The sequence below is a fragment of the Hetaerina americana genome, unplaced genomic scaffold (genome assembly GCF_022747635.1).
Source record: "Hetaerina americana unplaced genomic scaffold, ioHetAmer1.1.p SCAF_31, whole genome shotgun sequence".
In the NCBI taxonomy this organism is placed as follows: Eukaryota; Metazoa; Arthropoda; class Insecta; order Odonata; family Calopterygidae; genus Hetaerina; species Hetaerina americana.
This window is the reverse complement of record NW_027286886.1, coordinates 1,511,564-1,583,652: the sequence shown is the minus strand read 5'-3', so window position 1 is coordinate 1,583,652 and position 72,089 is coordinate 1,511,564.

The window sequence follows — 72,089 nt, the reverse complement described above, 5'->3', positions numbered from 1 at the left end:
GAGCAGGTAACGGATAGAATACTACTAGTGGAGATAAAAGCAGAACCGACGAACCTGGTTATTATTCAGGTATACATGCCAACGAACAACCATAAAGAAGAAGAGGTCGATAGGATATACGATCAGTTAGAGGACATAATCGCGTGTGTCCCTGCAGGGAAACATTTGATAGTGATGGGGGATTGGAATGCGACGGTAGCGAAGGAAGAGATGGTGACCAGGTCGGGGACTACGGTTTAGGCATGAGGAATGACCGCGGGGAGAAAGCAGTTGAGTTCTGCATGAGACAGGGGTTAGTCATCACCAACACTTGGTTTAGACACCACAAAAGACGCAGGTATACATGGAAAATGCCAGGTGACTCAGAAAGGTATCAGCTAGATTATATCCTGGTTAGACACAGGTTTAGGAACAGTGTGATAAATTCTCACAGCTTCCCAGGAGCGGATGCGGACTCAGACCACAATTTAGTTGTTATGAAATGTAGCGTCCGTTTCAAAAAGATAAGGCAAGGGCGGTGAGTAAGAAAATGGAATGTAGAAGCATTAAATGGTTTAAAAAGGAAGGAATACTAACAGGCGGTAGAGGAAATCATGGAGGATGGTAAAGAGCTAAGTACTATCGAAGAAAAATGGGAATGTATCAAGAAAGGGTTGTTCAAAGCCGCAAAAGACACTATTGGAAACGTTAACGCTAAAAGGACTACGAAACCATGGATCACGGATGAGATAATTACAAAGATGGATGAGCGGCGAAAATGGAAGAATGTAAATACAGAATTAGGCAAAATGAAGTACAAAGAAATAAACAATAAATTGAGGCGGGCAACAAATAAAGCAAAAGAAGCATGGTGGAAGACGCAGTGCGAGGATATGGAAAGTCTGCAGATGAAGGGTGAAATCGGTGCGCTGTACAGCAAAGTTAAATCTTTATCGGGAAGTAAGAAAGGGAGATCAACGATAGCAGTTAGAGATAAGGCGGGTAAGGTAATAGTTGACGCAGGAAAGATCCAAGAGAGATGGAAGGAATATATAGAAGAACTGTATAGTAAAGAGCTTAGGCCAACAAAGTTAGACACAGAAAAGGAACATGACGTAGAGGAAGATAGTTTAGGTCCAGGCATACTAGACAATGAGATAGAAATAGTATTAAGGGAGATGAAACTAAATAAGGCCTCGGGGGTGGATAACATTCCCGTGGAACTTTTAAAATGCTTAGGAAAATGTGAGAGGAAGAGGCTATATGGGCTGATCCGTAGTATTTATGAGGAGAGAATCTGGCCGGAAGACTTTGTGAGATCAGTTTTAGTTCCTATTCCGAAAAAGGTAAAGGCCACGTCATGTGAGGACTACAGGACGATTAGTTTGATATCCCACGCTGCTAAAGTTGTTCTCAGGATCATAAACAAAAGGATAGAGAGTAGGGTAAATGATTACTTAGGGGATGATCAGTTTGGGTTTAGGAAGGGGAGAGGTACGCGTGATGCCATTGCAGGAATGAGATTATTAATCGAGAGGAATACAGAACAAAACCAGGAGGTATTTGCCTGTTTCGTAGATTTAGAAAAAGCGTTCGATAGAGCGAATTGGGAAAACTAATGAGTATATTGCAGAAAATAGGAATAGATTGGAGGGAAAGGAGGCTAATCCGCAACCTGTACATGTCTCAGGCTGCTCAGGTGCGAGTGGGGAACGGGGAGTCCGGTTGGGCAGTGTTAGGAAGAGGTGTAAGGCAGGGTTGCCCATTATCACCGTTGCTGTTCAATCTGTATGCAGAGGAAATGATTGAAGAGGCATGGGAAGAACTGGAGGTAGGAAAGAAAGTGGGCGGGGAATTCGTTGAATCAGTTAGGTTTGCTGATGGCCAAGCTTTAGTTTGTCAGTCAGCCAAGGGGCTGCAACCATTGCTTAGTGAATTGGAAATTCAGTGCGATAGGTATGGGATGAGAATCAATATTAATAAAACAAAGGTTATGAGATTTTCTAGGAAGAAAAAGGCTAAGCTTAACATTAAAATAGGAGGGCAAAAACTAGAGCAGGTAGAACAGTTTACGTATCTCGGTAGTGTTTTGGACCAACACGGTCAAAGTAGTAGGGACGTAAGGAAAAGAATTGCGCTCGGCAAAGAGGCTTTCACAAGGAGGAGGGGGTTGATGACGGGGACGTTGAGTAAGGATGTTAAGAAAAGACTCGTAAAACTTTGATATGGGGCGTAGCTATATACGGTGCGGAAACGTGGTCATTGAAGCAGGAGGATAGACGTAGATTGGAGGCTTTTGAAATGTGGGTGTGGAGAAGAATGGAGAAGGTAAAATGGACAGAGAAGAAAACAAACGAGGAAGTACTTGGTCTGGTGGGCGAAGAGAGGGGTTTGCTGGGAGCAATTCTATGGAGGCAGGAAAAGTGGCTGAAGGGGGTATTGACCGGCAGCGGGATGTTGAAGACTGTAATTGAGGGGAGAATGTTAGGCAAACGAGGAAAGGGAAGGAACAGAATATGGATGTTGGACGGGATGAAGGGAGGAAGAAAGTACTCAGAGCTGAAGAGGGACTTGATGTAAAGTAGGATGTTGTGTTTTGCTAGGGGGCACAAATTATTAAATTAGTAATTATGTCCATCCAAAACCTACCTTAACCGGTAGATCACCTAATAATATTCACTTAGGTTAAATTTTGGATAAACGGAGGGTGAAAAATGATAAGGTGCTGTCCCATAAAAGAATAAAAACCTCACAAATTTCACCACAATAAAACTTGAATTCAACTCCGAACTCTGCTCTTCTCCCATCATTCCTTCCATCGTGTCTACCTTTCAACCACTCCTTCTCTACCTGCATGATGAAATTCCCTATATCGGAATCTTCAATCCCCTTCCCATTGCCAATTAATATGATCTGCATCCAACATATTCCAGGCACTATTGAATTTTTATTCACGCTCCTCTTTCTTCCCGATCGTTCCTATTTTCACACCTTTTCGGTTTTTTTCTTTACTGTCATCTTTCCATCCCCTCACCAACATCAAATTTGTTAAATATTAACTTATCTTCGTGCTTCAACGAATGTGGTTCCTCGCTGCACATATCACCCTCATTATTAGTATATTTGTGGAGCTTTTCTTTGCATACCTTCTCGAAGTCCTTGTAATAAATTACCTCTTTTTGATAGCTTATTGACCAAACGCATTTATTTTTCTTGTCCTTGCTAGCATGACCACATCAGTCTAAAACACTGTCAAATAAATAAATTGCCCTCGCTCTCTCTCTCTTACGTTTTTTCTGTCATAATTCAACGTTTATCTTACCTTTCCTATCTCTTAAAAACCTTATACATTTCGTATTTTTATATTTATTCTCGTCCAATATCTATCACACTGATTGCTTTAATGCGCTCAATTCTTGTCATCGTTTCCTTCCGGGTGGCTCGTGCCGGACCACTCTTGCAATTATTCAGCAGAATTTTGTCACTTCAATAGCCAAAAATGCACATTCATATGCAATCTTTCTTGACTTCCCGAAAGCATTTGATTCTCTCAACCACAGCTTCCTCCTCCATAAACTCAGCCAACGGTACTTTTTTATCTGCTCTCCAGCTTCCATACTCACAGGTCCCAACGGGCAACTCTGTCTGGTGTCACATCCCTTTGGTCATCTGTAACATCTGAACTTCCCCAGGGTAGTGTCCTAGGGTCATATCTTTTCAATCTTTTCATTGAAGATATTGCCTCCCGTATTGTCCCCCCACAAGCCCACATACTTCTTTATGCCGACGACTGTTAAGTATTTAAGAAAATACTTAATGTTTCAGACTGCCACAATATACAAGATACCTAAAATAAAACTCCTGAATGGTGTAATATGTGGAAACTTAAATGGCCTCTAAGTAAATTCAGCATTATGTCAATTTCGTTTAAAAAATACCCTGTTGACTTCAAATAAACAATTAATATCCAATCCCTCTTAATCGCGTGTCAACTGTAAAGGATCTTGAAATTTTTATGAAGTCTAAACTAATTACAATGGGAATATTCAAACAGTGAGAGAGAAAGCTATGTCTCCATTAGGCCTCTACCATTTCACAGAAATAAGTGGCCCACGAGCATTGCATTTATAGTTTTCCATAATTTTCCATTCGCTCCTAATTGGTTGCTTCCACATCTAGTCAATGTCAACACCTACCAACCTGGCTTCACCCAACAGCGTTAATAATATCTTCACTAAAATAGAAAACTACCTGTTCGCCGATCTCAGTAATGCGTCCAAAGATATAATTTTGTCTTCACTTTCCACCTGATTCCACTTCGCATTACTCCTTGATATTTCCAACCAAATGGTAAAATCTGATTTCTAGTTAATTTGCAACACTATTAACTTTCAATGGCCCTCCACTTCAGAGTAACTCCACGACCTACCCGTACACCCTCATTACTCCACATGCCAACTCCCAGATTATCCCTAACTAAACGCTCTCTTTCCTTCCACCTCTCTTCCTGGGTGAGCTCACTCCCTAACACCACTGTTCCTATTTTGCTTTCCTCCAGCACAATTATTGACCCAGCTCTTTCCCACATTTCCATAATTAGATAGTATAATGACCTTTTTTTTATTTCTGTTGTTAATTGTTAACATTTTTGACTTTTAATGCGTGCGTCTTCATTCGTATGTTGCTGCATACTGCACTTTAAATTAGTAATTTACCGCTGTCATATGGTTATGTTTAAAAATAAATTTATAGATTAACCCATTTGCGGGAGACCAAACTATAATTTGATTAAACGAAAAATAACTGATTTAAAAATTTCCCCACTGACTTTCTCTCTTTTTATGTCGTCCTAAATTCCTTGATGTCATTTAACCCATTTCTTTCACGCATACATTGTGCGAATATTGGACCTATACCTCGAGGCTGCGTCTGTTTTCTGCTACGCATTCATTAATTCTACCAAATTCACTCTTTCAAACTTGTTCTCAAAAACTATGGAACAAGCAACTACTTGGCTAATTGTATTCTGTAATATATTCATTTGTGAGATCATTCAGATATGGCGTCATATTTGTCTTGTCCCGTAATATTGGTTTCAGTCTAATCTAACCTCATGTAAAATCGAAAGTGTTTGTTGAACATCGGCGTTTCGCTTTTGTTCAGCGTGCGACCATGGACTGTGTCGAGAGGCTCACAATACTGACACAGGATTAGTTGGATGGTCTCACCAAGCAAAAGACCAAGAATTTTACGCGGTGGAAAAGACTCCAAAAAGTCGTGTTTGAAAATACACCAACTGCAAAGACCAGTTCTCGAACCAAACGTTGGAATTGTCAGTCAAATGGCACCCCACACTTACAAGCATCTGGACATCAGTCTAGGAAATTGACTCATTCCTTCGATATTTTGAATCTAATGATGAGGGTGGTCTGGCTTTGAACGAAACAGAAGCTGCTGAAACTAGTCGGTAGCTCCCAGGCTACTCCTCAGCTTTTTCAATGCATCGAGAAGTGCTCCCTCCATTCTATCGGCAGCCAAAAGGAAGATGACCCTCTCCCACATCGTAAATAGCGCAGAGATGAATCCTTTTCTGGCATTAGGTACTCGAGCAAGATCGAGGAGGACGTGACGTGAAAAAAGAGTAGACAACAGTCCCTCTGTCACTTCATTTCAGGACCGAATACAAGGAGTCGATCGCCACTTTCACAGACCAGGACTCGTACATTTATGTGTCGCCTATGGACAGCGTAGTAGGTCCTTCCCACGCATGCTCCTGACATGTCTTCCACCGCGTCAGCATTTCCGAATTGAGTTTTGGTACGAATTGAACTTAAGCTGCTAAAAATAGAAAAAAATAAGCATGAGGACAGATATTATATGATGAAGAGATAGAAATGCCATTCAAGGAAGTGAAATCAAAAAACGCCATAGGGTTGGGCAATATTCGCACTGAGCAAATTAAAAGTCTATGAGAACATGAGATATAGAGTTTTAAAGAACTAATTCTTAGCATTCCGGAGTGAAGGACCTGCCCGGAAGATATTGACAGATAAGTTTTAGATATTATCCCAAAAAAGGGAAAGTCAGCCATATATGAGGAAGACAGAACAATGAGTTTGATTCCGCACATTTCGTGGTTTCAAGATACTCAATAAGAGGCTCGATTCAAGGAAATCTAGTCGCTCGATTCGTTGACAGGAGCACGGCCATTACCGACAGTCAACAATTGATTGGAGAAATCTTCAGTAGATGGATCGTTCAGCAATGCAACTCTTATGTTTGTTGCCAGTTGATGTTTCTTCACATAGCGCTACAGATTTGATGATTGGAGGTAAGTGTTTATTTCATCAGTAGCAGTCGGTCTTGGACTGACATGCAGTGTTTGGCGGAAATCGCCAGTCAGTAAAATCATTGCGCCACCAAAGCATCTTGATTCATTGCGCAGATCTTTCAATGTGCGTTTGTTCGCCATCGTGGATTCGTCCCATATGATGATTCTAGATACTACCAAAATTTTGGCCACTGCGGATTGTTTCGAAATTTTACAAGTCACTTGTTCAGAATTTTGTAGGTTTAACGGCAACTTTATCGCTGAATGAGCCGTACAGTATCCTTCCAACAGTGTGGCTGCTATGCTAGGAGAAGCAACTGCTACCGCAATATCCGATCTCGCATGAACAAAAACCAATGGTACTCGTATAGGGAATGTCTTCCCAGTTCCTTCAGGGGCATCCAGGAAAAATAAGCCATCATTTCCATCTTCCATTTCCTTCATTAATGTATTTGTTGAGTTGAATGTTATGTCCTTTTGTTGAGGGTTCAGCAGGGGTACTTTCGTCAGAAGTGATCGGTCTAATTCATGTCGATCATATTCATGTTCGCGTTCCAATTCTCGATTAACGCGTCGTTCATCCCACGATGTGGCGCTGGCATTCCTAACTTCACTAATAAACTGCCGCACATGAGGCAACACATGTCTTCAATCCACAGCAAAGCCTGGTTATGCATCTCCTCATTTACCTCAATATCGAGATTTCATGAACTTACACGAATGCAATGTAAAATGCCTTCTGACATGTTATCCTTGTATTTGTTCCACAGGTCACGTGGATTGGATGGGAAGCATGTCGAAAGGATGACAGTAAATAATATGCGTATCTGACTTGGAGATGCAAAATACTAAGGCTGGGTTACTTTTTTCTGATATTCACGAGAGTGGAAAGAAATTCCATTTTCAAGTTTCATTCAAAAAGAGAATGAATCACGGTGTCTGTCTCAAACATAAGCAGAATAAACCCGGGAAAATAATTTAATGCAGATGAAAACACAAATTACTGAAATTCTTCTAAATAGTACCATTTTGCTTTGGCTCAACGATGCAATCGCCTGTGCTAATAGCGTGACGCTTCAATGCAACAATTGCAGAGTGTAAAAATCATTCGCCTTGAAAGGCGTCGAAGCGAACTTCGCTCAGGCACCTCGTCACGACCTATTGGAAGGTATCCAGCGTTCCAAAATGGTTGCCTTTCAAACTCCTTCTAATCTAACGACAGCACCTTGGGGACTATCTTGGCAGTCATTTTTAGGATGGCTAAACCTTCAGTAAGAATGTTATGTCCTGTAGTCCTTGGAATATTGTACTGTTCTGCTAACATTCCGACACCAATGTCAATCGGCTTTGAGCACATCTCTCACATCTTGAACATTTTCGTCGCACTGTGTCGTTTACGGACGTCCAATAGTGCGTGCTATTGTGAACTCCTGACGCGAACCTTGAACAGGGGTCCAGTCTAGCAGCGTTTCTCAGACTGCAAAGGCACATAGAGGGATGACGCATGTCGTATTGCTTTCCCGCGATCTCCCATTACCTTTCCCATTTCAAATAGCCCCATTCCAGCCGTCCGCGTTGGCGGGAAAAAATCACTCCACTTATTTTTGTGATGCACCCAGTACTATATTAACAAAAGGATTTTTATAAAAGACGTAAAATACCATATGATTAACGTTTATTAACAAAGAAAGAATTGTAGTACATAGATAATGATTAGTTGACGAGAACTTTTCCATATTGATCAAACGGGTCCTCTGGAAAGACTTGAGGAAGATTAAAAGGGTACAATTAAGTTTCATCCTTACAAATGTAAGTTCCTCCTGAGAGAAGTGACCTATATACGCCCCATTACAATTAAATTTGAGATGTAATCCAATGCGAGTAAGGTAGCCAAAGTACCAAATTTTCCAAAACCTGAGGCGATAAATAACCTGAAGGGTTTATTTTTAGGGCGGGCGAGTTACCATCGCAAATTAATTCCAGGATTAGTACAGTAGCAAACAGGTTGCATGCACAGAGTTTTTTTGGTATTACTTGTTGTAATCTAGTTCATTTATCTCAGTCATATGTCGTATGAATGGGGTAGGCGAGCAGGAAGCGTAAAAGTGATGTAAAGAAACACTCACTTTCGAACTAGAGTACCCAGATTATTGTAAACAGTTCATCCTAACAATAGACGCCAGCAACGTGGCACTCAGATGTACTCTCGCACACGGTCATTTAGGGAAGGACCTCCAGAATGCATCTACATCTACATCAATACCCTGCGAGCCACCAAAAAGGTATGTGACAGGGGGTAGAGCACCAGGAAGAAAGGGTAAGGGATGAGGGGGTTAGGGTTTTTCAAATGGATGGGGAAAGGTGGGGGGAACCTGCAAAAAAAATATATAAATATACTAGTATAACCATGCGCAGTCGCTACCTTGTAGGTTAATACGTTTTGTGTCGAGCTGATTCCTGGGGGATTTCGACTACAAGCATTCTGGTCTCTTATTATTTTTGGAAAAAATGATCATTGAAACCTGTCATTCTTGCAGTCTATCTTTCTAATCTTATATCCGTGATCCCTCCGCCCGTAATACGTTAAAATATTATGTTCTTGATGCCATCGGAAAAGGACCCATCTTTAAATGTTATTAATAAGTTTAATCTAAATTGTAAACGCCGCTGTTTAAGAGAATCCCAGCCTAAATTTTCTAGCAAAGTAGTTACGATACTGCGTTGGTCATAACAATTTTTGACAAATCTAGCCCCCCTCCGCTGAACTCGATCTACTTCCGAAATCAAGGATCCCATATACTGGCAGCCTACTATAGGCATTTGAGAGCATGACTTTGGATAAGAAAGAAAACTATTATGAGACCATGGAAAAGAGACTGTTTGCAATTGTGAGGGGGACGAAATATTTTCGACGAAAAATTAATGGACCGAAATTCCTCATAGTTACTGATCACCTAGCATTGTGATAGATCTCCAAATGAAGGATACCATTTTCCAGCCAAAGTGAACGCTCATAAATTTGAAGGAACACAGCTTTGAGCTGGTTTAATTAAATGGGACATTAAATGATAACGCCGACGCTCCCAGCGGACTTCACATGACAGAAAAGGAGAAGACTCAAGACACAGGAAAAAAAGGAAGGTAGAAAAGGCCCTGTCGAAAGAGGGTGAGGGGAAGGAGGGGAAGATGACGAAGACGATCCACAGGGCGAAAGAGTCGTGGAGAAAGTAGGCGTTGAGGAGAATTCTTGTTGACAGTAAAAGAAAGATATTCCATGAGTTCCATGATGTGATCCCCAGGGCATGGGAGGAATCTTGGAAAACATAAAGCCTTTCATCACCTGGCCTGTTATGAAAGGAAATTTACGAGTAGATCATGTTAAAGTCGAAGGGACTACAGAGAGGAACAAGCATATGAGTAGAAAGGTTTGCCTGCCAATGGAAATCTCATTGACACCTGAATTAGTGCTAAAGAGCTCAATAGACTAGTGCGAACTCTTAAGAAGATGCAAAGGGAATCGTTACGTGCTGGCGTTTCAGGGTGAGCTGTCTAAATTTACGATAGCGATAGCGATTGAGAAACAAGATTCCGTCACAACTGTGAGGGTATTTTCGAAAAATTTAGGAGAAAATTTGGAATACTATGGACTTTTCCAGTAGATCAAGAGCCTAATTTCTTTGTGAGATATTCTGGAACATCATTAACACTGCTCTACATACGAAAAATTCAAGTCAAATCCTTCCATTCGCAGAGAAATAGGTTCCCACTAAGGAACCACATGACGTGGACGGAGTATCTTCGCCATGTCATTGAGAAGAATTAACTATAGAGGGTCCATTGTATAGCATTCATTATTTTTTCAACAGGACTTCAGATTCTGCAACAAGGCTCAATATTCAGGACTTGGTATTTGATAGAATGAGACACATAACAGAAAGCAAATAATGCCTATCTGATTGATACTCGTATGGTAATTACTTGTCAGACAAGTTTGCCAATAGAATCCTACTGCGCATGTGCCAGGGAGAATATCCAAGGTTGTAAATTTAAGAACAAAATTTCTTATGGCCTGAAACATATCTTATAATTGTTTTAATTTAGAGAAAAGAATTTTATTTTTCGATGTTACGGGTAGGGGGACCGAAGAAATTTTCCGCTCTATGGATAGAACAGTACGTTTTAGTAAGCTCTGATGAGGTAAATGAAACCATAAAAGCTAATGATGAAAGCACTAAATTTAGTTATACTGATTCAAACAGTTTTTTACACCCAACCGAGTGTACAACATTAAGACCTATTTTCACTCCCGCCTGATTGGTACAGTACGTTTTATAATGGTCCTCCTCACGAGACATTTAGATGAATAATGAAAACCACGCCTAAAATTAACTAATTATCAAATTTACACCTAATGCAAAAATACAAGAGATCGTAGTATCAACAAAGGGAAATGGATTGCGGATTTTATCACCCAAGAGAGTCTCATCATTTTCGATATTATTAATCCTCTCGGGGACAAATTATATCTGACTGAATATCTGATAAACGCCATTACGTGCAGTCATAATGCGCAAACAATAACATAGCAATAAGGATCACCCACAACTAAGGTTTAATTGAATATATACTAGAAAAAATATTTATTTCGTAGGCCTTTCGGATGGTAACTGGCATTCTCGATAACTATATGCTTATGGTAATTATCCAGCATTTTCCATGGGTAGGAGTCCTTGAGTCTGTTGGTTCTGGCATGCTTTTTTTTAAATATTCATGATCTAAAATACAATTGCATGTTGTTATAAAGATAACGGACGACTTCTTCTATTTGAGACAAACGGCTATGAATTTATTTGAGAATCTCAACCTAACAATAAATCTTATTTGGTCTAATGATTCCCAACCTACCTCTGAATTTATTTGACGCTTTTCGTTTTCCCGTAACTGCCTTCAACGCATCAGACCACCCCGCGTTGAATCACAATTTCCTTAATGAGATATTTCTTCGCCGAGTTCCATAAACTACACGTATATTCTTAATGCGGTCTCACGAGAGCATGGTAGCCACATTTCTTGACCTCAAATTCACGCCTGCCAGCGACGCGTCTATTGAATTCCATTTTTTTAATTTGTTTCCCCGCAAATTTTTCTAATTAAGCATCCGATGATAAGTCACCCACCGAAGTTACTCTTAGATATAGTAATGTGTCAACCACTCCTAAATTAAAAGAAAAATTTCTTTCAAAAACACACGGATCTTTTAAAGAAATTTACCACCGATCATCTGTGGTGATTTAATTCAAACCCTGTATAATTGATAACTGGAAGAAGATTTGAAGCAGGGTCTGGACCAGGAGAGCGAAGGACGCTAATAAATCATTGAATGTGCTAGCAGCTGTCGGGTATCTAGAGAAAAAAGCCTTTTTTAATAGTTCTCCCGAAAGACCAAATGAGATACAGGGTTTACATAATGCCTTTGAAAGTAAAGGCTTAAATATTCCCTACGTACATTCTACAATCGCCCCTAGTAAAACTAGAAAGCTTGATAATATATTATGCGCATGCAATCCAATAGCATATGTTGCACAGAATATTGACTTATCGCAAGTCATAACGATTGTCAAAATATTTTCCTGAAATTTTAGGGTCAATAGAAGAGACCATGGAAGGCGGAATAGTCGTTTGTGTTAGCAGTGGCTGCTTTACAGCTTATACGATTTCAAACTGTTGTCCATCAAGTCATTGTTTCAAGTGCAAGAGGGGTGAATAGTCGGTAGCTTTAAGATCAAGGCATCTCTATTTTGTTCACCTTGGTTCAAAAACACTCGTCCTTTCAAAACTCTTTGCTTTTTGTGTTAGTCATTAAGAATTTTCGGTACCTACTTTGCACACAATTTGCGATATTCGAGCTTTTTTGTAACACGATATTAGTGGTGCGTCCAACATGGATAAATTCATCACCTAGGACACTAAGTGTCGAATGTTGATCAGGTCGATGTTCTTAGTCCTCTGGGTGGACGATTTAATCGGTTTGGATACCAGGCCTGCCACTCCGTAATTCATCATGGACATTTGTGAGGATAATTTTGAAGTCTCAACACATTTGCCTAACCTTTCCTTCACTCATAACTCAAGGTCCATTTACTAGGCACAACTCCCGACGAATTTAGGCAGCTGATCATCCTTATGCACTCAACAATTGAACCCTGCGTGTGTAGTACGCACACTTCGAAACTGGCGGAGGCGATGATTTTCGTGGGCATTCTAATCTTAACTCTCCGAATAGTAAACGACTACTGAATCAAATCAATCATTTCAGTGACTTGTAAACAATCAATATATGCATGGCGCTACATGTGTACAAATTTGTTCCGACCCGCCAATATTTAAATGTAAGAAAAAACGGCCCTTCCTTTTCGAATATGCCTCGTACTACACTCCCTCAGGCAAAAGTTAAGGCTTTCCGATTTGTCATGATTGTTTCCGTCTGCTTCTTGACAACGTGTCTAATGAAATCACTTGCAATGCCATGGCACTCGACTCTTTCCTTGCGTCCTTCGATCGAAATCACCGAATGGTCGCCCACTCAGGTGAACATCCATATTCATCGAGATCGAGGCACGAGTGGAAAGTCAGGTTACCGCCGTTGCAGGTCTGACCTGGAGGATCCAGGCTTCGAGATTACCCTCTGAGTTGAATCTAATTATTCTCCGGGTCAACTGTTGACATCAAAAAGCCATATTCATATATTTAAGGTTTTTGTGAAACGCATAGATAATTCAAAAGTCCTTATTTCAAGTCATGCATTCAATAGCGTCATGGCTCTTCTTAACATTATTATCACTGAAACAATTACACGTTTCGTGCACATGAATACATCTGATCATCTATATTATGGGTTGAATATTTTATTTTTGGCAATAATTTATAAATATTCTTAATATGCATATTTACTACATCTGCACAATACCACGTAAGCCACCGCAAGGGCTTGTGGAGGGTGGTGCTAGAACAAAAACCGTAACACAGAATAAAATCACATGCAAAACATAAAAGCGAGCTAACTCACACAGAGACTTATACATTCGTACAAAGCCCAACTTAATTTACTTACATACAAATACATACACTAGCAACTAATGCTTACTCTTATAATGTTAAACACTCCAATACAGTCATTACGCTTGCGAAAAACTTTTTCAATCCCAGTAGTTTTAAAGATTTTGCGGACCACCACATGTTTATCTTATCCATTCCTGAACTTGATGGACTGTAGAAATGGCTAGTATTTATTAAAGGGATTGGCTAAATTGATTAACGAGTTAGCATGCCATCAAAGCTTCGAGATAAGACAATATATCTAGTAGACAATAGATAATATCACTTTTATCGACTAAACTTATGAAATATATTTAAACGCACATTTAAAGAATGAGAAATTCTTGCTAACCGTTGAACATTGTATATCTTAACGAATATATTACAACCAGATATATGTATTAGAGAACTCTTACGATTTCACGAAACAAATCGGGGATTAAATAAATATATATTTTCAAAGTTTTTTAATAATCAAAGTTCTCTGAAAATAACATTATTATATCGAGCAATCGAAAATGGTGATGCTTTAAATTAATTATACAAGTACAATCAATGGGCTTAATTTCCAATCATTAGTCCACCATGTTTCTTTAGGGATTTTACTTGTATTTTTATTTTCTTTCCCCTTTCTCATTGATACCAATGGTGAAGTTCTTTTTCCGCAGATTTATGCAATGCTCTCTCTATTCCACCTTTTTCGTTGACTGTAATTCTCTTCTTTATCTTTCGAGGTGATTTGGCAGGGTTATTTAACCTTTTCTAACCGAATTGTATTGGAAAGTAAGGGACTTTTGGGGAATACTATCCTCGTTAATTAGCTTTCCAAGGCCAAAAGAGTCACTTTTTAAAATCTCCGTACTCATGGATATTTCAAGGTTATCGGAGATGTGGTGGAGAACATTTAGCGGCCGGAAGATTGTATAGCCAATCGCTGTTTTATACGAGTCCCTAGAGAGCGATTGCTGCTTATTAATTATGCTGATATTTCCATGTGATTTTGTTATATATTAGCAGTGAATCATGAACGACGGGCTCTCCGGAGAAAAGAAGATTGAGTACTTGAACTGTGGTGATGTACAAAAGTGGTTGAAATAAAACAAAGAAACACTTGCAAGAGTCCGTGAAGATGGAAGTCAAAGGAGAACATTTGCAGCCAGAAGAAGGAGGAAGCTAATTCTCTCATCCTGAGCATTGAAGGTGGCTGAAGATAATAATTGAAGGTAACATGCAAGGGATGTGTCTCATAGGGAGGCCGAGTGTAAATCAAGAGAAGCAGGGAGTGGAAAATGCTGCAGTAAAGCGAGGGGATGTAATAAAAGCTAAAAGTAGCATTGCAGGTTGGAGAGCAGCCAGGAATTAATCTTGGGCATGATAAACGTTGATGAAGTTATTCTTAGAATGTCATTCGTCCAACCACCTCACAATGCCCTCTCAAAAAAATGAAGCAGCTGTAAAACAATCAAACACTCCCGTCGAACTCACTGCTTGTGCCGAGACCCATCCAAATACCTGTAAACTTGGGATGGCACGTGCGTACGATACGTCACCGCAAATTGGTTAAATTTACGGAAATCTTCTCAACCATGGTGTTTCGCGGAAAGGAAGGAAAAACATTGAAACAATATCCCGCATGGGGCATGAGGAAATGTTGACGATCAATGGAAATGGGAAGAGGCGATTACGATACATTGGCAAAGAGGAAGAGAGAGAGGAAGGGAGGGATGGAGGGAGGGAGGTAGATGGAAGGCCTCCCTCTGGATCGACGGCTCCTCTTCCCGTCATCCCCGCGGCGGCGGGGGTGCGGAGAGGAAGGGAGAATAAAATAGAGGGAAAGCAATTTGCTCCAGGACAATGGCAAAGCAAAGTATCCGTCTTCTTCCCATGACGGTTCGGGTCTCCGGGCTGCCCTCCCACCCTCTCCCCAAGTCCCGCATGATAACAGTGATTTGAGGTGGGGTGGGCTGACGGAGGTTGGGCGAGCTTCTTAGAGAGAGCGGAAAGGTGGTGTGAGTGGCGGGGCCGAGGTGGGGATGGATCAGGTCTGCCAACCGCGGGAGAGCTTTCCCTTGAACGGGCCATGGCTAGGAATTAATGTCATCTTCTATTCACGAGACGTGCTCCTTCACAATCTCCGTGTTGCGTAGGGATCGGGCTTATGCTGCGCTTTTGCGTTTTCCGTCCCGCGACTAGGACTGCGACGCGAATACTTGGGGTAGCCGGTTTCAAATAGTTACCCTTTTTTCGATTTGGTTATTTTTTCGGAGAGTAGGTCCAAATGAATACTCCGAACTCCGTTTGTATGATTAGTCGTTTAGCATTTGTGAACACTTAGTGAACGCCGGAGTTGGAAACGGAACGCTGATAATCGCATAGGACTTCATGAAACATAACCCCCGCTGAGAGGGGTGATCACGGCGGGGGAACGTGGAAGTACAACGAAAGACGGTTAGAACGTTTTAGCATGCATTGTGATGGGTGCTTCTTCGATCCTAATAGGTCATGCGGGTTCGGTTCCCGGGGAGGTATTTTGGAACACTAAGCTTCGCACGTGGCATCAGATTTTTCCTGTGCCAATTTGCCCTGGGAAGCCAAGGAGAAACAGGAAAAGCAATTGGCTCTCCAACCTTTTCACACGCCCTAATGATTCGAATAGGATGTGCTTTAGCTTTACTTATCAAACCGAGCTTCACCTAGGTAGCTGTCGCGGTCACTATCGGCACCAGTTAAGAATTAAAATCTTTATATTAACCGCAGCACTGCAGGTGTCCAATATGTTCCGCTTGGTACTACCGTAGAACCAGTATAAATAATGGCATTTGAAATGTAGATAAGGAAAATGTTGAAGAAAAAGCTGGGTTGAAAAATAAAAACGGCACCGTGGAACATAATATGGCGGAGAGAGGGAACTCTTTCTATCTCTCTCGAACACGTACTAAATCAAAAATTAGGAAAAGCTTGTGAAAAGTTTCACGAGATTAAACACTTCACGGAGTCATCCTTATTACCGAAAACATGGGTAAAATACGTAGGTGAATATGTGGCTACTTTGGAAAGAACTTAGGATTTACTGGGAGATAATTGGGGAAATATGACAAAAGGGTTAAGGAATTAAACAAACATTTAGTAGTTAGACTTCATTTAGAATATGCTGCTTGTATATACATATGCTCCTCATGAAGTAACTTTGATTGATGAATTATATCGCGTGTAATGAAGATCTTCTTAAGACGTCATTTGAATGGTTGCAAGATTGATAGTCCGTAGCAGATTTATGTATCATTATATTAAGCATACCCCTCCCACGGACTACAACTTTGACGTGGTGGAAGGGTTTGAGCGTTCCGATAACCCTAGGAGCTATGCTGGTGGGAGCAATTATAATTGCTACTGGTAGGGTCACTCATGCCAGATAGGTCTAAGGTTAGGAGCCAAACGAAAGGTAGTACACACAGCGTCTGTTCCTCAAAGAGTCGGCTGCAATGACGTCTGACCATAGTGGGGCGGCCAGTAAGTGATGGTGTCACGTTAAAACACTATTGAGGAAGGCAACGGGAAACCACCTCAATTATCATTCCCAAGATTTTATGATGGAAAGTATAGAGAATATCAGTCCTGGCAACTACAAGACTAGGCCCAATCGGTCGTGTGCCGTGCCCGGCAGCGGGGGAGGCAAGGCTTCAGTGGTCGTCATTTCACGAAAAACCCTCGCGAAGGAAAACCGGCAGAAGCAGGACAGAAGACGCATGAGAGAAAAACCAGATTATTTAGAATAGGACCTTGGAATGCTGGGACAATGGACGACAGGAAAATTAAAGAACATAAACCGAAGGATGTAAAGAGGAAATATGTATATTTTAAGTTCATGTGAGGTAAGCTATAAGGACAGCTATAAAGAGATTGAATAAAGAGGCAGGATAAAGTTTAGCAAACATAGAATAAGCAACAGTTTGAATATTACAAGCAAAGATAAAAGCAGAACAGACCAACTTAGTCATTGATAAGGTTAACGTGCCACCGAGCAACCATAAGGAGAAAGAAGTCGATAGGATATACGATCAGTTGGCGGACTTAATTGCGTGTATTCCTGCAAGAAAACATTTGATAGTGATGGGAGGTTGGAATGCGACGATAGGCGAAGGAAAACATGGCGATGAGGCAGGGGACTATGGCTTAGGTAGGAGGAATGACCGTGGGGAAAATGCAATTGAGTTCTGGGTAGTATCAGTACTTAGGGGAGGCGTCTGACAGCAAAGGTCATTTGCGCCATTAGGGACGGACAGAAAAGGTTGAAGGGTGGAGAGAAACCCGGCGTCGGCATTAGCCTGCTCTTAACAAAAGGCGCCAAGGGGTTCGCAGCTTACGTCCCATCCGACGGCCAGCGCACTCACCCAAAGTGCCCTCCACAAAGCATTTCATGTAGTGATCGGGATACCACCGAAAAATATCTGCCGCCACCGGGATTCAAACCCGGGCTCTCTGGTTGGGAAGCCAGTATATTAGCCACCGAAACATCCCGATCGAAATTCAGTGTGATAGAAATGGGATAGGAATCAATATTAATAAACAAAAATTATGGGATTTTTCAAAAAGAAAAAGGCAGGGTTGAACATTAAAATAGGAGGGAAAAGCAGGTGGAACAGTTTACGTATCCCGGAAGTGTTTTGGGCCAACATGGTCAAAGTAGTGGAGACGTAAGGAGAAGAATTGCACTAGGCAAATAGGCTTTTACAAGGAGGAGGGAGTTGATGACAGGGCCGTTGAGTAAGGATGTTAAGAAAAGAGTCGTCAAAACTTTGATATGGAGCGTAGTTATGTACGGCGCGGAAATGTGATCACTGAAGCAGGATGATAGAAGTAGATTCGAGACTTTTGGTACGTGGATGTGGCGAACAATGGAGAAGGTAAAATGGACGGCAAGGGAAACAAATGAGTAAGTGCTGGGTATGGTGGGCGAGGAGAGGGGTTTGTTTGCAGAAATCTTAAGGAGGCAGGAAAAATGGATGAATGGCGTATTGATCGGCAGTGGGATGTTGAAGACTGTGATAGAGGGGAGAATGTTAGGCAAACGAAGAAAGGGCAGGAACAGGATAGGGATGTTGGACGGGATGGAGGGAGGAAGAAGATACTCAGAGATGAAGAGGGACCTGATGTAGATGTTTTGCTAGGAGTAACAAATATTTATTTAGGAGCTATGCCCATCCAAAAACCTACCCTAACCGGTAGTTTACCTAATAATAATAATAAATTATATATACGCGGTGAATAACGGAGATGATAATGACACTTATCTTACTTCTCTTACTATACTACCCAACCGGGCTCTACATCCACTTCATGCACCGGAGCAGTCTGGAATATGAACAGGTTGCGGATAAGCCTTTCATCGTTCGGATCTTTTCAATCTACGGCTTTTGTTTGTAATGTAATCATAAATTGTAGCCAATATACTATATTGAATGCTTTCTCTAAATCTACTAGAGATACAAGTACATCCTGACTGTATTCAATTTTCCTTTCTATTTTTGATCTCATTACTACAAGGGAATTACACTTGCCTTTCCTCTTCCTGAACCCACAATGACATATACTCGCATTAAGCAAACTAAATAATACGTAAAGCATGAACGTTTGATGAGAGTTTCCTGGATTTATGATTCAATTATATTATGGAGTCATTAACGTCACATATATTTTAAAGATGTATCATTCCCGGAAAATGTAGAGCTATGGCATATTCATACCGTTACTCGAAAAGAACGAAACTCTCATTCATAGCCTACCCATATGTCCATAGCCTAATTTGAGAACTAATGACCATATAAATTCAAATAATTCCAGAATATTAGTATTCTCTCGTTTGGAGGGAACTGCCTGAACAGATATTTCACCAAAATACATATGAATAGAGAATTCTTTCCGTGTAACAAAATATTCGTTTGTAAATTGCCCTGAACTATAAATATGTGATCGGTATAAACCTTGCGTTTTAATTACGTAAAGCAATCGTTAATTTATTTGGTCCATAGAAGTTTATTTTTGAACTTGAAAAAAATAGCAATCCTTTTTATTTATTGAAACATGCCATTTTATTTCAGAAGTACTAAGTTTAGAATGATTGAGATAAATTGAATCCATGATTCATTCAATTTCTTTCCGTCCATCCTTAACGACATTCACACCGTAGTTTTTCATAGATTCTTCTTTCTTTAAATTGTTTCGCTTTTTTGCCTTAGCAGTTATAATAACGGAAGAAGAAATTGAATTGAAATAATTCGGATAGTATGACATAAACTTTTAAAACTACCGTTTATTGCAGGCGTGTAATTTCTAAGTGAATTTAAAATATTATAATAAAATGAGCCAGCGATTCGTAGTTTTCCGAAACAGGCAATTCTGAAAAAAAAATGGCCTACATTAAAAGCACCATAAATAATATGTTTTTGTCAATGAAAAAGTCGGCAGAAGCAATGACATGAATTAAATATAGTTCATTGTGCCAATTCAGGTAATACATACATCACGATTAAATTTTATTATGTTCTGTCGGTTCAATTTTAAGATAGAATATTTTGATCTTTAACTACTTTGTTAAGCACATGATAGTTACACGCTCTTATCAGACATGAAGTTTTTTTCATCGTACTCGCCCTTAGTAAAATGTTTCTTGAAAAAAAAGCGGTGCTTCTAAGTCTCTCTTGGTACGCATTGGCCGTGGCAATTAGGATAATTTAAATTTCTTCCCTCTGGCGCCATGAACTCCCATTATTGTTACAGAAGATTAGCATAAAACATTAGCATCTAATTAGAATAAAGTGATAATAGGACAAATAATTTAGCATGAAGTTTGAGCAGGCTTAGCCTTTTAATACTCTTAACCTCAATTATTTATAGAAAGCTAGATGTAAGCTTGGAATGATTCTTAGCTTTAAAGAATGACAAAGAATTAGATATCCATGCATTTTTTCTTACTGACAACAGATTACAGTTCATTGCTCCCTACATTAATAAGCAAATTGGTACGGATTCTAAAACTTTTCATTGGGATATTTTTTGTGCTTGCGATACTGAAATTATTTAGTCCGGTTCTCATTTCTTCCTTATAAAATTACTTAATTATTTCCCCACTCTAGCAATGGGGATAACGTAACATACATGAAATTTACAAAAGAAGGGTTTGAAAAATCTCTCAAATGAATAAATGAAGTCTCTTACAAATCCTTGGCCAACATTTTAGGATTAAAGCGAATATGAACTACTCTAACGGAAACTTTTTTAAAAATATTCTCAACTATTCTACCTATAAATGCAGCTTGGTCGGTTGTAAGAAACTAGTCAAGATGACACTAAAAATACCCTTTTCGAGTTAGATACTAATTAATCTCCGGTAGTTGATGCCTACTATCAAGGATGCAAATCTATGCATTGAAAAATGAGTCATCAACAATTTGGAATACATAAAGTAATGGCACGTACGAAAAAGGAATCGTTCAATTTTGTAATGTTGTCATGGATATTTCTCCATCTTTGAAGAGACGTGATAAAAACTGCTAACGTACACTAATACACACTTACGTACACTTCTGATAGAAGAAAACCTGGAGGATTTTCGAAGGCCACTAAACGTAATAAATTGAGTAGCTTCAGGCGTGATGTGGTGGAAGTCGAACATAATGAATAACTGATCGTAGCACTTTTCCACTTGATCCACTTTATCAAGTGGAAAAGTGCTACGATCAGTTAGCCACTAAACGTATTGGATTAAGTTATTCAAAGATTAAACATGAACACAAACAAGACGAAGACTAAAATCTTAGTATGTGGAAGAGAGAAGTGGAATACAGTAGTCACACTGAAAGGTCAAAAACTAGAGCAAGTGGATTTATTCACTTATATTGGAAGTACCACCACATATGACGATAGAAGTTCTACATACTTCAAGCGAAGAATAGCTCAAGCTAAGAGAGCATTCACAATGAAAAGACAACTGCTGTGCTCAAAGAAGATAGAACTGCATACGAGGCAACAATACGTGAAAACATTCGTATGGAGTGTGGCACTTTTTGGATCAGAAGCATGGACCATCGGAAAAGTAGGCCATCGTACCACCAGAAAAGACTAGAAGCCTTCGAAACCTGGTGCTGGAGGAGGATGATTAAGATCAAATGGACGGATAAAATGAGAAATGAAGAAGTATTTAGAAAAATAGACGAAGAACGAACCTTATGGAACACCTTCGAGAATCGAAAGAACCAGATGGATTGGCCACACCCTGAGGCACAATGGATTCGTGAAAAATACACGATAATAGAAGTAAAAATAGAGGGAAAAGTCCCAAGAGGAAGCCCAAGGGCTAAGTACATGAGAAAAATAAGGAAGAAAGTGCATTGCAAAAAATACCAGCAAGTAAGGCAATTTGCATCAGATAGGGTAGAATGGAGGGTTGCAGTCACCACTCTTAGGATTAAACGACCAATAATGAGGGAATATATCTGTTTATTTATCGTATTCTACCATTTAAGGATGGTTTTAGAAAGAAATCCTATACCACGGTACAATAATACATACAATCCTAAAGGGTGATGAATTGATTTTACTATTTGATATGATCACTGTACCACAGACTGCCCTTAAACCTATGAAGCAGCTGTTAATTAATTTTGCTGATTCACGGAGACATTGAATTAGCTTTTACTAATAAAGTAAAGCATACCATGGATATAGAAAATACCAAACCAATTAAAACCCGTTGTGGAACTTACAAAAATGTGTTGTAAAAAATTGCAAACTAATCGATGTAAAGGAGATGGGACTGTAAATGCTAGGATCCTCCCTGTTACCACTTTCAATAATAGGTGTTATAAATTATCCGAGCCTTAGGGATTTGGTATTCCCCGGGGGATTATTTAAATATTACTTCAAGATTTGATATGAAGAGATAATTGTTTTAACGCCCTAGCTAGTATATAATCGGGACCTGGGGATTTTTTCGGTTTTGTCTTTTAATAATGTAAAAAATCCTAGTTATTCCACTTTAGCCATTAGCAATTTGATCGGAATCCGGGCAGTGGAATTATCTGGGAAATCCTCGGTTGCAACATCGGTCATGAAAACACTCTGGAAAATGTTATTGAGCTTAATAGCATTTTCGTTTCAAGCACTGAGGATAATATCATTAGAATCTCTAAAGTATGTCACGGTTTCCTCACTCCGTTGTTCCTCTCTTACTTATGACCGCGCTGTGCAATTTTTTTTAAATTCAATTTTAGAAAACTTATGGTTCTCCAACAACTGCCTGTGCTCCATCGAATATGCATGTGTATTCTTGTATGCTCTCACCTGCTCTTCTCATGAGTGTAACATTCTCCATACCACCTGGCCAACACCTGGCCTCCTGGTTTGTCTTAGTTGACGGATGACGACCTTATTTTGTACGGAAAACGTCTTTATGTTTCTCTCTTGCATAATACTGACGAATATTGTAGTCCATGTTTCTTTGACGTTGGAATTATGCACGCTCATTTTGAATCTGGGTAGCAATAAATTTAAATTATTTGCAAAAGTTTTGAAGTCAGCTATAAGGTAAACATTATTATTACTGCTTTAAATACTTCCACCCGTGAATACGTGGAAATAGTATTTATTGCGTTTCAAGAAATACCTTAAAAATTCCATTCCCCTTCAGCCTGTCATTGAAGTTTCCTTCCCCGGTGATCAAATACATTTTACTACGTCAGCATTATTTTACCAGGTATCCCGTGTCATTTGCCGTTCCCAATCAATTTGCAGAAACCGTCACTCGAATTTTAGTCGAAAATGTAATCTGTAGGCATGGATTACCAAGATCTTTATTAACAAACCGTGGATTAAAGTTTACTTCCTGACTCATGAGCAATTGTAACTCCTCGCTGAGTGTCACGGCAATATCTGCCTCCCCCTACATTGCAGTGGCAATGGTCCTAGGGAAAAGACATTAGTAAACTTTTCGGAACAGAAAATAAAAAGTTACAATCAATGAAAATGATAAGTAGTTGCAAAATGCAAGGATGGAGTTTAAGAGCTGTTTTAGTTTACCTTAGTTAGGGCCCACCTAGAGTAAACTGCGGGTGTATGGGATCTTCACGAGGTAAGCTTGGATGTAAAACTAGATCGACTGCAACGTAGAGCAGCTACATACCACTAGCCACTAGCCAGTATGTTCAAATTATGGTAAAATGTTTTGTGTTCAAGTAAATTTGAGACAGATCACTTATCCGAGGATGTTCAAGACGTATACCGACATATCAGCTCACGCATGTAAAATTAGGGAGTTGGTGGTAGAACGGATGGATTCAAAATGTCCTTGTAATATTAGAGATCAATATGTATATGACCGCAATTACGAAGGAAATAATAGGTATTTGTAGCACATTTATATTTTGACGATATTCTGCTGGGTTTTTCAATAGACCCATTTTTATAACATTTTTCCCGCATTAATTAAATATATCATGTAATTGAATATGGTTTCATGTAAGTACCTTCTTTCATGTGATTAACTTTGTACCAGTGGATGATCAAACTAATATTTGCGTAGAGGTGTCATGATTGGGACGGTGCATGCCTGATTGGTGGCCTAACACCCGCAACCACCTGCCATTACGGTGACTTTTGGGATATTATGTATTTTTTTATAGATGCAGATGGTAGATTAAAGAGGGTACACCAAGAGTATACGTCTGTCATTTCGCATTATAACTCACAGGGCCACTCGGTTTGGGACGATCATCTTATTTTTAACTTATTTGCTTACAGAGTCAGCAAGCACAGAAATTCAGGGCAAATTGTAGTCCTGCATGCCGTATCTATTGGGAGAAAATTACATATGTATGAGAAGATGCTCCGAGGACACTCCGTATTGCTCCGATTGTTCTGCAGCGTAGGCTAGAAATTGTCCATACTCAAGCCGCCGAATGTAATGCACAAAGCAGCCATTGAGCGCAGTAGGCGCAATCTGGCACTTAACACTACCAAGTATAGATGTGAGGCAGCTGTTTTCATTGAGAAATATGACATTACCTTAAGGGCAGGCTAGGAGATGTATCTTCAGATGGGTAGGGCCGTGTAGGGACATGCAGGAGTGAAGTGGGGAGTATAATATTAGGATTGGAATTTAGCTCAATTGGAGTTTTAAGGGTTTTTATTCAGGGCTTCTGGGGATATTTGTGGAAAAGATGGTTACTGAAGACTTCCGATTGAAGATTAAAAGGTAAATGTTTCGGATCATTGCTGGAGATATGACGAAATTGGGTGAGAGTTGAATTGGTGTGGGCGTTGCTTGAGTATCCGTGTTTGGAATTACAGAAAATCCACCAATGTAGTTTCTAAACAGAAATTACGATTTAAGGACTACAAAGTGATTTCTTTTTGGCGTATGGGAGAAAGAGAGATCTTTTTCAAGGATAAATACCTCGCGTTGGTTTACGATGGCCTGAGAAAGGTAGACCACTTCGTGAGGGGGTTGCGCAGTGTGGTCATATACTGACTGGCCTCCGCGGAGGCGGTTGGCATCTGGGAAAACCGGAGCGCTATGTGGGAGGGAGGAAGGCTGTAAACTGTGCGAAGGTCAGGAAAATAAAGAAATGGATAGGGAGGCTGGGGCGGAGGTGGAGGGATGAAGTCCTTCTAAGAAGTGATGTAGACCATTAGGGAAAAAGGATTCTCATAGAGTCAATATTTTTCTACACTTACACAATATCCCACCAGCCACCGCTAGGGCGTGTGGCGGGGGGTGCTAGAACACCGCACGTAAAACACAATACAATCACATCCAAACCAAAGAAAGGCATGCCAATTCACGCCCGTACAGACGAATATATTCATTCAAAACCCATTTAATTTACACACAAGCAAATACATATATTAGCTACTAATATCCACAAGTACGTCAACCTACGAATGTACCAGATGCCTACACAGCACCTAATCTTGTCCTCACCTGCAATTAGAATGTATTTACTATTTCTATTATGACTATGATTTTTTACTATTATGATTCCTGATTGTCCGAGAAAAGAATAAATATTTATCTACATTTACTGGAGTCTATCTCCCTTATCTTATATTTGTGATCTAACCTACCCAAATAGTGTGGGGCCATAATAGTTCCCTTTGAGTCACAGTTAAACACGTGTGTTCTGAATCTTGCTAAAAGCGGCCCTCAGCCTAATTCCTCAAAAAGTCCTGACATTCGTTTTCTTAATGTAACAATTTTTGACGATTGCAACAAATTTTGACATTTTTAAAGATGATTCGAACGTAAGTGGGTGAAATATTTTAGTGCCTGTCAGCAATTTTTGGTTGGGTGGTTAGATACTAACAAAGTAATACAGCTAGATAGAATTCCGCGTCCTAATTGGGATGACTTAGGACAAAATATCATAATGAGTTAAATCAATGGTTGTCTTCGAAAACGAAAAGATTTGAATCCGAATAAAATAAACACGTGATAGCGTCTACTAGCAGCTGACTTTTGAGTCGTAGGCGTCTGTTGGTAAGGAAACAAAGGAAGAATTTCGGGTGAAACGTCTAAAATGGTGTCGATGGAGAATCAGCGAAGTTCGCCATCGGAAAGGCATTGCTCCTTTTATTTTCCTATTCCTCCGTGGGCCGAAATCCGGCACAATACGAAGACATAGGTGCACGCTGCGACCAAGGTGGAGCGATAGAAGAAGGCCGCGCGCGCCTCACGCGGCCTTCGTACCCTCCAAACCCTTCATCTTCTCTCGCCGCTGGGGAGGATCGTGTGCGAAATGAAGAGCTGGGGCAAGAAAGTTCCCCGGGGGGTTGGCAGCGCCGGCCGTGGGCGTGAGCACTCGGGGGATGAGGGCAGGAGGGGGAGGTTTCCTTATCCCCCCCCTGCCCCCCGCAAGACCATCCATTCATCCGCAAAGAAAGGACCGATTCCATTCAAGCCTCCAACCCTTCTTACCCACCACCCACACTCTTGAACCTCGGCCCATCGACCCACCTTCCCCAGGAACAATTTACCCTCTCCGACGCCCTCCCACGCCCGTCGTCGCATCGGGCCCCTCCTCCCCCCCTTGAAGCTACCCACCCCGTCACACCAAAAACCGACTTTCCCTCCGATCTTTATGCACCCGACTCGTCTCCGACCCTCAAAAAACCGTGAGAATGAGTCGACACGCGAGCCACCGAAAATGGTGGAGATAACCAAGCTGCCTGGCCGTGGGGGCGAGAAGTCATCCTCGGTGGATTTGTCGAGTAGGCCGCACGACTGGGCTGGGAGACGGGCGCCCATGGAGAGCCCATAATCCGTGTGGACCGCCGCCACCCGTGGTGACTCCGCAAGTTCAGGGCAATGATGAGGGGGTGGTGGGCCGGGGGTTGTAGGAGGCCTCCCCATCACTGCTCTCGGCACACATTCTCTTATTTTATTTAAAATACGTTCCCAAATACCGAAAAACTTAATACGTGGATTTTTTTGTCGGCATCACTCACTCAGCGATCAGCAAGTTCATGGCAAGTAAATTTATAAAATAAAACAAGTTGCTTAGATAGTACAACGCAGAAGTTCGAGAATACGTAAGACTTTAAAGCTTGAAACAAAAATACACGCAATAACGTACCCACAACAAGATTTTTTGAGATGCGTGTACATAGGGTGAACAGTTAGAGAATCTTTTGCGAAGCGTTAAGACAGTTTCAAAGGGGAAAATTGGTCCACGCTTAAATGAGAAATACCATTTTGGTGTTTAGACTGGTAGTTGAGAGAAAGATGCCAACAGAATACTCAATGATAGTTGAGAAAGAGAAATATGTAACCTGTAGTCCAGAATGATCAGGGCTGATTGCCTTCGGGCTGATTACTGTTGTAATGCAACTAAAAAAAGTTTGTAAGTTGAAGAAAAATACATGGACTAATTATTCGATTAAGAGGCCACGACCAATGAAAGAGGGCATACATTTATTTTCACAGACATTACTGTGCAAAATATTAATTTTGCATAATATTTCCACTGTTATTTGTCATAAATGTTGTAAATGTCATAAAATTGTGATAAAATGACCGTCCTCGAGTAAGATTAAAATCAATTTCTAAGTGTTCAAGTGTCTCTTTAAATATTCTAATTTGATTGGTATTAAAAGCGAAATGCTCCTTATTAGTATCATCATCATTAGCATTTCTAACCGGAGTTAAGTTTGCTGCAGCCCTCTATTCTTCTCTATTTAATTTTAATTCCTCCACCCACTGAAAGCTTCAATAATTTCAAAAACCTGGTTATGCCGCAGCATCTAACAGTCATCTTCAATAAATTATTGACTGTTACTGCTTTCCGCGAGTGGAACAATCTCAGTCATCCTTGATGGAAGCTCCTTCAATTAGATCTTTCAAAAGAAATTAGCATAAGACTTTCCTAAATTCACAGCAGAATTCCCAGTAAAACACTTGAGTAGCTCTCAGTCATATCATATTCACACTATTTTCAGTCAGAAATATCCATTTAACATATTAATCTTACAGCTAAAATCTCACTTTTAGTGATGGTTTATAGTTAAAAAAAGGTTTTTTGCCACTATTGGCGTGTTTGATTTCACTTCATCATAAATATATGCTATTTTTTTTAATTATCATTCAATCGTATTGTACTGATATTTTTTTCTTTAATATTTCCTAACTCTGCATTATTAATCTGTCATTTTATTTTAATTAATTTTTCTCATCATTTATATGCGTATTTCAGTTCTCTTTTTGTTTCCTCTCTTACTTTTCATGCATTGCTTTATTTTTATTTTATTGTTAATGAGTAAATCATAACATTAGCATTATCTATCTGTAGTTTTTTGCAGATTTTCCCACTCCCCTTCAGACGCATGTGGGTGTTTTGCTGCAGTAGGTTTTTTCGTCAAGGGTAAAAGCCTTATTCCTTTTACATTTATGGGTCAAATGGAAGTTGGGACCATTTAATCTCAATTTCGACCAAATAGAGATCTTTATCCATCTTACACTCTTTTAACTAATGCATATTTATTATAAATCTACAGTCATTATCAAGTTTTTTACACATTTTAGCATTTAAATTCAATTATATTTCCAGGGAATGCATTAGACGATGGGTTAGATGGAAGAAGGGACTGCCACAGTCTCAATATCGCCCAAATTAAAACGAATGATTATTACTATTATTATTATTTAATTCCTTGTTAATAGGCCCTATTGGTATGTGTAATGTTATTCCTCGCAGGGTTTTCCCCACTATTACATTACATCCATTTCATTTTGCCTCATTTTATCACTTGACCTTCCCACCCACTTGTTCTTGTACCCCTGCCACAGGTTGAGGGTAGCGCTGGCGTGAGGTGCATCATTATCTAATTCATTTGTGTATTAAGTTTCTATTTTCCTTCCGGTATTCATTTACATGTTTAATAACTGATTTTGGTAGAGGTGACGGAACTGTCATTTTAGCCAAATCAAAGCCTTTCTTATATCTCAATCACGACGTTTCTTTATGTGTTGTAAAAAGCCTTATCTATGTCCGTGAGTTTCATAATTAATATCCCATTTACGTGTATCATTTCTTCGGCCATTGTCCTCAAGGTGAGTACTTCCTCTCTAAGTCCTCGGTTTTTCATGTATCCGAATTGATTTTTCGGGTAGCTTTCCACTATCTCTCCTTCTTTTTTTCCGGCTAATTAACCGAAGATATACTTTCGACGCTAGACACATCAGGCTCAATTTTAAGTGCCCTTCGCAGTTAATTGTTCTTGATTTCTTCATTGTCGAAGTCATCACACACTTCCCAACGTCTTCCACTGGTCCACGGCAGTTTCCCACTGTCGTATCTGTCATGATAATTTCCAAAAGAGTACACTTATCATTGGCCTGAGCAGTTTGATTATTTCTCCGTTTATTTTGTCAAACCCTGGTGCCATATCGTTCTTCAGGTCGTTGACCATTTTGGCGGATTCGCTTCTCAGTTCTTTCGAGAGTCCCGTTTGTATTCTGCTACCACGGTTTCTTCTTAAATTAAATCATCTTCAAGTAGTTTGGGCCGTTGGTATATTTTTTAATGCATTTCTTCCATCTCCTCCCATAGTTTTCATCTTATTCTAATGTATACTTCCATTTTCAGCTCAGGCGTTGCGGGATTGGCGTTACGCTATTCCCCTCATTAATATTGCAGTTGACTTCCTCTCAGCAGCCTTCTATCCACTCTTCCTTGGCCTTCTTCACAGTCGTAAGACATGATCCTGCAGCTTCTTGAAATGATTTTTTTTAGTTTCCTATCTGAAATACTTGTATTTCTTTCTACCCATGTATGTGCTCTTACGTCAGCTGCTAATACCGCCTACTAACAACTAGCTCATCTAGTACTTATGTAATGATGTTCTTAATATCTGCAACTATTTTCTATGAATGACGTAGGGAAACCCTGCTCTTGCTTTTCTATAATACCTTTGTGTTATCTGAGTTATTATTTCACTTTCGTTACCTTCTTTATGACAGCAAGCGATCAAACATCTGCCGACAACTTGTGACTGCTATGCATATGTGCGCTTGGGTAGCTATAGTAGGGTACCTTTTTTAACATAATTATTTTACCTCATTCTGGATGGAATGTAGTCATTTTGGTATCTTCCCCGTCCCCAAGTATTTTCCACTTGTATCCTCTTCTCTGATGATGCTGAAGGACGTTGGTCGCCACTGCCATTCTCTTTCCATTACTCTCAGTCTTGACCACGGCGTTTCGTATTCCCAATACAAACTGTCTCACACTGCTTACCACTCGGCCATCTTAGACCGAAATGTTTTGGTAACTCAATCCGATTAGGTTCTCCCAACAATTTTATAGCTCCTAGATAACTTTCCAGGTGTTTGATTATTTCTTTTATATCTTCTTATCAATGTGGAATTTTCTATCTTCCTATATGTCATCGTGTCCGTAAGCTCTCCCTCTAACTTTTATCATCAAAATCCTCTCAATGTATTACCAGTAAGATCTACCTCTTCTTGCCCTCTTCTCTTTAGTGTGATGTCCACTCCCGCAGTGTTTGGATCGATTTTTAAATATACTCGTGTCACCCTTTACCCGTCTCTCAAGAAGTCGTCACCCCCCCCCCTCTGGCCTACGGTCACACACCAATAAAGCGGCCAAATCGGCGACTTTCACTACCGCCCACAGCTGTGATTAATTGATACCTGCCGGATTTTCTTGATGTACGCCAACAATGTCTTATTTTGAAACTGCCACCTCTTAGTTTTCTCGTTGACTCTTTCCAAAAAATACTTTTTTCTCATAGCTGAAAAATTTTTAGTCCCTCGGAGAATCAGCTCCATTCATCAATTTGGCGCATTCTGCTCAATAGTCGAGCCAGCTAACAGTGCACTACTTCTTCCACTAATTATGAATATACACATAGCTTGAAGATGCATTCACATTAGTGTTAGTTCCTATTCCAAAATACGGTAAAGAATACATCATGTGAGGACTATAGAACAATAGGTTTGATTTCCCACGCAGATAAAGTGGTTCTCAAGAACATGCGTAAACCAGAGGATGGATAGTAAGGCAAATGATTACCTAGGTAATGATTAATGTGGGCTCAGTATGGAGAAAAGCACGCGTGATGCCATAGCGGTCTTGAGATCACTGACAGAGAGGAAATTAGAATACGATCAGGATATTTTTGTCCGTTTCACAGATTGCAAAAGGCGTTTGTTATAGTTGGTTTAGACACCACAAAAGACGCAGGTATACATGGAAATTGCCAGGTGACTCAGAAAGGTATCAGCTAGATTATATTCATGTTAGACACAGGTTTAGGAACAGTGTGATGAATTCATAAAGCTTCCTGAGAGCGGTTGCGGACCACAATTTAGTTGTTATGAAATGTAGCATCCGTTTCAAAAAAATAAGGCAGGGGCGGCGGGTTAGAAAATGGAATGTAGAAGCATTAAATGGATTGACAAAGAAGGAGTACGAACAGGCCGTAGAGGAAATCATGGAGGATGGTAAAGAGCTAAGTACTATCGAAGAAAAACGGGAATGTACCAAGAAAGGATTATCTAAAGCCGCAAAAGACACTATTGGAACGGTTAACGCAAAAAGAACTAGGAAACCATAGATCACGGATGACATGATTACAAAGATGGATGAGAGGAGAAAATGGAGGAATGTAAACACAGAGTTAGGCAATATGAAGTACAAAGAGTAACGGCGGGCAACGAATAAAGCAAAAGAAGCATGGTGAAATGCATTGTGAAGATATGGAAAGTTTGCAGAGGAAGGCTGAAATTGGTGCGCAGTACAGCAAAGTTAAATCTTTATCGGGAATTAAGAAAGGGAGATACATGCTAATAGTAGGCGGGTAAGATAATAGTTGACACAGGAAAGATCCAAGAGAGATGGAAGGAGTATATAGAAGAACTGTATAGTAAAGAACTTAGACCAACAAAGTTAGACATAGAAAAGGAACATGACGTAGAGGAAGATAGCTTAGGTCCAGGCATACTCGACGATGAGATAGAAAGGGCATTAAGGGAGATGAAACTAAATAAGGCCGTGGGGGTGGATAACATTCCCGCGGGACTATTGAAATGTTTAGGAAAATGTGGGAGAAAGAGGCTATATGGACTGATTCGTAGTATCTATGGGGAAGGAATCTGGCCGTAATAATTTGTGAGATCAGTTTTAGTTCCTATTCCGAAAAAGGTAAAGTCTATATCATGTGAGGACTACAGGACAATAAGTTTGATATCCCACGCAGCTAAAGTTTTTCTCAGGATCATTAACAAAAGGATAGATAGTAGAGCAAATGATTATTTAGGGGATGATAAGTTAGGGTTTGGGAAGGGGAGAGGTACGCGTGCTGCCATTGCAGTAATGAGATTATTAATCGAGAGGAATATAGAATACAACCAGAAGGTATTTGCCTGTTTCGTAGATTTCGGAAAAGCGTTTAATTGGGAAAAACTAATGAGTATATTGCAGAAAATAGGAATAGATTGGAGGGATAGGAGGCTAATCCGCAACCTGTACATATCTCTGACTGCTCAGTTGCGATTGGGGGACGGAGAGTCCGGATGGGCAGCGCTAGAAAGGAGTAAGGCAGGTTTTTCCACTATTACCGGTGCTATTCAACGTGTATGTTGAAGAAATGATTAAAGACACATGGGAAGAACTGGAGGTAGGAATATAGCAAGCCACTCAATCGGAAAATAAGCGAGAAAGTGAAAACATCAGAGAAAACAGTGAAAATGCTTACACCTCACGACTCTACACGGGTTAACGAAGGAGGCGCCGTGAAGTTCCCAATCGTGGAAAACTTGCGAAGCCCAAAAAGAGCAGTAACTTATCAGCAATAATATATTATTTAGTAATTGAACCACTGCCCCATCATAAACTCTTATAGACATAGAAACCAATGGGTATTTCAGATAGGCCAAAACGAATTTTCTCTAATAATGCAGATTAGAATCCATTTGGTGATATTTACCAGCATTTCAAAAATGAAAAAATAAACATGAAATTCAACAAAAACATTTGGCGAACTATTGGCAGATCTAATGATTACTATAAGAAAAAAAATTAGTTAACCGATCATCGTTAAAAGGAAGTGGCCAGCCACTGAATCAAATCGGACGATTACAAAAAAGAGTTATTAAAAAATGGAATCTAATGAGGAGAAAACGTTATTGTTTGAGGAAAAAAACTTTAAAATCGTGGTTAAAGATATTAACGAGGGATAAAATCAGCCTACTGGCACTCAGTTCTGAAAGGTGAAACGAATAATGAAAAACTTTAAGTAGGAAGATTGATCAGTATGACAAACAGAAATATAATTGCGGAAAATACCTCATAGTCACCGTATTATTTAAACGGTAAACCATATAACAACAAAGAAAATTATCAATGCTAATCACATGGGGGAGATTTCTAAAACAATCCTGTGTTCCAAATAAGCCTAAACCTGAAATGATAACTTCAAAAATGAACACCTTGCTGGACTAAGGAATTGCAATGGAAATTGACGAATTGCCGGAGAAAATAATAAATGATCTAATTAAAAAAATCCAGCAGAGGAACACCAGGGAAAGCGAAAATAATAAACGAAGCAAAATAAATGTTCACGCTAGAAACCTGCGAATATTTCTTAAAAGCCGCAAATGCGTCCAATACTCAGGGATATTCTTTCAAAGCAGTGGAAATAAGTGTCCATTAAAAATATTTTGAGAAAAAAGGAATACACATGATGATGAAAATACTTTTACTCAACCTCTCGAACGTCACGTCTCGCGAAACAATTTGAAAAAATGGTGAAGCCCAACCAGTACTTACGGATACCATTTTATTTTTATATACATTTTTTAAAGTATTTATTTATGGTTATAATTTTGCTCTCTGCACGGTTCCCGTCATGCCGTGGTGGATATGCTTAGAATTTCCAAGAGTAATATAAGTACGTGTCGTAGCTTTACCAAAATATTTTGAGCAAGCCGTGCCCGCGATGGTTAGCAACTAAGTCAACTAAGAGTAGTCCATACGATATTACAGGGGATCGAGATGGTGCGGGGGCTAACGTACTGGCTTCCCACCCTGAGGGCGCGGGTTCAAATCCCGGCGGTGTTGAATATTTTTCAGAGGTATCTCGATCCCTACTTGAGGTGCTTTGTGGAGGGCACTTTGAGGGAGTACGCCGTCCGTCGGATGGGACGTTAAACTGCGGACCCCTTGGCGCCTTTCGTAAAGAGTAGGCTAATGCCGACGCCGGGTTTCTCTCCACCCTTCATCCTTTCCTGTCCATCCCCTATGGCGCAAATGACCTTAGCTGTCGGTCGCCTCCCCTCAAAACTACTACTACGATATTACATCGACTGGGTATATCTCGCGGCGTTATGATATTTCAAATTGATGAATAGATGCTAGCTTTTTTGTCAAAGATTATTCAAATTTGGAAAATCAGGAAATACTCCGGCGTTCCCAGATATCCACTGGTAACATCAAAAGAGGATTAGACAAGCTCCAGACTATGGTCAAAGTCTTTCTTTGACTTACAAATGGAAAATGTTCCTTCCACTATTTGGCGATGTAATTGATTGATGCACGAAATTCGATGTCCTCCTATTTGAGTGATCCGGATAGATCTTTTTATTCACCACCGACTCTAAAATGGGGATCGATGGGAGTGCTATCGTACTGGGAGGGCTATCGTACTGGCTTCCCACCCAGAGGGCTCGGTAACGACGCCGGGTTACTCTCCACCCTTCATCCTTTCCTGTACATCCCTAATGCCGCAAATGACCTCAGCTGTCAGTCGCCTCCCCTAATATACTGCCACTACTCTAAAACTGTTACTGCTATATCGAGAGAGCATTGAAATCACCACTGATTTTCATACCAAGTGTCACTTCATTTTTAGACTTCAGCAGTTGACTACTAAATGACAGTTTAACGCACTCACACAAAATAAATTGCAAATAATAAGGTCATGTAAAAAACAAATCGAATCGACCGCTCTTTCATGGGAGGACTTAATTTTAGGAATAATAAGGCTGCTAAAACAGCCGCCCGTCTCTTCAAGAACCACTCTAAAAAGTGACAGGGGACTAGGATGCGGTGGCTAATGTACTGGCCTACCACCCAGAGGGTTCGAATCCTAGAAACAGCATATTTTTTCAGTGGTATCTCGATCCCTACGTCAGCACTTTGAATACGCCATCCGTCGGATTGGATGATAATTACCAACCCCTTGGCGTATTTCGTTAAGAGTAGGCTAATGCCGACGCCGGGTTTCTCTCCACCCTAGCCTCTTTCCCATTCATCCCTAATGGCACAAATGGCCTCAGCTGTCGGTCACCTTCCATTATATCTTCTTATAGTAACGAACGTAATAAAGTCATAAGTTATTTCCTATGTTTCAGAATTGAACCCCGCTTCTTTTTGTCAACGCTATTCTTCAAATTGTGGGTTTAAACTTCTATTTATTATAATCAAAGCAATATGGTAAATAAATGGCATTTTTCACCCATTCATTTATTTCCTTTAAATGATTATCATTGTTTCAGTGAAGTGTTGACAATGGGAAAAATAAAAGTTTCCCCTTTCAATGGAAGCTTCCCTTTCCAAGAATAACTATCGAAGCGGGGAGATGAGGAATCAGGGTGTGGCTAGGGAAGAAGGGCTGGTCCGAAATAGGTATCCTGGGTCATTTTCTCAACCCCCGGCCGTGGAAATAGGAGGGGGAAGGGTCGTGTGAAGAGGCGTCGTATCCCCGGTACGAATGGGGCAGCTGGCTATCCGTTCGATTGAAACACCGCCGCCGCGATAGATGGATGGGCGTCGGACGCTCACAGGGGGAGGGGGGTGCGCGCGCGGGCGGGCGGGTGGCGCAAGGACGGGTGTGGGGCGGCTGCTGCCCCCGCGAAACCTCGCGGATCAAATGCACGCCGCCACTCTATCGAGATGGGGGCGCTCGACCGAATGGAGCGCACCGGGGCAAAAACGCCCTAGGGTAATTGTGTTACCTCTTGTTTTCTATCGACCCTGTATGAGGGACAAAGCTGTCCAAATTCCATGGACCACGTTCCATCGAAACAATGGAGTGTGATCGTTGATCACTTCGTGCCATTCACATTCCCCGCCTTCTGCCTCTGTCATTCACATTTATTCGATGGAGCGGTCCATGCAGGGAGCCGTGCGATTTGTCGGCATCTCCTCTGGTTTTCCGTTTCACATTTTCACGGCTTCATTTATTTTTTAACAGTAATTCGAAGGTAGCACTTCTCAACCTTAACCTCTAGATTAGCAGTCAAGGACGTTGTCCCGCTGCCGCATCTATTCATATGTATATATATATATACACACATATATGTACATATGTATATGCACATATATATAATCATAACCATAAACACAGTATCCAACCCGAAGTTCGGTTTACTAGGTGATGATGGAGTTTTCCCAGTGCTTAGCCCGACGGTGTGTGAAATTCACACATCAGGGTAGGGGGCCAGTTCCTTTCCCTGTGCCGGTTATGGTTTCCCAAGAAGATCTGGTACCCGAAAAATCACATGTGCAGCTGCAGGTGGCCAGAGTGACTTGCCCGGGAATACATTTATATGCCAATATGTATGTATGTATATATATATATATATATATATATATATATATGTATATTCCCCATTCCCCAGGAACAAAAACTACATAATTGAAGAAAACATTTGCTTACTCTGGGAGGAATAAAACGATTTATTTTTATTTTTATTCATTTTTCCAATCCAAGTCTATTTGTATGGGCATAAAGACTTCTTTAATTTCTCAGAGTGAAAATTATGGAAGTCTTTCATTTATAGTTCTATATGAAAGAAAAATTGGAATGTGGAATCGGAGAATTTATGCGGTGCGTGTCTTGGAGGGCCGGAATCAGGGGTACATGTGTGAGTGCTAATCAAGAGTACAAAAACTCGGCTTTCTATCATTAGTGCTGCTTATTCATTGATTATTGATGTTGATTGTTGTTTTTAATTTGAGTTCCTTTAAAAACCGCGGACATTTTCATTTGTTGTATTCAATTGGAATCACAATGAACTCAAGTATTCATCTTAGTTCTTCAGATATCGGAATACTTGAACTAGTATTCAACGGGTAATGAGTAATCACTTTTCAAATGAGTACTGAGGAACACATGTTCTTATCCAAGTATCCGTGAAATAACCCATGTATTTGCGGTTAAAATCGGGCGCTCGGTAATTAGTCGAATAATCGATTAACATGTAATAAATTGCAAATACTCTTGATCCATATCTACACGCTTTTTGATCTTGCGTGTTCTTAGGCGTATAAGTAGTAAATGAGTAATGCGTGACGAAAAAATTTAATGCAGCAATCTAGATAGAAGTTAACCTTCACCTGTACTGGTATGTATTCGAAATTTATTTCAGTAAAGTGATAGCTTTATTTACCTAAAGGTTTTAGAAAGTTGACGATGGTACTTGCGTGGTCTTCCCATTGAATTCAGCCCCTTAGCACCACCATCACATGCTTCAACCAAACGTATTTCTGAAGTCCCAAAATTTCCATTCGTACGAAACCTACCCGATGAGATTAGAATTTTAATTAATTCAATTGTTGTGGAACAGAAGAGAAAATGAATAGTTAAAAGTTGCATGAATCTATAAGAAATGCATTACAGAATATACACTATAGCAATGGTTAGCATTTAAAAAAAACATATCTAACGAACGTTATATCCCACGAATCGCCACTAAAGGCTAGCCAGACGGTTTTGATGTATATCATTAATTATTAAACGAATTAGGGAACAGGAAGAGCGCTTGTGATATATATATATATATATATATATTTGGCTAATTTTTCCTTGTAAGAGCACTCCTATTTTATCCGAGTAGTACGATGAACAGGATGGAAATCATTACAATTCCCCCAGTGCCTCAGTTAACATCGTTTTATGTGTATTCGTTATAACAAGTACGGCAAGATTCTTGAAGAAAGACCAACAACTATATTGTTATATGTGTGCCACATTATGAGCTGGAGGTGACTTCGAGGTACCGTATTAAGCCCTAGTTGCTCATTTCATGCCGTCGCTGTTAATCAATATGTAAAATTCACGGCGGCAGAGATAAAAGAAAAAAAACCTTAATTATATGTTTCAATGAATATCTAAATATATGTGCTCGCAAAGGCAACAGGATTTACATGAAATTTCAAATTATTTGTATGCAAGGAGTATTTTGACTGCATCTACAAAGATTTTTAAAGATGAAAAATGGAATTGTCTCTCTAACCAAAAACGAAGCGAACGTTTGTATAGGTGCCGAGGAGAGATAAGTGCATACATTTTAATTTTTATTAAATTACTAGATATTACCGTTTCTCTAAGTTTCCCACCATGTGAAGAGAAAGATCACTGCTTGTAAAGCAATCTGTGTACGGGACGTAATAGCACACAAATGGTCTCAAGGCGTTAAGTATAGTGCGCTTTCTATCAAAGGATCTACAAAATAACCCGCAAGCCGTCGCGCACTTAAGAAAGTAAATGCCCCATTAAACTGGGAAATCATGGATGGGTTTGAGTAAAAATTTTAATTTCGCTTTTTGGGTTGAAAATTTACAAGGTGTGCCTAAATTAGTGTGACTAATTTTTTCCCGGATGGCGAGACGGACGAGCGGCGGTTTCCCTTGCTGGTTGAGGAAGGGGAGTCTCAGGAAAGGCTGGTGGCCGGTGGCAGTTGGCTCCCATCCTTTGCGGAGTACTGATCGCTCGTTTGCGAAACATCTTTAACGTGACCTCATTACACTCCGTCGTGAACAATTAATTGGAACAGCGCTATGCCATCAAATTTTGCGTGAAATGAGCAAAACCGCGAAAGAGGCGAATTAAGTGTTTACATGGTCTCTGATAAACTTAGAATCCCTAAAAGTGATATGTATCGGCTTGTGAGCGAAAGCATGAGCATGAGAACTATGTGTGCGAAGTTGGTACCCCGAGTGCTCTCGGACGAACAAAGGGAAATTCGCACGCGGATCTGCCAAGAGCTTCTCGACCATGCCTCAGCCAGCCTATAGCCCTGACGTTGCCCCACCAGATTTCCTCCTCTTCCATCAACTCAAATCCGTGCTGAAAGGACGTCATCACGGCGCGGTGGAAGCGTTACAACAGGCCGTGACGAAGGAGCTAACCAGCATTCCGTGCGCCGCCTTCCAGAAGGCGTACGAGGCGTAGAATTCCCGCTGGCTGCGGTATGTGGATGCCCAAGGGTGCTACTTTGAAGGCTCTTGAGCGAATGTATCAAATCAGTCAATATATATTTTTTAATCGACAAAGTGCTGGTTTTTTTTGGGGGAGCCGTAGTAAAAGTGTTTAGGTTTGATTTTGTTATGATTTTTTTTCATGCGAGAGGTGTACGAGTAATCAATTCGCATAAACAGCCCTTTGTCTCTTCAGATGCTTTTCCAATCTGCCAATGCAATGAGGAGCCGTAATGTTCACCTCGGTTTCTCTAGTTACTTCGAGGTTTCTGTACCTTACCAAGTGTGTTACACGCTTTCCAAATCTTTAAAACTCTCTTCCTGCCTCAGGGGCCTTCCTACCGAATTCCTCCAATGTACTCGCAAGAATTGTCCTTATCCCGAAGCAAATCTTAACAAATCTTTTTCTTTGGACTGTTTCTGATTATTAATCATTTTCTCCCAATGAATTTAGGTTTATACCATTTAGGTTTATTGAGCCTCACTTAGTAAGCTATAAACAAACATACTTCAACACAATAACTCCTTCTTTAGTGTCGTACATTTTCAAACTATCTTAACTTCGCCAAAAATTCCCAAATCATTCCTCCCATTACCTCTTTTGACTTATGTTATCCCTTCTAGCACAGTCTTTTGAATTTAATCACAAAACAAACATTCCTGCCTCCTCTGGAGTTATCACGGATCATTTAGATTGTCGGATGATCATGCTTTAGTTTAAGTTGGTCAAGATTTGCATTCATTTCTAAGCACCTTACAATACTTTTGTTCATGTAAACCTAGGTATGTTTTGGGTGTCGGATTGGAATCAATGTCAAAAATATACTATATATTTTTTGATATCTTTGCTAAATATAGGTACTTTATCAAATATTCAAATAATACGGCGTGGTATAAAACCCGATGTTTCATAAAACAGGTAAAACAAAAAAAATTGGAAAGAATTTGAACGAAGATACTCAGCGTAGTAAGACATGAGATGAAGATTTGCGGAAGGCAAAGGTTTTAAAAAGGCGGGATTTGTCGACAGAAAAGATGACGAGAAAAATATTGAGTAAACCTAGACATGAAGCGTGGTTTTTAATAACCGTATACTTTGCCACTTAGATAAGATGGCAGATATAGGTCGAAGGCTTTTGAGGTGTAGATTTGGAGACTTAATGAACAAAGTAAGATAGATGAAGATAAAAAAGGAGGCAATATCAGGCATAGTATGCTAATATTATGTTTTATTTGAAAAATTCCAAGTAAAAATTACTCTTGAATACAAATAAATTGCCGATTTTTTTATTTAAGGTTGTTGAGTTTAATTATGTTTAATTTAAAGTTATGCATTATTTAGGAGAACTGAATGATCTGTAAACGAGGCATTGAGGGGTAAGGAATGGTCATTTTGAACGGAATGAATGTAGGCAGAACCCGCCTTCCAAATTATACAGAAGTGAAGATTACGTTTAGAGTATTGTAGTGTTTAATGTCACGTAATATCGCGTTAGTTCCGGCTCATAATTGTAGTATTTGTAGATACGAGGCATGTTCTTTCACTGCTCTTTCCACCTCGTTTTTTTGCTAGATTATTTTAAATTTATAGTTTAATATTTAAAATATAAATTGAATTTGGTTCTTTCCCCTTCTTGATTTTTGCTATCCCCCATCGAGTTTCTTTTCTTATCCTTATTCGTAAATTCTGTAATCTAAGGCCTCCCTAGTAATATTCCTGTGCTACCACCTGTAACTTTTCTATCTCAGTTTAAAACATTTCCACATTTTTTTCCGCTCCTCATCCGTCAGTCCTCGTCCAAAGTTTATTCAATGACTTCCTGATACTCTTTTTTCACTCTACATGATGCTTTGATGTTCCATTTCTTTGGGCATCTTTCCTTTTTCATCTTAAATGTCATAAATGTCTTAAATACATTATTAAAATTCATGGGCACTAAATTAGTTTATGGATATGCTCCGGGAAAATGTTTGAATAGATAATACTATTCCTAAATCATTGTCTAACATCAATAACTAATATTATTATATGAAACTTGGTTATTCGTTACTACTCTTCTTCCAAAATGTTTGATTAAAATCAATACATTATCTCTCCTGTCTATTCTGGACCACTTTATATTAGTCTTTAACATCAGTTCCAATAGGTGTCAAACCAGTGGGGACTTTGTCGTTGTTGTTTCTTATTAGTGATGACCTAGTTACAGCAACAAAATGTATATTTTCAGTTATCCAGTCAATTTCTGTATTCTGCTGTGTAATTTATTCTGCTTCTCAATGTAATTATTTCATTATTTCACAACTTTATACCTTCTTGTGTCAGCTGCATGATGGAAGAAAATAAATGTTGTGAGATGAGTACAAATAATACAAAGAGGAAAACTTACGATTGTTAGCATATTATTTTATTAATATCCGAAACCAAAAGTTTATTTTAATAATCAAAACCCAATGACTTGGACACACGAAAGCTCTACAAATCTGCCACGGTTAATTGCAGCACTAAAAATAAGGCTTAATATTTTCCCCAATCTATGGTTAATATCGTCAGCAAACCAAACTGATTTCATAATACCGCTACCGATTTATATTCATTTATTTTGTTCTACCCAAACCCGTTTTGCCATATCTTCAATAAACCAAATTAAAAGTCTTCAACTTTTTTCCATGTACCGCCTTTAAAGTCTGCCTTAACTTGAGAATAATATGCGGCTAAGCGTTTTATTAGGACCTAAAGAAACATTTTATCCAGTGCTACTTTAACTCAGTTAGCGACTGGTGACATTTGATAGATCCAACACCAAATCATATTCAATGATTGCATGTACTAGATACGCGAAAAGAACACGTTTGCTAAAATTTTATTCCTACGCCTGGAAGTGAAAATAGCGTTATTTTAAAAAGAATTTTAATCCGATCAGTAAACTCTGAGATCATATGAATGGAGTCCTAAAAATAAAAGAAACAAGAGGCATACTTTATAATAAACTTCTTTCAAAATATTGATTGAAAGTACAGCGTTTTCTTTGAATAGCAAGACCTTCGAGTATTCTTTGCCAGTAGAATAATTGACTATATATGAAAATATTTATCATTATCAAAATGATTTATTAATCTCATGCAACGCGTACTCTGAAACGTTAAGAAGCATCGTATGTTGTTTCATATAATATTGCAAATGTCAAAATGGCTCACCTGTCTTCTGAAAATATTTCCTTCCAGAATATATGAATTATTATAATTAACGCTAATCTACCGGTGCAGGTAGTTTTTGCATGGGCAAAAGCTGCCAAATCGCACAACAGCAATTAATTACCTTCTCTCTTAATAAAGTAAAACCAGACATCCATAACTACAATTAACCTCTCGTCAATTCCGTACACTTCCTTTCTCCCTTCATTCCAACAAACATCCCTATCCCAATCCTCTATCCAGCCCCTTCCTTGTTTGCCTAACATCTCCCCTCCATCACAGTCTTCAACATTCCACGGCTAGTCAAAATTCTCTGCATCCATCTTTTCTGCCTCTTTTTGATTACTCCCAAAAATCCTCTCTCCTCCCCCACCATATGCAGTACTTCCTCGTTTGCAATCTTTTTTGTCCACTGCACCTTTTCCATCCTTCCCCACAACTAGTTTTCGAAAGCATACAAATCCATGCTTATCGTACTGCTTCAATGGCTATTTTCCGTGCCGTACCAAACAACGCTCTTAATCAAAGCGTGAACTAGCCTTTTCATAACACCCTAACTCATATTACCCGCCATCAATTCACTCCTCCTCGTGAAAGCTTCGCTTATTGCAATTTTTTTCCTTCCAGAATACATGGATCACCACTAACCCTTTATTACTTGGTTCATTTTGGTCCAGAACTCTTCCGAGATAGGTCTACTGTTCCTCCTGCAATAGGTTATGAACTCCTAATTTGATATTCAACCTGGCTTTTTTCCTTCTAGAAAACCTTCCATATCCTTCGATTTGTTCACCTATATTTCCATCCCATACCTGTCACACTGACTTTCTCATGCACCCAGTAATGTTTGAAACTCCTGGGCTGACTGAAAAATTAAAGCTTGGTCATCAACGAATCTAACTGATTTGATAATGTCTCCATCAACTTTCATTCCTACCTCCAGGTCTTTCCAAGCCCGTTTTACCATTCCTTCGACGACTAAAATTAGAGTTCACCCTTCTTTATTGCCAGAGTTAAGGATAGGGTGAGAGAAAAAGACGAATGAGACTTGGTTAGAAGTGGATTCAGGAGCATAGAAAAAAAAACTCACCCATAAATCCTCGAATGAAATTCACTCATTTTTAGGTTGTCATTTTATTGTGAATGTGATAAAATCCTCTAGAGAAGGCGCCCTTCTCCTTCTTATGATAAAGGAGGTGGCTCCCATATCACACGCAAAAGATGCATATTTATTGCATGAAATTTTCGAAGCATGGCCCAAGGAATGGAGGTGAATGCTATATTTGGGAAACTAAAACCGTCTAGCGACACGAGCCACCTTTTCCTAACATCAGGTGTCTGGAGATCGTGTATCATATTGATTCCCGTTTCTATTGTGTATATCTTTTGCACAAATTACGGATTTAATTAAAGGAACAGCCAAAGAATGAGACGAATTAAACCGCAAAATTTAGTTCTCTTATAATATTTCGCGTACAATTTACTGAGAATAAAATTATAAAATTTAAGCAAAGAATTTCCAGCTTGGAAGAAATGTTATTTTAACTCATAAAAAAGTCCATGAATTGGCCTATAAATTGTTCGCGATCAAGATTGAGTTAATTACACTAAACTTTAGAGTTTTTTATATTTATTGCATTGTCGTCTAGTATACTGGAATTAAATAACTTAGGCCAGGTATCGTGAGTGTTTCCCTCAATTTTTAAAGAAAAAAGAAATGTCTGCGTCTATACATTCCTAGAGAAATTGCGTTACACCATGCAATGAGCCATGTAATTTTCTATGTTATGCCAAACATTTTTACCTTGTTGTTAGTTTTGATTCACCTTGATTTGAATCACCTTATTTGCTCCCAGATCTAATCCCTTTGAATATAAAAAATGGTAATTATCAATTTCACATTTTTAATAGGATTTCGTGCGGCGTAGAGGAGCAACATTTGTGAAAAGAAATTAATAACAAATTATTAAAGAAAAACTGAAAGAGCAGTGAGACTGACAGGCTGACGAATCTTTCAAAATAAACTAGATTTAGTTTATTTTAGGATAGCTAGCCTAGCTATCTTGCAGCACAATATATTACAAGATGGTGATGGTAGTTTTTCCACCCTTTGGCTCACGGATTTTTACTCGTTACATATTATTGCTTATGTTTTTGAAACTCCCTGTCTACCATTTACGGTACACGTTTATAACATTTTGCGAACTGTAAATGCATGGCCGGAGTGGAAGCACTCCCTGCCACGCAAAAAGCCGATTTAGTTCAGGATAACATGCAGATTTGGATTTCACTCGCTCCATTTTCAGGATTAGCCGTTGCCTAAACTAGACATGGATTTGTTTTCAAAAGATATACTTCACATTTTAGAAACTCCATTCTACAATGGAAAAAAACCATGGATTCGTGATCATTCAGATGGATTGCAATTCGGATGAGTTTAGAATTAAGAAAGACCCATGGCTCACATCGTTTTTGAAATAATCAGTACAATTAGGCTGCATATATATTGTATAATTTATTTCCATTTTCTTTTTTCTGCCATTCGTGCAAATCCTGGGTATTCCAATCTGGACATATGTTTCTTGTTTTCATTGGTGTTTTGATTTATTTCGATTCCTTAATTAGTTCATTTAACACTTAATATGTTAATAATAATTTTTAAGGAGTAGCAATTTTTTTCTTTTTGCGTTTTAATGAAACCCAATCCATCCCAAGTCCATAACAACGCTTCATTCTAACTTTCCCTAAAGCCTTAAGTAATTCCACTGGAATATTTTTAATTCTCACGGCTTTATTAGAATTCAATTCCTTTAATGCTCTTTCTTTCTCGCCATCAAATAAGCCTGGACATGAGATAACCTCATATACGGCATAGTCTCTTCCGATGTCTATAATTGCTGGCCTTTCTCATACATTTCTCCTATCTATGTAATACTTCCACATCTCTTGGATAGTTTCTTGTCCAACTAATATTTTTCTCACTTTTAAGTGTTTGTTGGTAACTATTTTCCCTATTTACTTCCTGACAGAGTTTTAAACTTCCTCGGTTAGGCACCAAGGTTACTCTTCCTCTCTCTATATTTTCTTCTACTTAACTCTCATCTTATATTCTCCAATGTCCATCTCTCATCTATCTTTCTAATCATCTTATCCATGGTTTCCTTTTTCTTTTACCATTCACTACTCTCATAGTTTATTTTGCGGTTTTCGATATCCCTTCTTTAATAAAATACATTTTCTACTTTTTTGCACCCAGCTCCCTTTCGTCGCTCATATTGTCCTCTACAGACTGCTTGAAATTCTTCCTTGTCCAAATGGTTAGAGATTCTTTGTTCCATTTCCTAGGTCGTTTTCTGTATTTTATATTTTTCAATAGGACACTGAACTTCATTTTAACTAAATTAAGGGATGAGTCCGCATCCGCTCCTGGGAACCTGATGATTAATCGCGCTCTTCCAAAATCTTTGTCTAATCATGATATAATGCACAACCGATAACTTTTTGAATCCCCGGGGATTTAGCAGGACCCCAAACAAGGAAAGTAATAAGGACGCTATGGATAACAGTCGATTAGAAAGATAGAAGAAAGAGAGAAAAGGAATAATGTTAACAAATAGTTTAACAGAAGAAGAAAACGAATTGTAGTAAAGAGGTTTGTGGTCACATTTGGGTCATATGTCATGCATAAATCATTATTATTACCCTGGTTGTAGGACGCATTACTTTTATCAGTAGCATACTGCAATTAGTAATTTTTCAGTTTACGACAATTAGTTATTATCATATGTTTTACCAAGATAGAAAAACTTTATTGTTGGCATAAATTCTAGAAAATGAAATCCATAAAATACATTCCTAAATTTGATTTAATAAGAAATATAATACATTTAATTAAATTAGAATAACTGAAGTTTTCCGTAGTTGGCCGTTTCCTCTTTCCTCTGTCAGAAATGCTTTATTTAAATAGCACGGTAAACTTACCCCTGCGTCACCTTCTCATGTCCTGAGGTATGGGTGACGATTTGCGCGGCCAGCCATTAATCCCTAAGAATTTCCAACCTGCAAACGTTTGTGAGCAACTAATTGCACATGGATTGAATTGAGAAGAATGCAAATCATAAATTTAATTTAATGTGGGCAAAGTTAATGTTCATATATATCATATGCCAAATATTCCTGGTTGGCCACTGAAAAGTTGATGGCTATTCCCTATCCATGCCATTAGAAACTTTATATAACTCTAATCAAATCTATCGGAGATGGCTGATTTACGTGGTCCACGATAATTAGCAATTTTAATTTCAACACGCTACGGGGAAAAGGAATACTGGGAAAATCCCTAGCCCTCCGCTTAAGGTTAGAAAATTTAGAAATGTAAAAATAATTGAAATAAAACATTTCTTCTTTTCATTAAACATTCCGCCAAACTATAAGGGGTTTCAATTTGTCTCCAAAATTCTTCGACTCGCGTGTACACCACTCAATCCTGTTTCTGAGGTCACTAGGTGTGAAGGATTCAGCCGCCAGTAACCCGTCGAAGTCTTATGGCGGGGAGGATTAAAGGGAATGAAGAGCTTTCCCCCGCCCCCCACCCATTGTTAGGGCACACCGGGGCCGGGACGAGGGAGGGGGAGATAGAGAGAGGGAGGGGGCAAACACGCGTTGGGCTAGAGCTACCGAATGAGTCGAAGTGGACACCGGGAAAGAGTGAATGCATCTCACACGAGGCAACCAGACTCCAGGGCCCACCTCCGCCCTCGCAACCCCGCCCCGAGGACACAACCACCGCCGCTCCGGGGTCCCGCCGACTCCCTCCCGAGCCATGTCCCGACCCCGTCCAGTCGCCGGAGAGAGATGGAGGAGAGGCGACACGATCCCGAAGACCCCTTGGCCGCATTCTTCTTCGCCCTCACCCCGTCCATCTCGTCCCCCCCCCACACCCGGCCCTCCATCGCACCACCATTCCATACACCCTCCCCTCCACAACGCACGCACACACACACACCCAACACCGGTCTTACAAGTTGGGCTGCGTGAGTTATGAAGACGTCCGAAGAATAGCGTCGTATATCGTCGGAGAGGACCCCCCTCCACCGCCCCTCCCCCTCCGTTTCCCGTGCAATGCGGCCGAGAATTTGTTCTCGAGAATCGGCGGGAGTGAAGGCGTGTGAGTTCAAAGGGGGGAGCGGGCTGAAGGAGAGGTGCGGCGCTCCGCTCCTTCCCCCACTGCCATCCTCGACACCGTCCGGACGTCCGGAGGGATATCGGCTCAGGAGGGAATTGATAGCTCGACTTACTAGTTCGACTCGACCCCTGACCCCCGAACCAAGGAGGTGTGGGACGGGTTTGTGGTTGGAAACGGATAAGTAGCCAACTGCTCTTGCGGTGGGTGGGGTATTGAGGAGCGGGCGGGGAAGGGTAGCCAGCTTCCGGGCCACTTTCCAACCGAAGTTCTGTCTCCTGCAGACCACTCTCGCGGCCAAGTGTGTCGACGTTTCAAAGTTGGGTTAAAGATAAAGTGGTCGGGAACCGATTGCGGTCTTCCGATTTGCGCTCTGCATTAGGGCCGGAATATTGAAAGGTGTGCGAACGTCCGACTTGTACCACACGGACCCATTCGTGGCGGCGGCGGGTTCACAATTGTCTCGGAGTTTGATTCATACAAAAATAGTTCAATGGCAATGGAAAACATAACACTACTCTCTATCTCTCTTAACGGCCGTCGTCGAAAAGAATTTATTTGAAAGGACATGTTGCGGAAAGTATTCAGTGGTTTGGGCTCATTTTTAAAACCAAATGGACAGAAACGCTACGTCACGACATTCTATTCTTCATTTGAATCATTAATATCCACTTCATAAAATGAGTTTTGTAAACGCGAATGACACATCGCATGATCTGAAAATATTCTATTGTTGTGCGCTGATAGATTGACGGTTATCTCGCCTTTGTCTGAACCTATTACACTCACCATCTACGTCATATTCTATTATTAAGCAGCTGGTTTAATATCTTTGCCAGATAATTCCTTCCATTGCTCTGGAATCTTTTCACATTCAACTATTTAATTTCCTGATATATCTCTCATTAATTTCACTTATTTTTCCTCCTTAATTTCAAACAGATCTTTACCCTCCTAAGCAGGTAAACCAATTCATCCTTTCTGTGCGTCATAACATTCTACATCCCCGCACTGTCTTCCGCCACGCTTCTTTCTCTTGATTAGGTTCCAGACTCAGTTTATCACGCAATTTTTGTATACTTCCTTCCACCTAAATTTATGTTCTTTCATTTTCTTCTTTCGTCTGTTTTATGATTATCTTCTCTGCAACCCATAGTTTTTATGTTCCGTTTTCTATTTACTTTTCCTATCATCTCGTTTGCAGATTTTGATATCTCTTTTTGACATATTCCATTTTTTATTCGTTGTACCTGGCTCCCTTTCATTATTCATAAGATTCAGCTTTTTGTCGAACGGTCTGGGTTTATATACATGCATATCCTAGTAGTTAAGTCTACAGTAGGCGTCGCTCCTCATTTCACCTCAGTCACACTGATTTTTCGCATCTCTCCGCCAACATCCATTCCACATGCCCCTCTTCACATATTTCAGCGCTAAAGATTTTCTCACTCCTTTTAATTTATTCTTAAGTGATAATTCCTTCTTCTACCATAATAAATATTACCTCTCGATCAAAAATTTTGTTTTGCAAAGTAGATTCCGGATTTCTAACGCAAATATCTGTCTTGCCCGCCTTGAAAAACTTTTCTTTACGGCAATCCTCTTAAACCGATCCCCTGGGCGAGTTTTAATTCCTCCCCACACATTTCTGCCTTGGTCTAGTTCACCTTCACTATATATTCCTCATAAATTATTTACAGTACGTCAATATATCTCCTGCTAGTAAAACTTCATACGTATCTGTCCACATCACACTCACCAATTAGAAACAGCTTTTCCTCTATCAAAGTACTAACTTAAACCATTCTCAAAATGTAAGCCATTTGTTCTACACACATTTCTTCTGCGGCCAACGAGACTGAAATAAACCTGATTCTCTAAACAATTTTCACTCCAGTTTATGCTACTCTATATTAAGCTTCCATTTTTCATGGTACTCAATAAGTAATTAATCATTCATAAATCATAAACCTCTCCAAAATATTAACCTGCACATCCCTTCCAACTGCACCTCCTACTTCCTAAAAAATAACTCCCTGAAATATACATACTCATATACCCTGCATCCATGTGCAGGACATACTATATACTGCTTCTTTCTGACCAACCATTAAACAAAGAGTAACAAATTACCTGAAGTACCTCGTCACTTTGAATCAACAACGCCAATCTTTCTGAATTGTTCGCTGCCAGTAAAATCCTATAATCTCTTCTTTTAAAATAAATCCACGGCGACTAAAAGCGTAATTTACCAGCTTAATTTCTTCCTCCTCCTAGTTCCGTATTGGGCGATAAACTGCAGCCTGGCAAACCCATATGAAAATCGCCTTGTCTCCTGCAACATTTTAGTCTCTTCATTCCTCAAGCACGTCTCCCTCCATAATTTTTATTCAATAATTTCTTTATCGTTATAATTAACCCTCATCTTCCAAGTTAGACAAATCGCCCAATGCCTTCTGACCCGCTCTCCTATACTTGCCGATCGAAGTCCTCCTCCATTAATGGAGATATTTTACATTTCTGCGGCATGGTCGTCAACATCAGACGCCGAAAAATATATCGGTGTCAAAGCGGGGGCAGGTCGCTTAGGGCAGAAAGGAATCAGGGGAGAGAGGTGCTGAGAGAGAGGCCTCAGGCCTGGTGGGATGGAATGGTGAATTTTTGTTTCAACTGCGCTTGGATTAGACCGGGCGGTTGAATAGCCTTTGGCTCCAGCTAAGTGCAAATCTGAAGGTCTCTTCTCAGAATTGCTGGTTGATACTACAAGGAATTCTATTGATGAATTTTCTACGAGAAATAAGTTATGAGGGTGGCACGTGGTTTGGTTCGAAGTAATGATGTTCGAGGGAAGCAGGAAATTCGATACAGTATCGGTAACAAATGTCACGGATGGAGAAGGTTCGGAAGGAGAAGTAAAAAAACCAGGGTTCATAAAAAGGATGCTCGGGAATTGTAATGAGGGGGTGAAGGAGCGTTGCTTCATTATTTCGCGTTAGTTCGGCGCCACCTTGCCTACGCCGCGTATATATGAGATCCTCATGAGGCAGGCTTAACTATTCTGGAACTAGATCGGGTGCAACATATAAAAGGTACATTTGTGAAACGTTCTTATGAATATGGTAGCAGTGTCACGACACGATTGGAAGAATTAGGGTAGGACCCACTATTTGACCGTAGGTTGACATTTAGGTTAAATTTACTGCGTAAATTTGAGGCAAGCTATTCATCTGAGGATGTTAAAAACATATTATTAACCCAGAATCAATTTTTGTACAAGATCATATCTCTTACGTAAAATCTGGGAGATAGATGGTAGAACGGATAGATTTAAAAGGACGTTTTTCCACCGTATCATTAGAAATAATAATAGATATGATAGAAATCGCGTAGCAGATAATTAGCATTGGCAGGGTATATATATTTTTTCGAATTCCTGAAAGTTTTGTATTTAATAGAACCATTTTTTTAACCGTTCTTCCGCATAATTTTAAAAGACAAATCCTGTTATTGAAAATGTTTTCATGCAAATACCTTCTTCGCGTGATTGACTTTGCTCCAGTGCATGGTCGAACGTATTTCAATGCTACAATTTCAGAGAGTAAAAATCATTCGCCTTGAAGTCAAGGCGAATGATTTTTACACTCTGAAATTGTTGCATTGAAATGCACATTAGCGGATGACTCCGTTAAAAGTTACTGTTGCGGCATCTCCCGCATTTTCTTTGGAAATTTGTCAAATGTATTCTTTTTGATCTATTAAACAATAACAACAACCAATGATATTTTTCGAAGCGCAAGAAGCCTTCAAGTTTTTTTTTGGAAAAACTTACGTAGAGATGAGGACGTACATTTAAGATTGGTGCGTGATAGAAAACTTTCATTTTGGGGGCTAAGCGTTAAGTAGTGGTGCTTTTGTTGATTTTACTATAGAGCACAGTATAGCAAGCTATTGAAAATAGACGGAGGTAAATTTTGGATAAAGGAGGAATTATTATATACGTATTATTAATAGGGAGTGATCTTCTTTAATATCTGTTGGAGTAGTAGTAGTAGTATTTAGGGGAGGCGACTCACAGCTGAAGTCATTTGCGCCATAGGGGATGGACAGGAAAGGATGAAGTGTGGAGAGAAACCCGGCGTCGGCATTAGCCTACTCTTTACGAAAGGCGCCAAGGGGTCCGCAGCTTAATGTCCCATCCGACGGACGGGCTGCTCACTCAAAGTGCCTTCCACAAAGCACCTCAAGCAGGGATCGAGATACCTCTGAAAAATATTCAACACCACCAGGATTTGAACCCGCGCCCTGTGGGTGGGAAGCCAATACGTAAGCCCCCGCACCATCTCGATCCCCATATCTGTTGGATTTTTTGAGTGCCGGCAAAGGAGTTTATAATGGTAGAAGTAGGTTGAGACTTTTTGAGCGGCGAGTTTTGATTCATAAGAAGTTATGATTGTGGAGGGGAGAGACTCTTTGGTATAAACTCAAAGTTGGCAAGATAATAATAAACGCAAAGAGGCACGAAAATTAGGAAAGATTTAAAAAAAGCAGTTAAAAATGGCATAAAGAGTGGATAGGATGCGGGTAAACGCAATTTTGAGACGGAAATGAGCCATAATGGCCAAATATACATGCGGACACCGAAACCTGCATCACAAAGAAAATATTTAATATCAAATATAGAGTTCGGGACTCTGGATAAAAATAAATGTAAAGGACGAGCAAGGTAGCGTTGGAAAAGATGGAAGAATGGGGAGTATATGCAGGGAAGACCCGTACTTGGGCCTTAAACTAGTGGCCTAACATCCTTCCTTGCCATCGGTCTCCCACTCTAGGAATCGACGGAACGTATTTATTTCTGCTATGTATGTGGTTGCAGTGTGAAACCAAGTTTCCTCTGGTAGAGGGGGATATAGATCCCGAGTGCCGTCACTTGGCCAGTAAATCGGGGTTGTTGGTTTTATAAAACCCCGCGGAATGTGGGCGATGTTGTTTCCTCGATAACAGAATCAGTAGAACGCAGGCCCACTAAGTGAAAGGTCTGTGGCTCATTTGCCGGTAATTGAGAACTTTATTGCTGATAATTATCCCCACTACATATTCCTATTTAAGCACTACCTTTTTGTTTGTACCTAATGTGTGTTTCTATCTTTTTTCCTATATCAATTTCCTTTTATTATTAAGTTTGTTTAGCGTGTTCATGCGCGCGAGTCCACGATTTGATTCATTTCATTGTGCTGGCTAACAGTGCCTATAAGCGTACTCTACCTACATTTTATGACATTCATGGCATTCTTTGACTGGTTTCCCTGCTATTATTTTCCTCGTGAATGTTTATGATTCCTCTGACGTTGGATAAAATGCCTTTCGAGAGCCATTTATTGACTGTATAATTGGAGAATTAAATCCCACGGATTTAAGTGATGATTACGTTTCCTCAATCCCTAACTTGTAACAATCATCCCATCAAGTCGAAGGTTGCGGTACATGTCCAGCCCAAGACTATATTTACCAAATATGAATGTATATTCGGCGTTTGCCAGAAGTTCGTGTTTGAATACATTTTTTCTGCACGGAAATCGCACCATTCCACTTTAACCTCTACCTTTTTGTTCGTCCTTTGTAAATGCATCTGTTCCCGTCCGTTCTCCCCAAACCCATGTGAATTTGTTTCCAGCGCGTTTTGGGTTTTCGCGTTGAAAGTAAATTTGGCCTGATTGGCTCATTTCCTTCATGTGGCTATCCGTATCTTCAAACTCGCCGTACCAACTATTCATGGCATTGTACGCATGCCACTGCAATCCCTTTTATCTATTAATCTTGTGTGTTAATCCGTTTCTCAGGCATTTAGTGAAATATCTTCTGAGCGCCACTGTACAGTTAATCATTCTGAGAATTTTACTGCAGGAACCATCTCAGAATTTCGTGTTAATTACTTTTCTCGATATCTTAATGAATAAAGCATCGACTTTTTTAGTGAAATGCCCGTAGTATATCCACCAGCCGAATATACTTTGTGGTTGGGATATACAGCCTTCCAGCTTCCACACAAGTCATGGGACTAAATGTTCGTCTAAAGTCCCAGTCCCTAAATATATTCCTCCAAATTTGTTTACCATTTTTATATCCGAATTGATGTAATTTTGGCGTTTGCCAGGTATACGTGTTCGTTGGTAGATTTGGCGAATAGAGTCAACATAATTTCCTTGTTCTTGCCAGGGGTGAGTTTAATGCACTGCACATACTCTTTATGACATCGTATTTTTGCTTTCTCTGTAATCCATATTTCTTCTGTAATTGTTCGGTTCTCCGGCAGAGAGGTGAACAGTAGAGCGCGAATTGACCCCAATCGCCATATTTTGGGACAGGAAGACAAAAGAAGCAGGAAAGATGGAAGAAGACCAATTTGATTGGCAATGGGATGATGAAGACCGAGATAGAGAGGGGAATGTTAGGCAAGCCAGGATGGGGCAGAAATAAGATAGATAGGGATGTTGGAAGGATTGTATGGGGAAGGAAGTTCCTGAAATTGAAGAACCACTTCTTGTAATGTTGAATGACAGGTTTTATTAAGAGAGGCAAGGGAATTGTCTCTGTACCTTTTGTTCGCTTGTGTCCTTCCAAAACCTACCTTGTCCGGTAGAGTACCGATAATAATTGTTTTGCACGCTACTTTATCTTTTCCTAGTTTGAGATATTACCATATTTCTTCTACAGTATGCATTCCCTTATCCTTCACTGTTTTACCCCACTGCCTCCTGGTTCAATGATGCCTCTGCCCACTTCCTCCTATTCATTGACGTCATTTTTGCAGTCTAATCTTTGACTCCGCAATGGTTTTTTTGAGTTCTGGGAAGAAGTAAAATTCTTTATGGGCGAGATCGGGAGAATAGGGAGGATGTGGCAATATTCAAAAGCCACATCGCTTTGATTATCGGTCTCTCCGTGGTCGTGATTGCAGGTCGCACCGTGTTCGCTGCTGAAAACTAGTCGGTAGTCATGAATCCCAACGTGCTGACCCATTTAGCATGTGCAGTTTTTCGTGAATATTTTTCCACATACTGCCGAAGCTAAGATCAGTCTCATTGATGATTAATGGGTTTGATGCTCTTTGCTCTCATGGGATGAAGTCCAATTTCTTCACACTCACAATATCGTATATGAGTGACGGTCCTCCACTTAATGTATCGTCTGTGAGGGACAGGTGGCCAGTTCGAAAATTCGTTTCCAACCTCAAAACTGTGTCATATGAAGGATCAAAAATTGATAAACAACCATTATTTCATTGTGGAATTGTCGGGCACTGTAACCTTTCAATTGAAGGAACTTAATTACACTGCGAGTCTCTATCTTCTCTGTACCACGGGTTACTTCAGTATACGATTTCCTGAAACTAAAAACTCTACAATAAATGCTTGTTTCCACAAATTTTGTACAAAAGGATTCATTTCTTAGTAATATACTTTTGAAATATATCCCCTGGCTTTACTCAGAAAATGCAGATCTAAAATTATTTTCTTTTCTTAATTATTGAATTTTTCAGTTATGCACTGTTGAAGAAATAGGAAATTGCTCCAAGTGCAATTTTGATAGCTAATATTATTCTAGCATAGTATGCTTTCCATTTCAAAATAATATGAATATTTTGTCTATTTATTCCATGGTCTAGTGTGCAGAACATTCTTTCACTCATAGTAGTTTCTAACTTCCTTTCCAATTAACCCCTCTGTTCATACTAAGATTGTTATTTGATTCTTTGGACGCCAGCTATTCTTGGAAAATCGAAGGTGGCACAGGGAAAGCAACTGCCCTGGTCGTTAACAGTAAAATGAGTGAATGAACTGGAAGTTATACTGTATGTTATGCTATATTATGTTAAAGTATATGTTATTTCTAACATAAACGTTTTTCAACCACCCTTTGCGTTAATTACTGTGGGTTTTTTTATAGTCCCCTCCTTAAAGATATCCTATTCGGTAGACGAGGGCAGTCAAAAGGTTCTCGAAATCACCACCAGATGTCAGCGCTAGCGCACCGAGTTTCCCGCGTAGTAACAGGTAATCCAAAATATGTAAAAACGTAACGTTCCAATGCTCTGGGAAGAGATCTGTGGGGCGGGTGCCCCTCTGTTGTTGTTCCCGTGCAGTGATTTGTGGAGATGGAAAAAATTGAGATTCGCGCAGTGATTTTATACTTCGTAAAGTATGGTATAAAAGCAAAGAAAATGCATCTGGACTGTCAGAACACTCCGGGGGCTCTGTTCCAACAGAGTCAACTGTTGCCAAGCGGACAAACGAGTTTAAGATTGGTTGGGGCATCTTAGATGGTGATCCGCGTGGTGGCCGGCCAAAATGTGCCACTACCCCAGACTACTCCGTACAAAGGCAAAGGGAACTCGAAGATCACCACGCGGCGGATGTCGCGTGGCAACCGCAGGGTGCAGGTGGTCACATCGGCGGCGGGGACAGAAGCAAGGAGCACTTGACGCGAGTCGTCCCTAACCCCTGGAGGAAGGGAGGGGGAGGGTGGGAATCAGCACTCTGGACACGGAGGGTGGGGAGTGTCGTCCGCGGGCACGAAGCATTAATCCCTATGAGCGAGGGCTGGGTTGGTGGGGATTGTGGGTAGTGGCTGGAGTGGCAGGGAAGGTGCCGGGGAGCGGTGGAGCGTCAAGCATCCTCAAATAGCATACATGCCCGTCAATCGGCTCTCTCTTCGCCTTCACGTCATCGAAATGCCCGCAAACCCCCACCCTCCATTCCTCCACCCCCCACGACCCCCTTGCTTCCGCCTGCCTCTCCTTCCACCCAGCCGTGTGGGGAATGCGGTGGGGGTGGAGGCATCGTCACCCATCGTGCATTGATCAGTCGTCACCAGACAGCGTGAGATTTTTCTGCGCGTACATTTCCGCGCACGGGTTCGGTCATTCCTAATAAGCAGCTTGCTGTGTGACGGGCAGGAGCTCACGGACGTACGGACGTGAGGCACGGGGTGCGGCGCGCGGAATGGGCAACGACGCACTCCCCTGAGGGGAGGAGGGCGGGGGAGGCTTCCCATTGATAGGGGTGGTTTCAGTGCACCCCTAAGTGCGACACCATCGGCGGAAGTGAGCCTCTCGACGGCACTTCGCCGTCGGCGGCGCAATTTCCGCGCGCAGCTGTTTCGATGATTACCCCAGATTGCATGACGAGTGTCAAATGAGCGATTCGGATTTACGATGTAGTATCTACCAATTAGTTTATTAGCTTTTTATTTCCGAAGATTACTTCGAATATCAAATCGGATATTACTTAAACGTTTACAAGCAGCTCCAACTTCGCACCTCGCATTCCAGCGAGATTGATCGCCAAGGAGTGAAATGGATAAAAGCGGCAAGCGACCAGAACATTTTAGATTTCTCTTTGCATAATGTTGGAAAATTTCCTGGAAAAAGTTACGTACTCCTAGGGTAGTACATCTGTCAAAAGTTTGAATATTAAATCTAGTCAAGATTGGCCTTAAGAAATATGGTTAGAACAAGAAATAGAAATTTTTCAAAAATAGTAAGTCACTACCTAACTTGATCCATTTTTTAAGTGCAAGAGCATTTTAACGACTCTCCAGGTGGAAAGATGATTTCTGGGTTATCTAGAGAGATGGGTTCACCACAGCTCTTCATCTGCTCTTTCCAAAGCTGGTTCTTAAGTTTCGTAATAATTTTTCCGTGAAAATAAAATTGACTGCTCTTTGGAAGTATTTTCTTCAAGGGCGAAGATCAACTGAACAATTGAAAATGGAGAAAGTTACATCTCCCTTTTCTGGCTTCCTTTTTAGCTACGAGTATTGAATTCCCATCAGTGCTATTCAGACTGTTATCCATCCAAATACCTATGGTAACAGCTCGTGTGAGATCACATTTCACAATACTGTAAATTTTCAACCCATGCAAATATGATTATTAATTGCTATCGGTAATCCACCGGTTAAAGTAAGTTTTTGATGGACAGAAGCTACCAAACGGTTCAGCGTCAATTCCCTGGCCTCTCCTAACAAAACACAACCTAACATCCTACTCTACAAGAAGCCCATAGTCATCTCCGTATACTTCCTTCCTCCCTTAATTCCGTATATAAAGAGGTAATGCATCTGTTCCCGTCCGTTCTCCCCAAACCCATGTGAATTTGTTTCCAGCGCGTTTTGGGTTTTCGCGTTGAAAGTAAATTTGGCCTGATTGGCTCATTTCCTTCATGTGGCTATCCGTATCTTCAAACTCGCCGTACCAACTATTCATGGCATTGTACGCATGCCACTGCAATCCCTTTTATCTATTAATCTTGTGTGTTAATCCGTTTCTCAGGCATTTAGTGAAATATCTTCTGAGCGCCACTGTACAGTTAATCATTCTGAGAATTTTACTGCAGGAACCATGCATAAAGTAAGGATATAAAAGCGCGTGATGAAGAATTTATATTTAAATATATGAGATTAAATGGGTTCTCAACAGGCCCTTTAAACAATAAACCAAATATGTTTGAATGATATTGAACCTTTTATTCTCAGTTTGTTAAGTTCGGCTTATATTATGGCATCTCCAGTTCATACGCTCTATCAACTAATGAAAGCATGACTAACATAAAATTCTTTAAAGATGTCATATTTTCGGAACCTCTTTATCTAGTGCGATACTAGAATAAAGCGTTAATATAGCATGAAAATTGCCACAAATTAAAGCAACCTTTGGCTTTACATTGAGGGGCAAATATTGAACGCCCGAACCTGATGGGTTTCAACAAAACTATCGCAAAATATTTTATTTCAATGGATCAGCACATTACGTATTTCAAGGTATTGCTCCAATTTTTCATTTTGTTTTATGTCCACACTGATCAATATAAAACTGATCTATGTAAAAATATTATACTTAATGCCAGGTACTTAATCAAAAGGATTGACGAGATCAAATCGATAAGTAACTCAATTTGACAATTTCACTGTGGGCATGCTTGAGGAAGAACGAGGGATTGGTGGAAGAGAGTTTTTATGGCGGGCGGGCACAAACAGGGTGGACAAATTTAGCGATATTTTTCTTAGAAATAGGAAATAGCCATTCACATAATAAAGGCGAACTATGCGTTGTCCTAGTTGCATTTTCCATTTCAGAATTTTACACTCAGCGGACATTGTGATACCAATAGACCGGTGTGATTTATGAACCTGAACCTTATTGACTAACAGGCAATCGGCTTCGATTTGGAAGTGACGCCGCCACCTTTTAGAGGGCCACGGAAATTAACAATACTGCTCCCAAATTCGGTTCTGATCATCGGAATATGCTGCTTGATTTTTCACTTCGTCAGTGTGATTTCGTCAGGAATGTGTAGAGCCACCCTTCAGTTAAAGCTATTTTGCTATGAGGTCCCTTCTGGTGAATTCAATGAGTTTCAGCACAATAGAACTTTCGTCCAAATAAAAAATTGGACAATTTGATTATACTGCCGTAATTATCCATGGAAAAATATTTTCCACTCTCCATTTTATTTTCATAAATTTCAACCAAACGGTTTCATCATATCCTGCCCGGACTACATCATATTCAAGGGGCGCAATTTAAACTAGTAATCGTGAAACTAATCCACAAGCTTTGGTTAGCATGTAAAAGTGGTTGTTTCAAGCGTTGAAGAATCGTAGATATTACATGGAACTTAAGAAAACATAATAAGATGAATTAAGATATAATTACGAGCAATTTTTTTAATACAAAATAAAAATTAATTCGTATTTTTATCAAAAATTTCAATGAACCCTTTAGTCTCTTGCTTAACTTTGTGGAAACTTTCCATATTGGAGAGAAATGATAATTAACAGTTGTTATTTCCACTATAGTATTTTTATTCACACGAACCGGGTTTCAACACTACGGGTCATCTTCAGGACGAGAGAGTAGTTGTGTCCCTCGAAGGCCACTTGGGAAAGAAATCGGCCTTTAGCGAAGACTCGTCTTCCGCAGTCACCGGTGAGCGCATGGCGGATGACTATCATCAACCGCCAGTGATGACAATATTATCTTAATTCTCTTTCAACACATTCTATCAACCAGTTTTCCCCTTCAATAAATGCAATGTCTCCAATCCTATTCCTCTCATTTATCCTCTGGGGAAATTCGACAAGTATTTGGAATAGATCGGAGAAAATTAAATTAAGGAATAAAATTGAGCACAAATCAGTTCGCATAAATATTTGGAAAAAGTGCTGTGTGATATAAGCAATCGTAATGATGACCTTAATAGAGAAAATAGGGAATCTGACCAAAAGCCGTAGAGACAAAGAACAGCACGGGAAAATCGGAGTGACCTGTGACGCCGACGCATACAAGTATGTATGCCCCGTTGTTCATACAGGTATGTCGACTCAGGAGATCAGACCACCCAGATACAGCGAGGGAAATAGACACAATTTATGAAAGATTTAAATAAGTTTCCATCTCCTCGAGCGATTTTCGGCCATCAGATACACGTACAACTACACAGCATTGCTAATCTACCTTAGATGTATTGGCTTACACCTAGAGTGTACGTAGCTTTTTCAGAGAAAATCTCAGAGCTACAGGGTGGAGCAGAATGGACTCCCTAGTTTTAACACATCACTGCAGAGCGCGCAGGTGAATTAGGAGTGGGAGTAGTAGCGTTATATGGGGGAAACAACGCCATTTTTAGTTGTTACCATGCACTGGTCTGGTGAGCATCGGGACTTTCTCGTAGAAACGTTCTTGAAGAACAATAATAGTTGGATTGCGAGGAGGAGGGCGCTGTGGTCTAGGGATGAAGCGCATTTCCACCTCTCCGGCTCATTAAATAAACAAAATTTTCGTTATTGGGCGACTTACAACACTCGCAAACTTCATCCGAAACCTCTTCATAGTCACAAAGTGTCAGGTTGGTGCGCTGTGACCTCCATAGGCATTACTGAGCCTTACTTTCTTTAATCCCGAGGTTCAACTGTTACGGTGAACTCTGTGCGCTATTTTGAGATGCTGGAGGACTTTTTCTTCCCCAAAATGGGAGAGTGTGGTGAGGAATATCACACAGAAGGCTTTTGGTTTCAACAGGATGGTGCCACGGCTCATACCGCCCGTTGTTCACACCTAATCCGGCAAGAACAATTTCCCGGCCGCCTGATCTCCTTACGAGGGGACGCTCCATGGCCCTCTCGCTCCCCGGATTTGAGCTCATGTGATTTTTTTCTTAGTGGATATCTCAAAACTGATGTATACAAAGTTTGACTAAGGACCTTTGAAGCTCTTAAGAAGGCAATAACATATTTCATAGCTGGAATAACGTAAGATATGCTAAGAAGAGTTTTAGGAAACGTTTTTGAACAACTCAACATGTGCATCGCTCACTAAGGTATTCACCTGGATGAAATAATTATCAAAACCTAATGGAAAAAATGGTTTTAAATGCAGTTTTCAGAAATGAAAAGTTTTTTGATTATCTTGGTTGATTTTTTACAATAAACACGTGAATTCAGGGAGTCCATTCTGTTCCACCCTATACTTCCTTCTATAACTAATGAAATCGTGGGAAGAAATTTGCAAAGTACCACATACCCGTCCTTTTAGCATATCATTTCTACAACGAAAATAATACTTAATCCATAAACTAAAAATTAACTCATGGAATCCTAAAAGCCCATTAAAATCCTTTCAAATTCTCTGAAGTTATAACGAGAATAAAAATGCAAAACTTTCTTCTATGGTAAAGTAAAAATCAAACATTAAATTCCAAATAAACTAGGAGCATAGTTTATGGTAAAGAAAATTATGAAGTATGAGTTAACTTTCTTCTTTATTATAGGCTTTTTCTACATAATGATGGAAAGTTCCAGGGCATACGCGTAAATGTCTGAGAGATGAAATGTGGCATTTTCGAGGACAGGGAGCGAGGAAAGAGAAAGGAATTAGATAATGGCGCTGTGTACGTGATTCAATTTAGAAACCGCCACCGAGCTGAAAATCAAGGATTGAAAGGCCATTCGAGGGCGCCTGCAACCCCCCCCCCCCCCAACCTCCTCCCCCCAGTAGTACCCTTCCCCCTCAAGCCGAGATTCCCCTCGCAAATCCACGGCTCAGGGAAAGAAAGGAGGAATCCCGGCGCACTCACGTTCTAAGCAAGCGCAAAACGAACCTCATTCCACTCACTCTGAGCGATTAGGTTTCACTTTCTAGAGTCACCATTCGACAGTGATCACGATCCGTCATCGGCTAAGCTGGGGGGAAAAAAGGGAATACACTTCAGGAAGGGTGTGAGGAGGAGCGGCGGAGGCGGGAATCGCACGGGGGGTGGGGCAGAACGGGGTCCTCCACCGACCCACCCCACGTTCCCCCGCCCGACAAACTTCTCACTCGCCCTCACAGCCCTCGACGGAACTGAAGGTGCAGAGAAATGAGCGCGGCAAGCCAAGCATTTTGCATAAAAACAACGGAACGCAAGGAATAGTTTTAGGTCCAAATCTAGTCAGCTTTCTTCTAGATCAATCAAAAAATTAATTCGTGTTCCAAAAACCATCAGGATCAGATTTCATCCTCAAGAGAGAAACTCTTCCTTATGCTGATGAAGGGGCCGCCTGCAGACCCGATAATACTCCTGGTAATATATAAAAGGAACATGCGCCATAAATAGGGAATTTGTATCTGGAGATCGTACCCAAGGATTCCCTAATAGATGGCATAGTTCCCAATTACTGAATAATTGCCACTTTAACAGCTATACTTATAGGTTGCGACAGGGAGAAAACGAGTCTAGAGAACTATTACATTCATATCATGAAAGATCAAGGAACGTATAAGAGGGCGAGTATGTGATGCATTCCCATGATTTCATTAGTCACAGAATAAAATACTTGTAGCACTCAGATTTTTCTCTGAAAAGGCCACGAATACCCTAGGTGTAGGCCAATATATCTAGGGAAAAATTACAGATTATGATAAGATTGCCTTATTATTGCGTGTTATAGTAGAATTCCTACCAAAATTGTTGTTTTGAAAAACGCTCCCATGCAATTGTTTCCGATTACAGCGTGATGTGCGGCAGGATATGGTCCACATGAACGGGAGGTGAGGGGGTGGGGTGCGCCGAGAAGTAATCACAGTCCCAGAGTAAGATTCAGCTCTCAGCACAAGTATTTTCACCGGGATCAATCAACGGGAAACAACTCAATGTCTAAGTTGTGATATTCCGAATGGGTAATTCACCGCTCAGCTGACCGATAACCAACTTAGATGAGTTACAGTAATGTGTCTAATTTTATTTTTCGGTCGATTTATCATGTCACCCTTTATCCCTGATGACTCAACTTTAAGTAACTGGGTTACGCCCTGCCTGGTTGCCGCTCGTAGTCTTGTAAGCTTTTTCCAACGTAGGGACCGGTCTACGAGGTCTGTTCAAAAAGTATCGAAATGTTTGAATTTTCGCGGGTTATGTATATTTGATTTTCGATTTTTTGTGGCCCTATGGTGGTACTAGTGTCTCTCACTTATGCCGAAAAGTTTGGCCATTTTGAATTTTCAGTTAGTTGTTGACAACTGTTTTGCTTGGACGTGTTTTGGCTTGCCTTCGATTTTTGCCTGTTCCAAAAAATGGATCAAAGAATCTGTATCAAATTTTGTGTGAAAAACGAAATTTAGTGCGCATTACGAATATTTGATTATCGATTTTTTATGACATTATGTTGGTACTTATATCCCTCAATTATGCCGAAAAATTTGGCCATTTTGAATGTTCAGTTAATTGTTGACAGCTATTTTGCTTGGACGTGTTTTGACTTGTCTTCGATTTTTGCCTGTTCCAAAAAATGGATCAAAGAATCTGTGTGAAAAACGAAATTAAGTACGCGTACGCATTCCAATGTTGACTGTGGCATATAGAGAAGCTACCTTGGACCGAAGCAAAGTTTATCGATGGTACAAAATGTTCTCCGAGGGTCGAGATGATGTAAACGACAAAGAGCGTGCCGGACGCCCGAGTACGTCAAAAACAGACGAAAACATAGATGAATTGAAGCAAGTAGTATCGGCCAATCGTCGAATCACCGTTGCAGAAGTTGCTGAGGACCTAAATATATCGGTTGGCTCGTGCCATTCGATTTTTACCAATGACTTGGGCATGACATGGGTCGCCGCGAAATTCGTACCAAAAAGTACTCAATTTCCACCAAAAACAGCAACGCATTAACATTGCTAATGAGGTGCGCGACGACCCAAATTTGCTCCAGAGGGAGATAACTGGTTACAAATCATGGGTTTATTGTTATGACGTGGAATTTACAGCTCAACCATCCCAATGGAAGCTGCAGCGCGAGCCTAGACCGAAAAAAGCGCCCCAAGTTCGGTCGAATGCCAAAGTTTGCTTAGAGTTTTCTTCAATTGCAGGGTCGTGATGTATCATAAGTTCTTGCCACAGGGTAGAATGGTGGATAGGGAATATTACCTTCAAGTTATGCGCAATTTGTGCGGAGCAATCTGCCACAAACGCCCGGTTTTGTGGAAACACAAAAATTGGCTTTTGCACCATGATAACACCCCTACTCACACATCGTTACTTTTTACTGCTGACGCGAATTTTTCGCCAAAAACAACACACTAATGATACCGCAGCCACCGTATTCCCCAGATCTAGCCCCTAGTGATTTTTTCTTGTTCCCGAAACTGAAGAGGCCCATGAGAGGACGACGCTACGCTACGATTGTCGAGATAAAGACTGCATCAAAGGAGGAGCTGAACAAGATCACAAAAAATCATTTTTTGAAGTACTTTGAGGATTGTAAAAAACGTTGGCACAAGTGTATAATATCTAGTGGGTATTACTTTGAAGGAAACAAAATAGATATTCATAAATTAATAAATATTTTTTGAAAAAACGCAGAAATCGTGATACTTTTTGAACAGACCTCGTATGATACTGCTCTGATGCCTTCCGCCGCGGCATTGTCCAGTACATCGTCGCTTCTCATTTTTACGTCAGGTGGTTCAGCAGCGGCTTCCGCGCCCGTGAGTGCGAACACAATTTCGGCTGGATAATTCCACCCAAGGGCCAAGATCTCGCGGAGTGCTCCCCTCTCGGCCACCGCGAGGGGATGAGACTCCATCTCCTTTATTCTTCCGCTCTATACGGTGGGGGTGTAGGGGAGAGCCCTCCGGATGGCCATTGAGTAAAGTCGTATCTTTAAGTCGAGAGAGAGGTGGGGCGACAGAATCAGCGGCGTATGGCAAATTTGTGGGGCTCTCCATATTTTGCGTGTGATGGTGAGCACATACCGGAAAGAGAGGCGTGTGCCAAGCTTGACGCCAAGATACTCGATTGGCTCCGACCACGGCGCTTCGGCGACGCCGACGAGTAGCCTATCGGATTCCTCTCCCGCGCCGAAGGAGAAGAGAATGGCGGTGTACTTCCCAGGATTGATGATACCATGTCACTTGGTGCTCTACTACAGCAAGGCGTCTATGGCAGGTTGTAGGTAGTAGGTTGTATGATTCGCAATCCAAGACCCCCTGCGAAGGCATCATCGGCATGGAAGTCCCTCAGATGCAGAGGATCGGTCCGGTGACCGATCTTTGAGGCACACCGATCTTGATGGTGCGGTAGGCAGAGAAGGTGCTCCCCAGACCACCCGGGAAGTCCTTTCTCCGTGGTAAGAGGTGACGATTCTTTGTTACCGCAAGGAAAATTGATTCATTTTGAGCAGTGCCACACCATGTTGTGGCTGGTGGGTGGTTTAATATTCCTTATTAAAGCCATACTGCGCCAGCGACAAGATGTCCAGCAACTATTTATATGGGGAAGAAAAACGAAAACAACCCTGCCTGACGAGAAAATATTTTCCACCCGTGGAGAGGAGAGCAATGGCTCGCCAGTTCGTTACCTCGCGCATTTGTAAAAATGAAGTGGCTATGAGGTGCGTTGCACCGGGAATTGCGATGCAAGGTAAGAACGTCATCCGCTGAGCGCCTCGTTCGGAATTCACTCATTGCCCCGGGCCTTTCTGGGACAAAATCGCCGCTCGAATTTCTCCTGCGTGACCGCCTGTGTTTCATCCTCCATCGGGTCTGTAGCCCAGCCGTAGCCCAGCCCAGTCGTAGCCCAGCGGGAGCACCAGAAGGTCGATCTGAGAAATGATGATCGGCTCCGAGGTTAATACAACTAAGGTACCGAACTGTATATTCCGCCTTTTCTCACTTTAAGCTGAGTGGGCCCATTAGGGAAATAAGCGGGGTGTCGGGCGCATTTCCGAGTTGATTGACTGCCATCCTCCATAGGCTGGCATTCTTTGCGTCTTGATAGGACACCTTCCTCTCTCAGGGTCTCTCTTGGTGCTCCCAGATGAGGAAAAATACCTCCGCTCCGGCCCAACGGAAGTGCTAGCCGTTTTTTGGGATAAAGCAGCTAACTAAGTGTATACTGCCTTCCCTCCAAACCCCACCGTTTCAGGAAGCAAATGGTCCGTGGAGGAGATGAGCGGTTGGCAGCCAAGATACGCTAGTACTGGGGGCGACCATTTCCCAGAATAGTTTCCGGGTTTAGTCGCAGAATTGTACGCCGTTGTCTAGAGGTGGTGAGTTACACTAGGTCGAGTTAACAAATCTAACAGGCACGAATCGAATTGACTGAGGCAATCCATCGTAAGCTCATAGGGAATACCGAGCCTGGTGATCCATCAGCCGAAAAATGCCACGACGTACCCCAATGCTTTCCATGAGGAGAGCTTCTTGCCTTATGGAAAAGTAATATATGCGGGCCTGGCAATAGCAAAAACCGCGAGAAACGGACATTGAGCAAATTAGGTTGGTTTAGAAATTCTAATCGCGTACAGATGCTAAATTAAAGGATCTTAGAGGTGCGGTCCTACGCCTTTAAAACATCTACATTCGAAAAGATGTAACTCCATGCATTCTTGGTAGTCTATTTCGAATCTCTGCCACGAAAATTATACCCATGCCAGTTTTGTTGCGGTCTTCGGTGTGAAAGCCAATGAATACTTTTAAAATTCCGCCAAAAAATGTGACTTGTTACTGCCGTAGGGAAAGAGGCAGAGCTCCAGGTATATCGAAAAAAATATTCTCATATATGTTTAAAATTTTAACCTATCTAATTGCAGCGTGTTACTTCATGTAACCGATCGTTCCTGTTCATCAACGTCAGCCTGGAGTCGGAAGACAACCTGGCAATTGATTGGTGGAGACATTTGGTCGATTTTTCAAACAGCACATCTGTCGCCACCATTTCTTTCTCTAGACATGGTTCGTCTGTAAAATGACTATTAAAGGTCAATTAGCATGTTTGTTGATAGAGAGATATTTTGTCAACCTTCTGACGAAAAGCAATCACAAAAGGCTTACGAGCAGTAAAAATTATTCAACGTCACCCCTCAATTATTTGCCAGGAATATATTATGACTTCGTACACGGTAACTATTATGCGTTAACTTTATTTGCGCTGGGTCCATTTCCCATAAAAAGAAGGAAAGGAGTGGCCATCGCCTAGCGGCCCGTCATCAGACGGTCGCCGATGAGAGAGAGAAATTAAATGAGTCGGTCGTCGATGGCATTGCATCCTTGGAATCTTGATAAACCAGCTAGGATACCTAGGTAAGATATTTTTCCGAATGCCCAGAATGCCTCTGGAGCTTTGGTGTTGCCATCGACCGGCGTTTGCCTTCCACATGCAATCCTTTCATAGCTTGATCAAAGGCAACTGGATTACTGCTACGCCAAGAATGAATTTCCGTTAAACATTTCAACAGCAGAATTGTCCATGATTTTCCATTTTTTGAAGACTTCTTCTTCAATAAGGTGACCGATGGTTATCTAAATACATTTTTGGCTCGACTAGGACCGATGCTTTATCTGCTCGAATAATTCTTTAGTGCCCCTCGTGCTGCTGTCCCGTAGTAGATGCCACCAAAATATAATCAATAAAAACGCAGAGGAAGCACATATTACAGAGTGTTTCATCCTAGAAATGCTGGATTTTTCGTGCAGCATTTGCAACGCTCAATATTAAATATTGGAACTCTAGTACGAAAGGGTTATCTCTGTAGTCTTTGGGATGTCCTCCTCAGGGACTGGCATTTTATTTCGAGCTTTCATTATGTTGATTTACAAAGAATTGACTTCCCCGAAAATGCATGGGAAAAATCCTTTAAGCGAGGGATCAGGTCTGCGATGATTTATGCGTTGAGAACACTGTAATAATCGGAAGATCCTGATAAATAGTGTTCAAAGAAAACTGTAAAATCACATGAAAAATAAACTTTAATGTGACCAAGGTTTCACTGCAGTGCAGCATCATTAGGCAAAGTTGCACCAGGGATACCTGGGTCACATTAAAGTTTAACGTTCATGTGGATTTACAAAGCTTTATTTTGACACTATTCATCACAAGCAATTCCACAAAGTTACGCCTGAAACGATTATTTACATCGTAAGACCCTCACTTCGCTCTTCTTTTGGAAACCATATAAAATGGTGAGTACTTTCGAGTAATTTCAATGTACTTACAACAAAGAGGTCTAACACAATTCTGGGCGTGTCTACCTTTATATTCTCTAGCTTCCTACATCAAGGGAATGAGTCGAACATTCCAAGTTTCCAACCTTAAGTGACTGAAACATTTGACTGATGCCCTCTCTCGAGTATTCCCCACCCGGAGATCTGAATGAGGGGCTAGTTTCCTTTCTTCCAATCTTTAATTTCACCTTTCTGAAAAAGGTGATAGATTGAAAGGAGTGAGCTACTTTTCTACGGGATGATAATTTAGTAGTTTCCCATTGCCTATCACATCGGAGAACTAAAATTGTTAAGGTGTGTTTACCACGTCTGCACAAAGATGAGTGCCGCTATTCCGTCCACTGTGGACTCCACCTTCACCTCCGTCGCTAGCTGCCCTTGACTGCTTAGTCGTCCAGTACACACGCTAAATGTGCAGTTATCCTCTGTCGAGGTCGACTAATCCAGCCATAACCCAGGAGACGCACTCGATAACTTGATTTCAGCTGTGAGGAGAAGCTGATGGCAGATGAATAGTCAGGCTATTACAGAACTACATTAAAATATATGCTGGTTATGCCTTTTTGCAGCTTCGAGCAAAACTTACAGGTAACTGCAGTTTTAATGTTAATTTTAAAAATAGTATGGGAAATCACGGCATGATATTTTTAGAGGAAACTATTAAATTTTTAGCAATTCAATCAAGGATTCGTGTAGGTACTTCAGCAGAATAGACATTGCTCTGATGTACCATCTTAGATAATTACTACTACTACGAGGGTCATTCAATAGGCAAAGAGAAAAATGATTTTATTTCAAAACTATTCAATAAACCTATATAATGTTTCAGGTGTGTTAGCTGGCAACCTTGAAATGAGCTCTAATTAGCTATTTCATTATTTTATGCCAACATAACCTCAAAATCTTCAGTTCACCATGGCAAATGCAGTAGAAACTTGCGCCTTAGAAGAGCAGAGATCTATTATTTAAGTTTTAGTCGCAAAAGCGGTAACATTCATTGAAATACTTTCTTAAATGTTGATGCAATGCGGGAAAAGCTGTATGAGCCTTGCGAAGGTTTCAAAGTGGGTTGATCGGTTTAAAAGTGGTCTGAAAAATCTAGATGATGAATCACAAAGTGTACATTCAGTCGAAGTTTCTGGTCCCTCGTTGGAATCGAGGGTCGATGAACTAATTAGCGATAACAGAAGAATTACAGTTGAAATAATAGCTAAGGAGGTTCAAGTAAGTGTTCAAACTGTTCACAATATCATAACCATTTGAAATACAGAAAAAAACGTATGCGAGATGGGTTCCCCGGCAGCTAACTGATCCTTGTAAAAATTCGAGACTTTCCATTAGTCAAGATTTAAAGCAACGAAGTTCGATTGAAGGAGACGATTTATTTTGCAAATAGTAGCTTGCGACGAGGTCTGGATCCGTCACTGCGCTCCTGAGGCCAAAAGACAGAGTATGGAGTGTAAACACACCAGCTCTCCTGTCTCAACAAAATTCAAGTTTCAACCCTCCGTGGGTAAAGTGATACTGGCCATGTTTTGGGACTCTTAGTGTCCAGTCTGCTGCAATTTCTTTGAGGATAAGTTAACTGCCATTAGACAGTAATACTCTGAGATGCTGGATCACATACTTAAACCAGCTATCCGGAGTAACGGCGTCGATTCTTGGCAAAATAAGACATTTTTCAGCACGACAACGCCCACCCTCATTCAGCCCAACTGACCCGTGCTAAACTTCAAGAATTGGGTTGGGAGGTCATACCTTATTTCGCATGAAACATTGCCTTGTCTGATTTTTACCTGTTTGGACCACTGGGAGACCCCTTACGTAGAAAGGATTTTCTAAAGGGAAGTCAAGGATGCGGTGTAAAAGTGGTTTCGGGGCTACCCGAAAGAATTCTTTGCCAAAGGAATTAGGAGGCTACAAGAAAGATGGGACAAAAGCTTATAAGTTGGAGCCAATTAAGTTGTAAGATAGCCCGAATTTTGTAAGAACCCAATAAACCACTTTGAGTTATAGCCATTTGTCTCTATACTTATTTGGTGGCCCTCGTATTACACATTAACTTTTAAGTAAGGTATTGAATGGGCACAGACTATGGAACGGTATGATACATTTCCTTTACTCTCGTAAGAAAACACAACCTAACATTAAACACGGCAATAAGAACCTTTTCAATTGCGCATTCTTCCTTCCCCTCTTATTCCATCCAACATTCGTAGCCCTCTCTCAATTGCCGTGCGTTCTCTCTTCACCGGCATCAATAGCCCAGAACCATTCAAAACGCTCAGCATCCATCTTCCCTGTCTAATTTGGATTTCTTCCAACAATCCACTGTCTCCCAAAGCCATGGATTGCACTTCCTCGTTTGCTTTCCTTTCTGGCCATTTAATCTTTTCCATCCTTCTCCACATCCACATTTCTCCAATCTACGCCTACCATCTTGCTTCAATGACCATGTTTCCGCGCCATTGAAACCATGCTCCATGTTAAACTTTTGACGAGCCATTTTCTAAATTCCGAAGTCAACATCTCTCTCAGCAATTCCCTACTCCTTGCAAAAGCTTCTTTGTCAAATGCAATTATTCTACTTTTTCCCTTACTACTTTGACCAATTTGGTCGAAAACACTTCAGAGATAAGCAAATTATTCCAGCTGATCTAATATATGAATTCCGATTTGAATATTTGGCAAATCTTTCCTCTTCCTTGAAGACCACCTTAATATTTATTTTGTTATGCTTGTAATCCCTTCGCTGACTCGCAAACTAAAGCTTGATGTCCCGCAAACATAACTGATTTCATGAATTGTCCCTACTTCCATTCCTATCTCCAGTTCTTCCAACGCCTCTTTAACTATTTCTCCACATGTGAGTTGAAAAGTACAGATGGTAATGGACTCTCCTCTCTCACTTCTCTTCATAACACCGACCATTCCGACTCTCCATCCGCCTCTCGTCCTTGAGACATGTATAAGTTCCAGATAAGTCACCTGTCCCTCTATTTATCTCCTATTTTCTGTAATTTATACTTTAATATTACCCATATCGAACGCCTCCTCGAAATCTACAAAATTAAAAAATATGTCCTTATAGTTTTCACCTTATATATATGACGCATTTAAAATAAATATCTCCAACAAATAGGTGAAGGCTAGATGATTAAAGGAAGAAAACAATATTTCCCGGACTGATTCCAGCGGAAGTAAACAATCTTTCGTTGAGGTGATGTCAACAAGTGGAACAAAGAGTAAACGCTCAACGCAGATAAAAGGAATAGAGGGGGTGACAAAGGGGCGTAGTTAATGCATCGTGGAATAAAGCGAAGTACCTTTACGGTAATTTCATGCAAGTTCTATGAATTTGAAACAAGGCATCCTAGTACTCGTAGGGGGAGCCAAAGTTAATCTCGCCGAACACAGGTATGAAAATCAATATGAATCGTTTTAAATGTTTTTTATATACATCTTTGAATCTGGCTGGATTATTTTCAAAATGATGGATTAAGTTATATCTCCGTTTCACCCTTGAGGCATGACGAAATAAATGCACTGCAGGTAGAATGGAAAACACAGGTGTTAACATGAAGTGGTAAGCTGCGTAGGAGCGAGGCAATGACTACCTGCCATTGAACATACTCTGCCCTAAAGACTACCGAAATGGCCACACCACTCCCCGTGCTACATGGAGTGGTGGACACGGCGGTGTCATTTCGACCCCGTCCCCGCGGCCGGTGAGCATCAATTGATCCCAGCACCGAACGGCCACTGTTTGCGTTTGGGGCCAGGCGTGATGGCAAGGGGGAGAGGTGGGTCACTGGGGACCACGTTTAAGTTGTAAGAAGGGGGGAATGCAAACGAAAAAAAACGGAGGCCTAATGTCTGCCCCCCCCCCCCGACGCTCAGCTCGTCTCCTTCTAACCTCCTCCCCCTTTACCCCCACCCACCCTCCTAGAGCCATAATTGCAGGAAATAACACTTCGGTGCCAAGTCGAGGGGAGAACC